The sequence below is a fragment of the Chelonia mydas genome, chromosome 17 (genome assembly GCF_015237465.2).
Source record: "Chelonia mydas isolate rCheMyd1 chromosome 17, rCheMyd1.pri.v2, whole genome shotgun sequence".
Classification (NCBI taxonomy): Eukaryota; Metazoa; Chordata; order Testudines; family Cheloniidae; genus Chelonia; species Chelonia mydas.
In genome coordinates, this window is record NC_051257.2 from 24,271,695 (window position 1) to 24,341,088 (window position 69,394).

A 69,394-nucleotide genomic window follows, 5' to 3' on the forward strand; every position below is an offset into this window, starting at 1 on the left:
GTCTTCTCGGCTCTTCCGGGAGCTTTGTCCTGCTGCAGGAGGTCTGGGCTCCCCTCTTCAACCTGCCCCTGGCTTTCAGCTGTTTTGCCTCTTCTCACTACTGGGTTTACAATGGCACCGGGCCCACACTCAGAAGGGGCCCCGGTGCCCAGACTGTGGCCCTGCCCCCCCACTCCATCTGCACTCTGCCCAATGCCCTGTCCCCACTCAGCCTGTTCCCCCCAAACCCCCGCGCACTGCCTGCTCCTCTCCACCCCCGCCCTCAAACTGGGCATCTCCCACTACCTCCCCGGGGGGGAGGGCGGGGGAAGGGTTAAGTTTGCTTTGGGCAGGCGCAGAAGACGTGAGGTGCGGGGGTCTCCTCACAGTCTGGGGCTGAAAGCGACTCCGTATCAGCATCCCAGAACATTCACACCAGCAGCCAGCCACCGGGAGGAAAGAGGTTTCCCTGCCGGCCACCTCTCAGCAGGGAAGCTGTGCAGAGACTCCACCAAGAGTGGGCGCCTGGAGAGGCTGGCTGCTCCGACCTTGGAGTGTCAGAGAGGGACAGAGCCTAAGATGGAGCCGCTCCTGCTTGGCTGCGGCCTGCTCTGGCTTGGCCAGCTGGAGGATGCTTTAAGCGTCATTTCTCCAGGCTAAACTTGGGACTCTCTGCACTCGGTTCCAGCTGCCCGTTGAACCCCACTGCTTTGCAGACGCTGCCTGGCGTGAGGGTTCCTGCGAACACTTGCTGCAGTGCGTTAATCCCTGCAGAGCACGGCACTCTCTGACCAGCAGTCTATGGCTGTGGGACTCGCCGGGCAGAGCTCCCGGCATGAAGCGGGGGGGCTGGAGCCCAAAGGCTGGAGCCCAAACGCTCAGTCTTCATGAGACTATGGGGCCTGCCCTTAAGGAACAGTGGGACCATGTAAGGGGCTGGCACATTGACGGACTCCTCCAAGGAACTGTTTGACAACCCAGACACCAGGGATGTTTTACACATTAACGGGCAGAACTTGAGTGATTTTGGTGATTTTGTTCTCCCTGCTGAGCTCTGCCTGACAGCCGTGGGGCAGAGGCTCAGCCGGCAGGGGTGGGGAGGGCAGTGGGAGAAGAGAGCAAAGGAGGTTTCATTCCTCCCTCCCTCCCAGTGCGCTGTCTCCCCAAAGCTTGCGCCTTGGGGGAGTGAGAGGTAGAGGGGGTGCCAGCCGTAGGCCCCTCTTTCCCAGCAGGGGTGGGGTAAGCAAGGTACTGTGGAGGGGGGAGAAAAAGGGGAGCCACAGGAGCCACTGGTAAGCAGGGCAATGGGGGAGCCATGGCACGGATGGGGGCACAGAGGCCTGGTATGGGGGAGTTACAGGGGATCCCTGAAATAGAGCTGATGGCAGAGGAGCCCCAGGGAGCCTGGCAAGGGGTGGAGGGGTGCAAGGTGCACCTGATACAGGCAATGAGCTTGGCCGACAGACGCAATGAAGTCTGTGATCCCCTAGTTCAGCATTTCTCAGGTGGGGGCTTCGGCCGAGTGGTGATAGCTGCAGGGCTTCGGGCTCAGGCCCTGGAATTCAACAGTGGTGCTTTGGGCTCGGGCCGTCCCCAGCCTCTGTCCTCCTCTTGCTCCTGGCCTCTGCTCTTTCCCTACCGAGCTCCCCATCAAGGGTTTAATTTGTCCCTGGGCTTGCAGAGGCTGAGGAAGTCTCCTGCTGTGAAAAGTGATACTCGTATGTTAATATCACCTGTCATAGCAAACTTACTAGCCAGCACGTCTAAAAAAAAATTGCTAATGGGAGTAGAATGCAGCTCCTTCTACCCTCGCTGGGCCAGCTGGTTAGGGCTCATGGGGATAAGATCCAGTTCCCTGTCCCATCGCTGGGCCAGCTCCCTCCAGCACACTGAGATGCCTTATACTGAACCAAACTATCCTGAACTCTATCCACCTCCAATTTGTAACCCTCCAATTGCGTTTCCTGGAGTACTACCAAGCTGGAGAGATTAGTGACAGCTTTCCATAATGCCCAACCAGCAGCTGCTTTTATAGCCTTTTTCTTTGGTTTTGGCTTCATGCACTTACAGAATGCTTCAAACACCTTAAAAGCAGACTCCTGGAAGGAATCTTGTTCCCATGGGCATGGACCCCGTTGTGCTAGCAAGGAGGGTGGGTTCCTCAACTAACCCCTACCCCTCCTGGTTCCTTGTCTTTATTCCCTCCTGAAGCTTCAGAGTGTTCATTCTGTCAAGCAGGTAGCAACCCTTTCTGCTGTTCTTACCTTTGTACGACTATTCACTGTGTGAGGCTCTATTGATTCGGTCCAAATGACCTTAGGCTGCCTGCATTCTCTACCTATTTGTTACCTGCACACAATAGGGCACCCCACCTTTTCCCAGTCCATAGGGCTCCAGGTGTAACCTGGTTAATTTAGGCACCCCCACCTTTTCCCAATTCATAGGGCTCCAGATGAAAAGCACCTACCCTTACCCAATCCGTAGGGCTCAGGGCTACCCGTACCCAATTTGTAGGGCTCAGGGTGTAACTAACCTGATCAATTTAAGTACCCACACCCTTTCCCAATATGTAGGGCTCCGGGTGTATACTACTTCTGCAGGTGTGCAGGACCTTTTACCAGTGAAAGAGCCTTACACAGTAATATCCTGATTCTCTATTTATTAACAATTACCAAGCAGAATACACATTAAGCATACAATGCTCACCAATCCTGGTCATGCAGGTGGACTTTCCAAGGCCAGGCAGGGTTGGTCTCGTCTGGGTCCTAGTTGCTGCATGTCGTGGTCGTGCAGAGGATTCTTAACAGCTCTGATCTCAGGCTGAGTCTTGGGGGTGAGTTCTTCTTCCAGGTCTTTCTTTCTTCTTATTCTTCCCTTCCCAGCTGGTCTCCTTCTTGGACCCCAGTTTATACAGTGAAACTTGAGTCCTGCTTAGCTATACCTTAACGAATCATTTTACTGAAATCTATCTAACCAATCCTAACATATTGTAACATAATTCTCCGACCAATTATATCCCACTACCCTAATTAACTTACACCTAGCAAAATTAATTATACAGCAGACAGAAACAATTAAAGAACCGGACGGAGACCATACAGATAAACAATGGGGAAGTGGGGACCATAATGAAAGGAATGAGGATTTCACAACCACAACTATTGAGAAGTGTTCTCTTGACCGACAGAATGCTATCAAACCAAGTTTTCTTTAACCATCATAAGATCTATTTCTTTATCTGGTGATAGTGGGGGCCATTAGGACGGGGTCTCCTTCTTAACATTGCTTTAATGCTTTAATGTAATTTAGATGGAATGCAAGGATGTGACTTCCTGCTTCTCAGCTAATGGCTGCTGCTTGGCTGCTCTTTAATCTGGCTTCAGACAAAGGACTTGCCCTTACAGACCGGGCTAGTGGGGGCAGAATCCGCTCCCTCTCCCGTCGCTAGGCCGGCCAGGCAGGGCTAATGGGATAGAATCCAGCTCCCTCTCCCGTCACTAGGTCAGCTGGGCAGGACTCATGGGGGTAGAATCCAGCTCCCTCTCCCATTGCTGGGCTGGCCGGGGAGGGCGAAAGGGATAGAAACCAGCTCCCTCTCTCATTGATGGACCGGCTGGAGAGGGCTCATGGGGGTAATACCCATTTTCCCTGCCCAGTTGTGTACGGTTCACAGGCACAAACATAGTGTTAGGGTGGCCAGGTGCCTGGTTTTCAACCAGAAAGTCCGGTTGAAAAGGGGACTTGACAACGTCTGGTCACGTCTTCTGACCAGAGACCGAATGTCTGGTTATTGTTGGCGAGGGAGGTGGGGAGGCATCGGATCATCACCAGCGCCAGCCCCTATTCAGCTGGGTACGCTGCTGGCTCCGCTGGTGAGTCCCTCCCAACCCAGGCAGAGGGGTGGGGAGAGGCGGGCGACGGGAAGAGCAGCGAGCGACGCAGTGGGTAACTGGAGAAAATGTGGGGAAGAGGGGGGCTGGGGAAGGATCTCGGGGGGGCGGGGAAGGGAGGCGCAAGGGAGGTTTCGCACTCCTGCTGGAGCGTCTGGTTTTTCAGTGTTACGAAGTTGGCAGCCCTACATCATGGCAATGTATTGGAGTCTCAAAGCCAAGGCTCTGTGGCTGTGACTAGAGGGACCCTTCCCTGGGGACTCTGACTGCAGAGAATCATAGAATCATAGAATATCAGGATTGGAAGGGACCTCAGGAGGTCATCTAGTCCAACCCCCTGCTCAAAGCAGGACCAATCCCCAACTAAATCATCCCAGCCAGGGCTTTGTCAAGCCTGACCTTAAAAACTTCTAAGGAAGGAGATTCCACCACCTCCCTAGGTAACGCATTCCAGTGTTTCACCACCCTCCTAGTGAAAAAGGTTTTCCTAATATCCAACCTAAACCGCCCCCACTGCAACTTGAGACCATTACTCCTTGTTCTGTCATCAGCTACCACTGAGAACAGTATAGACCCATCCTCTTTGGAACCCCCTTTCAGGTAGTTGAAAGCAGCTATCAAATCCCCCCTCATTCTTCTCTTCCGCAGACTAAACAATCCCAGTTCCTCAGCTCTCCTCATAAGTCATGTGCGCCAGCCCCCTAATCATTTTGTTGCCCTCCACTGGACGCTTTCCAACTTTTCCACATCCTTCTTGTAGTGTGGGGCCCAAAACTGGACACAGTACTCCAGATGAGGCCTCACCAATGTCAAATAGAGGGGAACAATCACATCCCTCGATCTGCTGGCAATGCCCCTACTTATACAGCCCAAAATGCCATTGGCCTTTTTGGCAACAAGGGCACACTGTTGACTCATATCCAGTTTCTCGTTCACTGTAACCCTTAGGACCTTTTCTGCAGAACTCCTGCCTAGCCATTCGGTCCCTAGTCTGTAGCGTTGCATGGGATTCTTCTGTCATAAATGCAGGACTCTGCACTTGTCCTTGTTGAACCTCATCAGATTTCTTTTGGCCCAATCTTCTCATTTGTCTAGGTCCCTCTGTATCCTATCCCTACCCTCCAGCGTACCTACCACTCCTCCCAGTTTAGTGTCATCTGCAAACTTGCTGAGGGTGCAATCCACACCATCCTCCAGATGATTAATGAAGATATTGAACAACACCAGCCCCAGGCCCAACCCTTGGGGCACTCCGCTTGATATCAGCTGCCAACTAGACATGGAGCCATTGATCACTACCCGTTGAGCCCGATGATCTATCCACCTGTCGGGGAGTGACTCCTCTGGATGGGATGGGGTCTGAGTCCAGAGCACAGTGTTGTTCTGGACACTCGTGCTGGAAGGTCAGGTGCTGGAGCCAGCACGTCCCTCTTGCCGCACCGCAGTCACTGGCACTAGGGAAGAAATCTCCTCTCTCACAAGGCTCCTTCAGTAAGTGACTCAGCAGGGCCTTGGAGCTGTGCACTGCTCATACGTGAGCCTTCTAACTGTGGTGGAGCTCCCAGAGAAGCCCCCAATGAACCTCACTGGGAGAGTCAGGTGGGGCAGGCAGGAGGCCTGGAGCTTGGGGGACCAGGGAATGGATTCCCAGTGGTCCCAGAACAGAGCACCCATGAGTCTTTTGCATGTGGAGGCCTGTGCTGTGCTTGCAGCGTCTGGACATGCTGCGTGACTCCAAACCCCTCACTACAGCAGCTGGTGCTGCTCTGCCTGCATAATAGTGCCGAGGGCAGCTCCTTCGTTCCCAGAGCCAGCCAGAGCATCTCTGCCCCCCAGACCCGTTACCCACACCTGGGCCTGGTGCTCACTCCTCCATACACACAGCTGGCCTCTGCCTTCTGGGGGGCTCAGGAGGCTTATTCTGTGGGGCAACCCATCCTTCTCTGACTCATAAAGCAAGGCCTGGGATCTGTGGGGTTCTTGCCACAGCAGGGAGCCCAGCTGCTTACGCTGAGACCAGGCATCATTCCTGGCAGTGTTTCCAAGGGACAACTGCCCAGATCAGTCAGAGGGGGCAGGCCTCAGAGCAGGTGCATGCACTTTCCATGCATCTGCTCTTCAGTCACCACACCCCCTTTGTCTGATGATGTGCATGGGGCCCTGGGGGGAGTTGCTGGCAAAGATGGATTTAGAACAAAAGAAATGCCCAGAGCACGGGCCCTCCCTCACCCACTACACTACCCAGCCTGCCATGTGCAAGGTGTCCCTCCTTGCAGTGAGGCCAGTCTGGCAGCTCAGCAGAGGAGCTGGTTCAGCTGCAGGCAGCCCTGCCTTCCCCATCCCCGCTCTCCCCCGCAATTATTCATTAATATCATGTTCTCCTGTACCAGACACAGACAAGTCACAGACCCTGCTTCTACCCACCAGCTGTGTTCATCACAAAATCCTTTAATGCTCCACCAAGTATGGCTGAGGTTAGCTTAAATAAGGTATTTTACAGACACCGCCTCCTAGGCTAAGGGATATATTATAGTGCAGCATGACATGTCGCCCTCCAAGTTCTACATTCCTCCCATTTGCACTCTCACACAGTCTCTGAAGTTCAGTACTGATCAGGCTGTTAAGTGTCTCTGAATCATGCTCATTTTCTAATTACATGACATGAACACGTAACCACTCAGTCATCTGGCTGCCCATTGGCTGCAAAGACTGGCTGTGGCTGGTTCAGAAGTCTTGGGTCTTCATCTTCTTGTTCTGCATCTTCCAGCTGAAGTGTTTGCTCTGCTGATTGTTCTTTCTGAGGAACACACTACCAATGTTGATGGTTTCAGTTGAACTCTTCACTGTTGGTCTCAATCACATATGATCTAGGGTCTGAATTCTTTTTCTTTATGACAGCTGGAGTTGTCCTTCCTTTTTGTCCATCTAATTTGATATGAACACAGCCACCAGGTTCTAGACCTGGCAATTCTCTAACTGACTGATGTCTGTTGTAAAAGTGTTCATAAGCTCTTTTAGCGCTCATCCTATCTGGCTACTCTCTTCACCTCTGGCTACTTTAGAGATACGTTTTTTTTTCAGAGTTGGAACCGTAGTTCTGTGTTGTCTTTTCACTGGAAGCTGTGTTGGACGATATCCATTAGCTGTTATTGTTATCTGTAACTCAAAGGAGCAAGGAATGGATCTTCCTGCTTGGCTGTCTGCACAGCTCTCTCAGCCTTTCCATTCACTTGTGGATAATGTGAGCTGCTAGTAATATGATCAAAGTCATATTTCATTTGGAATTACTTAAATTCTGCTGCAGTGAACTGTGGCTTGTTGTCCATCACTAGTTGTTCTGGAATACAAAAGTGCATTTCAATTTCTTGATAACACGTTATATATTTCAAGTACATTATTTCTATATACCTGGAAATATAGTCCACAATGACCTGGTAATGATGTCCTCTGAATCTGCATAAATCTGCAGCTAGTCTCCTCTAAGGCCTCTCTGATAGGGGTGTACACTGTAAGGTTTAGCATTGTCTCTTAAGTTGATCTGTACTAGATCTCCTTTCAAAAGTCCAATATCATCAAATCCTCCATCAAGTTCTTCCATCTTTCTCACTAGGCCCATCATGGCTGCCACGCTGTGACTGAGAAGGTTGTGGGTCTTTGGTCCTTTGATCACATAGACTCTGAATGTATAGCTTTTGTCTTGTAAGTTGTTTCTGTGGTGAACTGGCCCATGCAGTTCAGAATATCTCCAGGACTAGTCAGTGCTGTGTCACGTGACTTCAGCTCTGGGAGAGGTTGAAGTTAAGTCCCTTCTGAGATGCGTGTCACATCAGTTCCTGAGACAATTTTAAAGTCATTAGTCTTGCCATGAATATTCAATCTCACTCTCCAGGCAGGCACTTGTCATCTCCAGTGATAGATCCCAGAAACAATGGCTCTTGACCATGTGTAACACAAGTGACCTCCCTGATTGCTTTGGTGCAGCAAACAGCTGAAAAATGTCTATATTTCATGCATTTATTACACCATACGCCTCTGGCTGGACATGCATCATCCCTTGGGGTATGACTTTTTCCACTCCTAGTGCATATAGACTGGAATGTGTCCTTCTTAGCCTGGGAGTTCTCTCTCCTTGCCTCAGGAGTTTTATCTTAATGACTTTTAAAGCTCAAGTATCTGTTTACAATTTCTGAGCTGGTTTCAAGTTGTTCAAGTCTGTAAATTTGCTCTAGATTATGCTGTTTCACCAGTTCAGAAAGTTTTACTCTCTGTATCACTGTGGCTAGGGTTAAATATCTCTTCAATTGTAGCTACTGTGAAAGGTTTTTGTCTCTTAATCCAATAACCAGCCTGCCTCTGATCTTTTCATGTTTTTGCATTCCCAAAATCACAGTTTTCAGCCAATGCATGCAGAGGTCTTATAAAATATTCAACATTTTCCCCGGATCCTTGAATTCTCTGGTGAAAACATGCTCTTTCATAAACTGCATTTCTCTGAGATATAAAGTCTGAATCACTCATAGCCAACCCCTTCACACTCATCTTTATGACCATCTTCAGTAAAGTCAAAGGGTTTAGAGGTATGCTCTCCCTGATCCCCATAGCATTAATTAAGGAAGATACCTGTATATCTCCAGTTTCTTTGTGGAGCTTGGTAGCAATGCACACTCATGCAAAATAGTGTTTCCAGTCTGTCCATTCTGAAGATTTGTTGAAGCTAAAGTTCCTTCTGTCTGCCATTTTGTTGCTGTTTTTCTTCTGTTTCTGTTTTTATTTACTCCTGACACCGTGTCATGTTGCTGTACCTGATATGGACTGGACACAGATGTGTTCATTGTAAGATCCTTTAATGCTCTGCCAGGTATGGCTGAGGTTAGTTTAAATAAGGTATGTTTCAGAGTAACAGCTGTGTTAGTCTGTATTCGCAAAAAGAAAAGGAGGACTTGTGGCACCTTAGAGACTAACCAATTTATTTGAGCATAAGCTTTCGTGAGCTACAGCTCACTTCATCGGATGCATACTGTGGAAAGTACAGAAGATCTTTTTATACACACAAACCATGAAAAAATGAGTGTTTACCACTACAAAAGGTTTTCTCTCCCCCCACCCCACTCTCCTGCTGGTAATAGCTTATCTAAAGTGATCACTCTCCTTACAATGTGTATGATAATCAAGGTGGGCCATTTCCAGCACAAATCCAGGGTTTAACAAGAAAGTCCGGGGGGGGGGGGGGGTGGTAGGAAAAAACAAGGGAAATGGCCCACGTTGATTATCATACACATTGTAAGGAGAGTGATCACTTTAGATAAGCTATTACCAACAGGAGAGTGGGCTTGTGTGTGTGGGAAAAAAAAGAAAAAAGAAAAAAAAAAGGTTGGGGCGGAAACCTGGATTTGTGCTGGAAATGGCCCACCTTGATTATCATACACATTGTAAGGAGAGTGATCACTTTAGATAAGCTATTACCAGCAGGAGAGTGGGGTGGGGGGAGAGAAAACCTTTTGTAGTGATAAACACCCATTTTTTCATGGTTTGTGAGTATAAAAAGATCTTCTGTACTTTCCACAGTATGCATCCGATGAAGTGAGCTGTAGCTCACAAAGGCTTACGCTCAAATAAATTGGTTAGTCTCTAAGGTGCCACAAGTCCTCCTTTTCTTTTTGTAAATAAGGTATGTTACACACAGTGCCCACCTAGTGGCTGACCAGTATAATACAGTTACAGTATAATACAGTTCCATTACAGCCAGCTGCTGTGTGAACCCCCAAATATGGAGCCAGCCATGCCCGTGGTCCCATGCACCCCAAAAACATTGGCCTGTGTGCACTCTGTGCCATATGCTCCCCCTGCAGCTGGAGAAGAAGGGAAGGGAGAGGAAAGATTGGAAACCTGTCGGGGGCGAGGACCATTCCACATACACACACGCATGGACCAGTTACAGGGGTGGCAAAGCTGAAGAGAAGGGCAATGAATATGGGCACTCTGTGGAAGGTGGCTGGGAGATTGCTGCTTCAAAAGGGTTAAAACAAATAGCCAAATAAAGAATAACACAAGTAAATTATAAGATTAACAGAATTCATCCAAATCACTGGAAAAAATATGTTGCTCCAGGAGTAAATCATTGAGCATGGTGAGGAGGGGTTGGTCAGACTTCTCGCCATAGGAGAAAGGACTCCTTCATTCTGAATCCCAGCCCACCCACTTGACCTCTGGTGGTATAATTAACCCTATGCTGCATAAAGTAACATGCAGACAGTCAGAAGAGTGGGGGCATGGTATGTGATAGCACCAACCCATCCATTCCTGAAACAACTCCTGTAGGAGCCTGCTGAGGAACCGAAAATGCTGTTCCACCCCATCAGAGTAGGATAAAAGCAACTGTAATCCTTGGACAGCTGTAACTTTATGGTGAATACAGAGGCAGTCAAGTCTAAAGAAAGCAACTCAGCTCTGGAAGGAAATTTTATCCTTCTGCCAGGCTTTGGGTAGGGCTGGAAGATTTCTATACCCAACCCAAGAATTTGTGCTTAAAGCACTATCCCGGGACCCACAGATCTAGAGTCAAGTCTCGAGTCTGCTACAGGCTCCTTGGATGACCTTTCACAAGCCACCTAGGCCAGATTCACTGATTTTGGGTGCCCAGCTTGATACACGAAGGTGCTGGGCAGCTAATATTTAAGACACACAAAAATTAATGGCCATGTTGGAAAATTTGAGGCCAAATTGTCCGTACCCATAGAATCATAGAATATCAGGATTGGAAGAGACTTCAGAAGGTCATCTAGTCCAACCCCCTGCTCAAAGCAGAACCAACACCAACTAAATCATCCCAGCCAAGGCTTTGTCAAGCTGGGTCTTAAAAACCTCTAAGGAAGGAGATTCCACCAACTCCCTAGGTAACCCTTCCAGTGCTTCACCACCCTCCTAGTGAAATAGTGTTTCCTAATATCCAACCTAAACCTCCCCCACTGCAACTTGAGACCATTGCTTTTTCTTCTGTCATCTGCCACCACTGAGAACAGCCGAGTTCCATCCGCTTTGGAACTCCCCTTCAGGTAATTGAAGGCTGCTATCAAATCCCCCCTCATTCTTCTCTTCTGCAGACTAAATAACCCCAGTTCCCTCAGCCTGTCCTCGTAAGTCATCTCTCTGTGCTTCAGTTCCCCATCTGCAGAATGGGGATAATATTCCTTCCAACCTCACCAGGGTTCTGGGAGGAGAAAGTCATGAATGTGTGAAGGGCACTAGATGGGGGCCATACAAGATAGAGGAGAGTCAGGGATACACTGGCAAGGGTGTTACCAGATTTGCTTGTTACTTTGGGGTATGCTCATTTATTAGGGTTACTCTTCTGTGGGGTTGGTTCTGTAATTCTATCAACGTACTGCTTGTGTCACTTGTGTTCTCATACGGAGCTCTACTTCTGCAAAAGTTCCTTCCCAGTGGAGCTATCCTGCCAGGACCTAGGTTCCCCAGGGCTGGGTTCTTCGAGCCCCAGAATCAGATTAACACACACATTAACAGAGCACGTCTGAGAGGACTGGGTTAATCAGCACTCCCAAGCTGATCCCTTATACGTCCCTGGATTCAACAGGCTGGGTCGAACAGCACCTCCAAGCTGTCACCCTCATAGGCCCTTGGACTCAGCAAACTGTCCCAGGTTCAGCATGTCCCTATCCCCACTTGCACGTTATAATTGTTCTGGTAGTAACTCACTTGATGAGCAAACCCCACAGGACTTTTGGGTGCTGCAGGGATCTTTAGCTTAGGTACAAGGAGCATTGCTGCAGAGTGAATGAGGAAGCCAAAAAACACCCACAAGGGGGAGAGAGCGAGAAAAACGCAACCAGCTTAACCATGAAAGTTATTTATTGCCAGGTAATAACCATAGGGGACCCAAACAAACAAAACAGGGATAATATTAAATCTAACTTAAATTTGATTATAAAAGTCAGATTTAGAAAACTAGAACTGATCCCACAAGTCAGGCTACACCTAGAGAGAGAGAGCGAGCGCTGGGTTCTCACCACTCTGTGAAGCTTGAATCGATCAAGGTCTCCCAGGTGGTGCTGGTAGCTGAGGGTCCGGAGTGCTAGAAACAGGCAGAGCCCCCAGCACAATCAGTCAGGAGAAGACAAAGTCCCAGTGGAACTGATACAGATTTTGGATCCAGGCATCAGAGCACTTACCTGAGCATGGGTAGGGGGTTTTGTAGGGAAAGAACAATGGCTCAAGGGAGAACACGAGATTTGTTTGTGGGTAAACTGATGGCTCAAGGGAATATACCAAAGTTGTTTTGTTCAGGCAGACAGTAGGAACTGCTCATTCCTGGCTATGGGTGATGTTCCTTCCAGGGAGCTCACAATGCAATTAGGCAGCTTCGCTATTTTGGATCCCAATAAAGGATTTATACTAGAATTAGTCTGATAACTACTAAGCTGGGTGCGTGCAGGTATGGGCTCATTAACATCTAGAGCAGAGATCCCCCATCATGCAGTACTTCCCTGCTTTTCAGATCCCAGAGTTCTGTGAGGTTCTTGCCTTGGAATCACTGTTCTCCATTCTGTATGCTAATGGAGATGTCTTCCTGTCCCATCCTTGATGCAAATGAGGCTCGGGGAGTTTCTTTAATCCTGTCACCCTTGTCAGGTGTGTCTCCCACTGCCTTTCATTGCTTTTTGTAAGTCTTTCTTCTGATCGGTTTTAGTTCAGGCAGAGGCTGGGTGGAGGTCTTTTGTGAGTCAGACAGGCTGGGTACTTCATCCTGGTTTCCCAAGAACACAGAGCTGATAGGTAGCAAGTGACCCACTGTACTGTAGGTTCCCATCCCTGCTGAGCTCTTTGCAAACTCCCTGGGCCTCACAGGAGTTCAGTTACACTACAACCACATTTCTACAAATATCCTGTGCTCCCTTAGCACCTGAGCTGCAGGGCTTACTGTGTGTTTCACTGTGACCCTACCTGACCTGTGAGCATGCCCCATGCAGCCCTCTGCCAAGCCCAATGCTGAGAGCGAGTGAGCTGTTTAAACGCTGGCCACCTGCAGCCTCTGGCCGAACGTTCAAAAGGGTTCTGCACCCACAATCCAAAGAGCTCAGCGTGTTGGGGGCTGGGCTCCTTTGAAGTCATTAAATCAAACTCAGGTGTCTGAAGATACTTTCTAGCTCAACCAGATGTTATTGGGCTACATATAAAATGATGGGGTCTAAATTAGCTGTTACCCATCAAGAAAGAGATCTTGGCATCACTGTGGATAGTACTTTGAAAACAGCCACTCACTGTGCAGCGGCCATCAAAAAATCAAACAGAATGTTGGGAATCATTAAGAAAGGGAAAAACAACTAGGAGTCCTTGTGGCACCTTAGAGACTAACAAATGTATCTGGGCATAAGCTTTTGTGAGCTACAGCTCACTTCATCGGATGCATAAGCCCAAATAAATGTGTTAGTCTGTGAGATGCCACAAGGACTCCTTGTTGTTTTTGCTGATACAGACTAACATGACTACCCCTCTGAAAGCTGTCACCGAATTAAGAAAGGGATAGATAATAAGATAGAAAATATCATATTGCCTCTATATAAATCCATGGTACACCTGGCCCACATCTTGAATACTGCGTGCAGATGTGGTCGCCCCATCTCCAAAAAGATATGCTGGAATTGGAAAAGGTTCGGAAAAGGGCAACAAAAATGATTAGGGGTATGGAAAGGCTTCCGTAATAAGACTGGGACTTTTCAGCCTGGAAAAAAGATGACTAAGAAGGGATATGATTGAGGTCTATAAAATCATGGCTGGTGTGGAGAAAGGAAATAAGGAAGTGTTATTTCCTCCTTCTCATAACACAAGAACTAGGGGTCAGCAAATGAAATTAATGGGCAGCAGGTTTAAAACAAACAAAAGGCAGCACTTCTTCACTCAGCGCACAGTCAACCTGTGGAACTCCTTGCCTGAGGACGTTGTGAAGGCCAAGACTATAACAGGGTTTTAAAAAGAACTAGATAAGTTCATGGAGGACAGGTCCAACAATGGCTATTAGCCAGCATGGGCAGGGATGGTGTCCCTAGCCTCTGTTTGCCAGAAGCTGGAAATGGGAGACAGGGGATGGATCACCCAATAATTGCCCTGTTCTGTCCATTCCCTCTGAAGCGCCTGGCATTGGCCACTGTTGGAAGACAGGATACTGGCCTAGATGGACCTTCGGTCTGACCCAGTCTGGCTGTTCTTACGGATGTAGGAATTCCTGCATGAAATTCTATGGCCTGTGTTACAGCAAAAGGAAGGATCATAAAGGGAGGAAGGGTGGTCCAGCGACCAAGGCCTGATCAGCAACCTGTAATCAATTCCCTACTCTGCTACCAACTCCCTGTGTTATCCTAGGCCATCACTTAATCTTTCTGTCCCCAGCTCCCCATGAGATTGCAAGTTTGCTTGATGAAGATAATAGTGTTGACATAATATACTTAGACTTCTTCAGGCATTTCACTTGGTAAAACATGACATATGAATAAAAAACTAGAACAATATAAAATTAACATGGCACACATTAAATGGATTAAAAACTGTTTCAAAATGTAACTGTAAATGGGGAATTGTGATTGAGCGGGTGTGATTCCAGTGTGGTTCCATGGGAATCAGTTGTTGGCCCTACACTATTTAACATTTTTATCAATGACCTGGAAGAGAACATAAAATCATCACTGATAAAATTTGCAGATGACACAAAATTTGGGGGAGTTGTAAATAACAAAGAGGACAGGTCACTGATACAGAGCGATCTCGATCACATGGTAAGCTGGGCGCAAGAAAACAATGTGCTTTTTAATACTGCTAAATGTAAATGTAGTATACCTCTATGAACAAAGAATGTCGGCCATACTTACAGGGTGGGGGGCTCCATCCTGGGAAGCAGGGACTCTGAAAAGGACTTGGGGGTCATGGTGGATAATCTGCTGAACATGAGCCCCCAGTGCTACGCTGTGGCCAAAAGAGCTAATGCGATGTTTGGATGTACAAACAGGGGAATCACAAGTAGGAGCAGAGAGTTGATTTCACCTCTGTATTTGACACAGGTGTGACCACTGCTGGAATCCTGTGTCCAGTGCTGGTGTCCACAGGTCAAAAAGAGTGTTGATAAATGGAGCGGGTTCAGAGATGAGCCATGAGAATGAGTAAAAGATTAGAAAACCTGCCTTACAATGAGAGACTCAAGCAGCTTGATCTGTTTAACATAAGCTGCGACTTGATTACAGTCTGTGAGAACCTACATGGGGAACAAATATTTAATAATGGGCTCTTCAATAGAGCAGAGAAGGATGTAACACGATCCAAATTCAGACTGGAAATAGGGTGTAAATGTGTACCAGCGAGGGTAATCAACCACTGGACCAACTCGCCAATGGTCACGCGGTCAGTGACAACGAGGGGAACCAGCCCCTCACTAGTCGGCCCTGCCCCGGTCTGCAGTGCTGGCGTATCTGTGGGTCCCGGGGTGCTGGAGATGAGGGAATATCTGTTACTGGACCAACTTCTGACCAGCTTTCCCGCGGCCCAGGGCTCCGTCTCGGGTGGGAGTCCCTGCTCAGTGTCACTGCGGCCGGGAGTGCAGGAGCTGGGCTGGGCTGTCCCAGGGTAATGGGCGGGAGGCAGGTGCACTGGACTCTGCCCTGCCTGGCTCTCTGCTGCCCCGCTCCTACCCCACCGCCCCCGCCTGCGGGGCTGGGGCAGCGGCGGCGGCCCTCGCTCCCTGTCTCGCTCCTGCTTTCCCAGGGACGCTGTGCGGTCGGCCAGCCCCGTCCTCCCGCTGAGCATCCATCGCAGCCCTGCCCCTTTCGCCGCCTGCGAGCCAGACGCGCCCCGAGCCGGAGCGGGCGGCGGAGCCTGGCGCCGCGGTCGTGCCAGGGCCAGCCGGCGGGTGGATGAGGTTGATGCTCCTTTGCTGCACCTGGAGGGACGAGCCGATGGGAGAGGACGAAGGTTCGTGCCCGGGGCCGGGCTGGGGCCGCTGCGCCGCCTCTGCAGATGCGGGAGCCCCGCCAGCCGGCGGCCGGGCAGGGGCAGCTCCGGGCGGCCGGAGCCTCTTCTCATCCCCCGCCCGGGCTGCTCCGCTGCCGCGCCCCCTGCCTGCCCAGCACGGCCGCTCCGGCCGCTGCCCGGCCGGGGGCTGCAGCAGCCCCCGGCGCACCCCGCGGGGAGGAACCCCGGGCCAGCGCTTGGCGCAGGGGCTCCCGGACTCCTGGGTTCCGTTCGCAGCCCGCAGGGACTCGCTGTGACCTTGAGCGAATCGTTTCCCCTGCTGCAGTGGGCTTGGACGGGCGGGCGGCTCAGGGCTCGGACACGTTGCTGGGCAGGTGTGGAGGGGGCTCCCACTGGCGCGACTTCGTGTCCCGGGCCCCCCGCTCCCGGCCAGGCAGGGCCTTTGTGATACCGGGGAGGCCTCCGCCGCCTGGCCCACTGCAGGCAGGCAGCCCTCAGGGGGCAGTTGGTGGCCAGCTCTTAGCCCTGGGCTAGAGGTTGAAGAGCCCATGGCCCCCTGCTGAGCCACGAGGTGCCCCTCACCCTACCTCAGTCCTGCTCCCGTCAGGCCAGGGTCCCCAGAAGCTGCCCCCTCAGTCCTCCTGCAGCGAGGCGCTCCCCCGTGTCTCCCCCTGGCTTGGGGTTCCCGTCCCACTGCCCACATTCCTCCAGCACAGGGGATAGTAACCCTGGCACCTGAGCCCTCCCCCTTGCCAGGAGGCGCATGCTGGGCAGGAGCTTTCTACATCCCTGCTTCTATTCCCAGGGACATCAGTGGCCTTTCTCTGGCCCTCTGGGGGTCACCTAAACCCTCCCATCAAAGGTCCCCTGCTTCCAACTCCCCCAGCCACCACTCCCAGCTCCAGGCTGACCAGACAGCAAGTGTGAAAAATGGGGACGGGGTTGGGGGGTAATAGGCACCTATATAAGACAAAGCCCCAAATATCAGGACTGTCCCTATAAAATCAGGACATCTGGTCACCCTACTCCCAGCCCCTTGCAATGCCATTTGCCAGCTGTTCCCTAGCCCTGCCGCCTGGCCCTGGCTGCTGGGGGTTCATCATTTCAGGGTGTGGCTCGTCACAGCCCCTTGGCTCCTTTCCCGCTGTGAGCTGGGGGCCTGGCTCCCAAAGCAGGAGGGAGCAGACCTTAGCCTGGCCTAGATGATCCTGGTGGTTAACGGCTCCCTCTTGTCCCGGCCGCCCTGCCTCCCACACCAGCGCACGGCCCCTCTCCATGCCCACCTATCACCTTACTGCCACCAGCAGCTCCGCTTTCAAGCCATTCTGCTTCCACCCCCCGCGGAGCCGGGCTCTGTGACTCAGTACTTGGGGCCTCCACTGCCCCCACGCCGGGGCCCTCTCTCCTGACAGCTGGGGAGCGGTTCCTGGCTTGTCTTGGGCAGTGGGGACCCCCTGCGCCCGCTGACACCCTGCACACTCAGCCTGCTGAGGGGTCCTGACCTTCTTGCCACCCCACATCTCCTCCCCCATGCCTCTTCCTATCCTCCCCTCACACTCCTCACCCCTGCACACCTCCCCCTTCCTTCCCCCTCATGCACTTTGCTCTTCCCCTCCACAGCGAGTCACCGCCTGACAGCATCTTCCTCACCACCTTCCCTCACCCGTTCATGCAGCCCTCAGGGCCAGCAGGGCTCCCCACCCCCGCCTTTCCCAAACCAGCAGCCTCCACTGCTCTCTCCCGAGCTCTGGACTGGCCCTGGGGCCCCGGGCTGAGTCTGCCCCGTGCTCTCCCTATACCCCACTCCGCTTTGCGCTTCCTGCCCCCGCACCTGCCAGTCAGAGGAGACAGAGCAGCAGTCGTGGGCACTCAGGCCAGTGCTGGCACCACCAGGGAGCCCCACCGCTCTCCAGGGCCCCAGGCTGGCCCAGGCCACGCTCCTGACCCCTGCCTGACACCACATGCGCAGTGCCTGTCACCCTGCCCCAGCCTGAGCCCCGATGTGACTCTGTCCCAGTCCTGCTCTTCCAGCACAGGCCACGGGCACTGGAGGGGGCAGCTCTGGCTGTGGCTGGTGGGGACTCCTGCCCCTGTTATAGAAACCAGCAGGGGATCAGTAAATATAGGCAAGGTGAGTGGGGAGTGCAAAGCAGCCACTGGGAGAGCACGGCTATGCCGGGCCTGTGCTGCACCTCCCCTGGGCCAGAGGTCAGGCTTGGTCAGGGCCCAGAGATGGGGGGTCAGGGTCAGCATGGGTCCCAGTGGGGGGATGGGGAGTCAAGGCCTGTGTGGGTCTGGAGGACGGGGGCCAGGGTCCATGAAGGTCCCAGTAGGGGAGGGGCATCAGGGTCACTGCAGTTCCAGTGTGGGAGGGGGTCAGGGTTTGTAAGTGTTGCAGTGACAGGATGGTGGGGTGTGTGTGGCAGGGGTGAGTGTCGGTGCGAGTCCATGTGATGGCGGGATGAGGCTCAGAGTTACTGTGAGTCCTGGTGATGGGCGGGTGGGGGTGGGGGTGGGGGAGGGTCAGTGCAGGCCCTGTGGGGAAGGGGAAGGGGAAGGGAATGGGTCCCAGTGGCAGGCGGGTTGCGGGCTCTCAGGTGTGGGGGGGGGATGTGCCCGGCCTAGTTGTTCTTGCTCTGTAGCGGTTTCGGTCCTCCTCGCACAGGAGTCTGCGGGACTAATCGCGTGCCCGTTTCTGGCGCCATCCCACCAAGGCTCGCCGTACCCTGCACACCTGCCAGAGCATGCTGCTGCATAGCCTGCCAGGCAGTCGCTACATCACATTCCCCTTTCACTGATGGGGAAACTGAGGCACAGAGCAGGTAGGAGGTGTTCTATGTCCCCCCAACTCAGGAGTCCTGCTGTCCTGTCCTGTCCCTTTACCACCAGCTCCCCCTGCTGCACATGTCTCTCTCCATAGTTGCCTCAATGCATGCAGGTGAGGTTGGGTGCTGGGCTTCCACGGGAGAAGGGCCCTCAGGGCTCCCCGAGCCAAATTGGCTCTGCCAGGGCTAGCTGTGCCCTCGCATGGGAGTGCAACAGCCTGTGCTGCTTCTGTGCCCTGCAGGAAGCGACCTGCCTGTATGTGCGAGCTGTGGCCACAGTATCTACGATGGACAATACCTCCAGGCCCTGAACGCTGACTGGCATGCTGACTGCTTCAGGTAGGAGCCACATGGGACAGGCATGGAGGTCTCCAGCCTGCGCTCCCCAGCTAGAAGTCTAGCCAACGCTAGAAGTCTAGGGACAGACACTGGTGTCACCTCCTGGTCAGGCCTGCAAGGTGGCAGCATGTATACACACGCACACACAATGTGTCCATGTCCTGCACAGATATACACTCATGCACTGTCACACACACACACACACACACAATGTCCTGCACAAACACACACACATGCAATGCCTCTCTGGCACGCAACTTCCTGGGTTGAGGGCCCTGGTCCCAGCTAGCCGTTAGACTTGGGGTGGGCATTCCCAGGGTGGGCAGCAGTTCTCCCCCGGATGGGCTCTGGGGCCCTGGCACACCCTGGCTGCCTGTGACCCTGGCAGTCTGCTTTGGTTTCTTGCTTGCTTCCCTGGGCTCCTCTCTCCCCTCAGCACCCGCTCTTCAGGCTTCTTCCCAGCCCTCAGCACTGGCCATGTCACCCAGACTGCCCAGTGGCCTGGTCACAGGAGGGAGCCCTGTGCGCTGCGTGGGGCTTGAAGCCTCTCCAGCACTCAGTCAGCGAGGGCTGTCCTCCGAGCCAGGCGCCCCAGGCATGCCAGGTGTTCGAACAGGCCAGCCAGGGTGAAGGGGCATTTGCTGCTGCAGCTGGATCCCAGATGGGGTGAAGCAGAGTGTGAGCATGGCGTTGCTGGGCCCCTGCGCTCCCTGTCACGGGGAGCCTGCAGGCTCCCAGCCACTCCTCTCAGAGGCCTGCCCTTCAGTGCCACACAAGTGTGCTGCCCCTCACATCTGGGGTCACAGCACAAATAAATGTCATTCCACAGGGAGGGCTCAGACACCAGGCACGCAGCATGGAGTGTGTCCCTGGCCTGGGGAATGGGAGTGCCCAGCCCCTGGCATCCTTGCTGCAGCCTGCCTTCAGCTTGACCCACCCAAACCTTACTGGGACCCTGTGTGCCAATGCTTGCTTCAAGGCACCTCCCTGCTATTCTACTGCAGTCCCAGCCTCTTCCAGCAGGGGCGCTGTAGGGAGTGGAGCAGGAGTGCTGGCTGTGGGGGAGCTCCCAGCTATTTCTGCTCTGGCATCTCCCAGCAGGGGGCACTGTGGGGCGGTGTGAGGGTGGCACCCTTCATTATTATTATTACTGTTTGTGTTACGTAGCACCTAGCAGCCTGAGATGGCCCAGGACCCCATTGTGCAAGGTGCTGTACAAACACAGAACAAGCTGACCCCTTGGCCTGTCCCTGGGGCACAGTGATGTCTGCAAGAAGCCTGTCTGGGAGCGACCCAGATTCCATGGGAAGCTGGGCTGGTCTCTGCACTCCACAGCCCCATGCGCTACTGCAACTGGGCAGCCATTAATAGCAGCAGCGGCAGCTGGAGAGCATGTGAACGGGGCCATCTGCTCCTCGTTAGCCAGTGTGCCGGCTAAGCCGGAGCCAGGGAGGGGAGCGGTGGACTGTGCATCGCATCCTGTGTGCTGGAGTCCCCAGAGTGGGGGCAGGCTGTTAGGCTTTCTGGGGCCAGGACAGAGCCAAGCCCCTCCCCCCAGGCAAGGGGGTCAGCAGGGGTTTCTCCTTCAACCTGTTGAGGGGGCAGAGGGTGGGAGTCGTGCTGGTTCCCTCCTCGTGCCGACACCGTGACGGTGCCCCTGTGAGCAGGGCGAAGCAGCACCGGGGTTAATGCCGGCAGCTGCGCTGGAGCTTTGCTGACAGCGGCGTAGCCAGCCACCGAATTGCCGCTAGCACCAGTGCAGCCCTTCCCGGGCTGGCAACACGGCAGGGCTCTCTGGAGCTGGGAAAGCCCCGTTCCCTCGGCGTGCACACACGGGTACCTGCCCCAGGGCTCTCTGCACTTGGCAGGGATGCACCTGTGCATCTGCATCCCGGAGGCTGTGCATGCGACTGGGCGTTAGGTTCGCTGGCAGGGACGCTGCGAGTTTGTGGGCAGGGGTGAGCTGCGATGTTGGAAGGCAGGGCATGGGCAGGCACAGTGCTGTTGCAAATGGGGGAAGAGATGTGAGAGGGCGTGTATGGGTGGCAACAGGGCCATGTCCATGTGGACAGTAAGCTGCACACGTCAGTGCTGATGTTATGCATGGAACAGTGGGGTGCCATGCGGGTTGGCTGGTGTTGTGTTTGCAGGCGTGTGCCTAGGGAGGGGAGGCCTATGAGTCCCCATGAGGAGCCAGCCCAGGGGAGGTGCAGCAATGGCCGATGCAGGGCAGGCTGCTGGCTGTCACTGAGGAAGCCACGTCCCTGTGTGATTACAGCTCAGTTTCCTTTCCTCCTCAGGCTGCTGGCTGTGGTCTGGGGGTGGGGGGAAGTGAGAGCAAGCGTCTCTCCCTGAGTCACTGAGGCCAGAGCTGTGGGGAGCAGGCTGGGGAGGAGGGGATGATGTCATGGGTTCCTGGTCTCTCCTCTCCCTCTCACTTAACGCGTCTGTAGGAATTAGAAGCCACAGAAGTGTGTGCAAGGCCTCCCTGGCCAGCTGGGGGAGGCGCCCCCACAGCTGAATGCATGGCCCCACCATCCTAGCAGGGGCCGTGCGTGAGTGCCGCTCACTGAGGTGGGGGCCACACGGCCCCGGACTCCAGTTCTGGTTCGGAGGATGCTGACTGCTGTGCTCAAGAAGAGCCGCTTCCTGAGTGCTGGAGCCAAGTAAGTGTGTGGGGCTGCTCTGGCTTGCACCTGAGCCTCTGCCGTGGCTAGGGACACTGCATCACCATGGGCTTGGGGCCACGGTGTGGGACGGTTTGCAGTGGAGTCCGGACAGCACCCTTGGGTCCGAGCCCAGGACATGGATAGAGGGAAGGCAGCAATCCCGAGGAAAAGGCGTGTGCCTGGAGACATACTGCCAAGGAAATAGAAACTGTGGCAGGAAATGTCCCCTCCCCCCACACCCAGCCCTCTAGCCTGGAGGGCAGCTGCCCCCACACATCTCTCCTCACCGCCTGCTCACTGCTTCTCCTGCACTCGTCCGTCCGGTTAGCAGGCAGCTGAGGCCAGACCAGCTGTGGGAGGTGGAGGAGCTGAGCAGGGTGTGGTGATGGTGAAATTCTGGTAATCTTCTGGGGGCTGCGGCTTCCTCCCCCAGACTGGGGGGAATTGGCCCCTCGGTGACTAGAGGAACCTTCTAGGGCTGTGGCTGGAGCCGGAATTTTCCTCCCCCAGACTGGGGGGAATTGGCCCCTCGGTGACTAGAGGAACCTTCTAGGGCTGTGGCTGGAGCCGGAATTTTCCTCCCTCAGGCTGGGGGGAATTGGCCTCTCGTGACTAGAGGAATCTTCTGTGCGTTGCAGCATTTGTTACCTTGTTATGCACTTGGTAAAAAGTCTGGCTGCTTTTTGTGTGAAATATCCCCCACCTCCCCTCCACCCAGCACCGAGGAACCGAAAACCCCTCTGCTCCAAAGTGGGCAGCTTTCCCAGCCGTCTGGGCGTGTGTGTTGTTATCCCCTTTATCAGGTGGGGAACCTGAGACAGCATGAGAGGAAGTGACTTATCTGGGTCCGGGAGGGATGCTGGGGTCTGCTGGACTGAGCAAGGGTTGGGGAGTCAGGTGGGTGAGCTGGGTTCTTGCCCTGGATCTGACTTGGGCCAAGTGGACACCCAGTGAGAGTGCCAGGGTAGATCAAAGGCAGGTGCGTTTGCCTGCTCTGAGCAGGGCTAGGGGACGTGCCCTGGGCACTCACCATCGCTGCTACCTCCGGCAGGGCTGCACGGGGGCTCCAACAAAGGTCTTCGCAAGGTTGAGAGAGCCCAAGCAGCATGGCGAGAGGGCGACCCAGCCGCTGCACCCCTCCCCGGACCAGGGGTCACCCCAAAGGCCTTTGAGTTACTCGTCTCTACCTACGGAACTTCCTGCAGCCGAGCAAGGGGCTTCCCCCATTTAGCTCTCCGCAATGCGTGTGCGCGGTGCCCTGCGGCTGCGTGCACGCCCGTGTCTGCGCGTGCCCGAGCGGGTGAGCGCGCCAGCCCCGCCAGGGGCGGGCCGGGGGGTGCTGCCGGGCTGGCGCGGGGCCGGGCCGGCCCAGGCCACCCCCGGCGGCCCCTGCACAGAGCCGGGCGCCGCTGCGAAGGTCGCCGCCGCGGGGCTGCGCCCGGCCCCATCGCTCGGCGCCCGCCCGGGGGCGCCTGAGGAACGCCAGGGTGACGTAATGGGGCTGCCGGGGAGTGACATCATCGCTGACTGACCTGCGACCCGCGTGCCGCCGAGAAAGGGGGAGGAGACAGGAGCGGGCTGCGGAAGCACAGCCCCGCCCCCACTGCGCCTGCCTCTGCAGCCCCGCCCCCTCCGGCCCCGCCCCCAGGGCGCCTCACTCTGCAGCTCCGCCCCCTCCAGCCCCGCCCCCAGCGCGCCTCACTCTGCAGCCCCGCCCCCTCCAGCTCCGCCCCTCCCGTCCCCCTCCAGCCCCGCCCCCACCGCGCCTCACTCTGCAGCCCCGCCCCCTCCAGCCCCCCATGGACAGCCCCAGCCCTTCCGCCCACCATTATCCATACCCCACCCCCTACTCCAGCCCCACACCAGCACCTCACAACCTCCAGCCCCAAACTGACACCCTCAGCCCAATCTCTGACCCTGCCCTCCAGCCCCCCACTGACAGCCCGACCCCCACCCCTCTCCATTCCCCCACTGACAGTCCCACCCCCTCCATCCCCACACCCCCAAACTCCAGTGCCACTCTGATACCCCCCACTCCAGCCCTCAGCCCCTGCCCATCACTCTCCGTACTGCCCCCCCCGGCCTGACACGGACACTCCCGTGCCCCCACTCCAGCCCCCCTCTCTCCGTACCCATGATCCTGACCCCACGCGACTCTCATGAACAGCCTGCTCTCCGCCAGCCACACGCTCCTCGCTTTTCTGCATGCGTCTTCCCTACCAGGCATATAAAAGGTGATCTTCCCATGCTGTGAGCTTCCCCACAGCAGTGTCCTGCCAGAGCCCAAGAGTTCCAGCAGTCGTGAATTGCACTGTTTGTGCATACTGCTCAGTCCCCCTTCCCACCCCACTGTTGGGACTAGCTCTCCAGCAAGCCCAGCACCTGGCGCCCGGGGGTGGGGGAGTAGAGAGCTGTGGACAGAGCACAGCAGCTGGGGCCTCCCCACTGGGACAAGGGGTTCATGGGGAGCAGAGGGTTCTGCTTGCCCCCAGCAGCTGGAAACCATTGCGGCAAGTGCAGCATGAGTCAGAGCCGCTGTGCCAGGCCTAAGGACACATTGCCAGTGCGGGCTGCACATCTGCAGGATGGCTCGCTTGCCGCCTGCTCGGGCTCCTGCCTGGTTGGCCGGCCGGGGCACGGCCCAGACAACGGGAAGGACAGTGCTGCTCATGTAAGGCATTCTTTAATGCACCTTGCATGGCGTGATGGTAGGTCTTGCTGAGCACAGTCTGAACCAGGCAGATCTGTGCTGCAGTGTGAATGAGGATGATCAGAACCAGCCAGGGACTGTCTTTTTGTTCTCTTTGTACAGCACCTAGTGCAACGAGGCCTTGATCCCTGACTGGGGTCCTAGCTGCTACTGTGCCACAGATAGAGTATGGGTATGTCTACACCAGGCGTCTCAAACTAAATGACCATGAGGGCCACATGAGGACTAGTACATTGGCCCAAGGGCCGCAGCACTGACACCCCGCCCCCACCACCGTGCACCTGCCCGCACTCCACCCTGTCCATGAGGCCCCGCCCCTGCCCCATCTCTTCCCACCCCTTCCCTGCCCCCATTCCAACCCCTTCCCCGAAATCCCCACCCCAACTCAGCGCCCTCCCTGCTCCCAGGGGGTGCAGGGGGGGTGTGGGTGTGGCAGGGGCTCAGGGCAGGGAGTTGAGGTGCCGGAGGGGTGTGGAGTGCAGGAGGGGGCTCGGGGTGCAGTAGGGGGCTCAGGGCAGGGGGTTGGGGTGCGGGGTTCAGGAGGGGGTCAAGGGCAGGGGGTTCGGCTGCAGGAGGGGTTTGTGGGGTGGACTCCGGCCTGGCGCACACCAGGGGCAGGGCAAGCTCCCTTCCTGCCTGCCTGCCCTGCCCCCACGCCGCTCCGGGCCAGAGCCGCTCTAGGTAAACGTGGCGAGGGGCCTCGGGGAGCTGGCGGGCCGCAGAAAATAACCCCGCAGGCCGTGTGTTTGAGACCCCTGGTCTGCACTTAAAACGCTACAGCAGTACAGCTGCAGAGCTTCAGTGTAGACACTACCTATGCTGACAGGAGGGATTTTGCCGTAGGCGTCGATAATCCACCTCCCTGAGAGGCAGTAGCTAGGTGTCACAGAGTCCCTGGGCGATGCTCTGGAACTGCTCCCCATGAAGCCAGGCAGGACTCTGGGGCAGTCGCCTTCCTGTGAGCAGCCTGTCTTCAGGACACACAGCTCACACGGCTTCCACCTTCCTGGGTCTGACCTCAGAGCATTCAGCGTCCTCTGCCCCTCCTTGCGCTTCCCACAGTGAGTCCGCTCAGGCGGGCTCCTGGGGAAGCCAGAGGGTCCTGCCCCCCAACTCCGCAGTCAGACATGACCCTCAGCCAGCCAGTAAAACAGAGGTTTATTAGATGACAGGAACATGGTCTAAAACAGAGCTTGTAGGTGCAGAGAACCGGACCCCTCAGCTGGGTCCATTTTGGGGGGGCAGTGAGCCAGACAACCACGTCTGCACTTCACTCCATGTCCCAGCCAGCTCCAAACTAAAACTCCCTCCAGCCCCTCCTCCTCTGGGCTTTCCCAGGCCAGGAGGTCACCTGATTCCTTTGTTCTCCAGCCCTTTAGCTCTCACCTTGCAGGGGGGAAGGGTCCAGGCCATCAGTGGCCAGGAAACAGGGTGTCGGCCATTCTCTGTGTCCAGACCCCTGCACACACCTGCCCTCTAGGGCTCTGCAATGATCATGCACCCTTATCCCACCACCTAGATACTTAAGAACTGCCTAGGGGAAACTGAGGCACCCCCACACTATTCAGAGGAAACATTAAGAACAGTCCCACTTCGTCACATCTCTCCCCCCTTCGAGATCGAACTGAGCGGGGTCACTTTAGCCAGTGACCTGGGGAAGTTCGAAGCCACCAACGTTCCCATGGATGCCCCAGCATCTTTCCCATTCCTTGGTAGGAGTTACACCACGCCCTTCCAGTTTCATGCCCTCCCTTAGGTCGGGGTGGTCGATAGCACTCGCAGGCCGCATTTGGGAAGGTTTATGCGGCCCGTGCCCTTTGGCCACCCCCAAAACCCCAGGGGGTCAAACTGGGATTGGGTCTTCTCCCCAACAAGCTGGCCAAACACAGCCACTTGGTTAGAGGACTGTTTAACTTTCTTAACAGCTTTCACTTCATCTGAGACCTTCTCAAAGCTATCCACACTGGATCTTTCAACAGGAAAGTCAGTGGATCCATTCACAATGGAAAATTTCTGGCTGTTAGGAACTGAAACTTTCTTGATTAAATCACTTTCACACCCTTCAGTTGCAGTAAACTGCTTGCAAAGACTCCATGAGGATTCCTTTCCCTAGGGCTTTTCTATGCAACAATTCACCCCTCACAGAAATTCTGCCCTTACCCTCTTCACCGAGGGCTTGCTCTAGAGGAACACTTTCCTGAGCAACAATAGACTCTTTCTGGGTCTCCCTTACATCCAGAATTACCTCTGGCCCATCTGGCGGATTCCTACACAATCCCCTTTCAGGCAAACTTACAGACTTCCTAGATAAAAGGTCAGAAGCATTCTCCTTCCCTTTGCCACACACAAGTTCAGGAATCTTTTCCTTCTTGCTACAGGTTTCCACACCCTCAGTAGGTAACACAATCACATCATCTTCATGCTCTCCTTGTGCCCTGGCTAGGATCTCACCCTGATTACACAGAGTTGCGACACCCTTTCCCAGCCACACACTAGCAACAAGCAAAATACAAGCACCAGAATTGTCTGGTCTCTGGGATTTTGCATAGACACTAACTGGATGCGACCTAGTTACAGGGCCATTCTCCCAAGCAGACACAAACTTAGGACCATTCCCTTCCTGGGCTTTAGCGGAATCCAGAACCAACTCTGAGACAACTGCACTACCCTCAACCGTCACAGGCTGAAAGGCCCCTTCTGTCTGCTCCACAGACAAAGAAGAGCCGGACACACTTTCTCCTTTCCCAGACACACAGCTTGGGGTCTCTTTCCCCTTGTCCCAGCACACAAGGCTGGTCACAGACAACTGCTTGGAGACCAGGGTAGCTCCCTCCACAGGCAATTCAATACCCCTGACAGACACAGGCACATTTCCTTCACTGTCACAATTCTCCACCCAGCTAACAGGTAAGGTCCAGGGACACTCATCTTCCACTCTCCTCGCCTTCCCACCCTGCTGACTAGACAAAGCCATCATCTCACAAGGCTGCCTAGGCTCATCCAAACTTTTCTTACCAAGCACCTTGCCACTCCCAACAGATCCCCTGCCCTGCCTGTGTCTCCCCCCGCTCAGCTGGGGTCTCAGCTCCCACTGTGCTCAGTGCTTCCCTTGCTGTCCCAGTGCAGGTAGGCAGCAAGCTCAATGCTTTCCTCACTGCATCAGAGCCAGCGTGAGCCCCCTCTCCAGTGTGCAAGGGGGGCGGGGAGCCCCAGGGGTCTGGTTACAGGCAGGCAGGTAGCCTGAGCCTAGCAGCTCCTCCCCCTGCCAGCCAGGTCATCTGCATTTTCACTGACCATTTCCCTCTCCACCGATTAGTTCCCTGGATTCAAATTCAAACCCTTGGCAGTTACAGGAGCAAGGCCTGGATCCTGTCCCAAAGAGACACAGTCACCCCACGACAGGGTCTCGCAGCTGGTGTCCTGGAGCACCCCAACGACCAGCCAGCCCGACCCCTCCTGGGTCTGCACAGGGATCTGGGCCATAGGCAGGGCGAGGCGCTTTGTCCCTGGGACCCTCACCCAGCTCACACAGCCCCTCAGCATCTGAGATTGCACCACCCAAGGCCTGACAGCAGTTCTCTCTGTCCCAGGATCTTGCCACCCCAGGAATGTCTCCCCATTGACCATCACCTTCCGCTCCCACTGGGGGTCCGAGGGGCCCGACCCCAGGAAACTCCACACAGACATATAGGTTGGGGTCAGGAGTGGGAGCCTGTCCACCTCCGCACCCATCTGGCTGATGGAGTCTATGGCCTTTGGACCCAGCAAGGGAGCTAGACACTGGGGCTTTTCCGCAGGGGGTCCCCGTGGTTCAAATCGCCAGCCTGCTCAAAGGCAGTGAGGTGGGCATCCACATCCCCCCCTCCTTACCCAAGGGCAGCAATTTAGTATCGAGGTTCCCTGCAGAACTGGCCCCCCGGGGTCTATCCCCACTCACCCCGGGGAGGTCCCCTATGCCTCTCCGCTCCACCACCGCCAGTTCATGCTGCTGCTGCTTCTGCAGCTCTTTCTCGGGCTCTCGTTGTCTCTCACAGTCCTCTTGCTCTCTCGGACTCAGCTCCAATCCCATCCAGCTCCGATCCCCTGATGGGGAACCCGATTGTGAAGACCCTCGTCTGGTCGGGGACAGGAGTCTTGGGGATGCCTGGCTACTACTCCAGCTGCTCCTAGATCCTGCTATCATCCCATTTGGGGTCAGGAATCTGTTCCTTAGAGCGGTCATCCTCCTCCAGCTGCACAATTAACTGTGCTTTGGTGAACTTTCCAATGCGCAACCCTTTCTTTCTGCACAGGGTTACAATGTCCTTCTTAAGGAGATGGTGACAGGCCATCACTCCGCTCTTCCCAAGTTGTTGTGGACTCACAGGCCTGTGTGCTCTCAGCTCCCCACGGTTTCCAGGGAGAACCCCTAGTGTACCAGCCCTTCTCGAGGTCACCACGTCTTTGCCAGGGTCGAGCTGCAGACTCCTCCGCCCCTTGGACTGCTCGCTGCAATCCCCAGGGGAACCCTGTTACTGCAAAAGTCCTTCTCTCTCCCAGGGCCAAGCTACAGGCTCCTCCACCTCTGAGACTGCTCACCGCAGTCCCCAGGAGGACCCCATTACTGCACAGTCCTTCTCGCTGTTCACACACTCCCAGGGGTTAACCGCCCCCCGAAACCGCTCCTCTCTGAGCCTTCAGCACGCCTGGTCCTCGTCAATCCCCCTTCGTTTTACTGCTCCCCAGTCACTTACTGCAGGAAGCGCCGTCCACGGGGTGCAGTACATCCCACAGCTGCCACCAGTTGTCACGGAGTCCCTGGGCGATGCTCTGGAACTGCTCCCCATGAAGCCAGTCAGGACTCTGGGGCAGTCTCCTTTCTGTGAGCAGCCTGTCTGCGGGACACACAGCTCACACAGCTTCCACCTTCCTGGGTCTGACCTCGGAGCATTCAGCATCCTCTGTCCCTCGGTGCGCTTCCCACAGCGAGTCCGCCCAGGCGGGGTCCTGGGGAAGCCAGAGGGTCCTGCCCCCCAACTCCGCAGTCAGACGGGACTCTCAGCCAGCCAGTAAAACAGAGGTTTATTAGACGACAGGAACACGGTCTAAAACAGAGCTTGCAGGTGCAGAGAACAGGACCCCTCTGCCGGGTCCATTTTGGGGGGCAGTGAGCCAGACAACCCCGTCTGCACTTCGCTCCATGTCCCAGCCAGCCCCAAACTGAAACTCCCTCCAGCCCCTCCTCCTCTGGGCTTTCCCCTTTCCCAGGCCAGGAGGTCACCGGATTCCTTTAGCTCTCACCTTGCAGGGGAGAAGGGTCCAGGCCATCAGTTGCCAGGAAACAGGGAGTCGGCCATTCTCTGTGTCCAGACCCCTGCACACACCTGCCCTCTAGGGCGCTGCAATGATCATACACCCTTACCCCCCCACCTAGATACTTAAGAACTGCCTAGGGGAAACTGAGGCACCCCCACACTATTCAGAGGAAACATTAAGAACAGTCCCACTTCGTCACACTAGGTCCATGGAAGAATTCGGCCATCTACCTAACGCTGTCTATACTGGGCTCAGGTGGTATAACTGTCTCTGGGGGTGTGGATATTTTCACACCCCTGAGAGACGTAGCTACACGGATGTAAATTCCTAGCGTAGCCCAGGCCTGTTACCTGTCTGTGTTACTCTGAAGCCTGGAATGTCTTGTGAGTCAGCCGGAAGCCATGGAAACAGCTCCAAGCATTATTGAAGGCTCTTTTTGTCCAGACAGTCACCAGGTTCAGCCACCCCTGAGATTCACAGAGTGTTACCATCCAATTCGCTGCCATTGGTACCTTACAAGTTCCATCCGTGCGAGGCCCAGCGACAGCCAGGCATGGCAAGGGCATGTCTGCCCTTAGAATGCTGCAGCCGGACAACTGGAGCGCATCAGGGAAGACGCTACCTCTGTGGATAGAAGGAGCGCTCCCATCCGGGTAGGCATTCCACCGCTCCCAGAGGCAGCGGCTAGGTTGACAGAAGAATTCTTCCGTCCAACAAGTGCTGTCTACCCCAGGGTTTCACTCACACAGCTGTGTCTCTTGGGGTGGCTTCCTGGTCAACAGGGTCACAAGACTGCTACCCAGTTCCCTTCTCCTCCATCACCCGCTCACTCTACCCCCATGACTCACACAGACACCCCATCTGTAGCTAACCCACGTACGTTCCTGGTCGGGACTGGACCCAAGAGTTGTCAGAGGTAACTCAACCATTCACCACCCTTACTCTGCAGCTAATTTGCACTAATTGGCTGAGGGAGATGGCACAGATGTGGATCACTTGGCCCAACTGCCAAACCCGTGCACCAGCCTGGGCTCCCAGCTCCATGTACAGCTAACACGAGAGATGCTGTCATGCTCTGGCCCCAATTCCCTCGGGGGCAGGTCCCGGGCTGTGGCTGGACAGCACATGATGTACACAAATCAACTGCTGCCTTGCAATCCGCATGCAAACAGGACATGACTCTGTGACACCACTTCCTCTTCCCCCCACACCAGGGGAAACCAAGAGCAAGTAGGGACCCAAACACAGCCAATGCCTTCCCAGTGCCCCACACCGTTACCACACTTGGGAACCTACCTCTGAGGCAGGGCTCCCTCAGCCATGGTGCCAGGCTGGAATTAGAGGGGGACCGGCAGGCAACATGGACAGCACACAATTAGAGGCCAGCAGTGGCTACCCGAGCTACGGAGCTGGGATGCAATTAGAGACCAGCTGTGGTCACCTGAACTACAGAGCTCGGCCACAATTAGACACCAGGGGAGACGTGAACTGCAGACTGGACAGAATTAGAGATGGGTGGGGGGTGTCTCCGTGAGCCGGGGGGAGGGGTGGAATTAGAGATGGGGGTGTCAGTGTGAGCCGGGGGGAGGGGTGGAATTAGAGGTGGGGATGTCGGTGTGAGCTGGGGGGAGGGGTGGAAATAGAGATGGGGGTGTCGGTGTGAGCTGCGGGGAGGGGTGGAAATAGAGATGGGGGTGTCGGTGTGAGCTGCGGGGAGGGGTGGAATTAGAGATGGGGGTGTCTGTTTGAGCCGGAGGGATGGGGTGGATTTAGAGATGGGGGTGTTTGTGTGAGCCCTGGGGGATGGGGTGGAATTAGAGATGGAGGAGTTTGTTTGATCCGGGGGATGAGGTGAAATTAGAGATGGGGCTGTCTGTGTGAGCTGGGGGGAGGGGTAGAATTAGAGATGGGGTGTCTGTGTGAGCCAGGGGATGGGACGCACGTAGAGACTGCACGTGGCAAGGAATCCTGGGACTGGGGCCTGAGATCTGACAGCTGGTTCATTCCCTAGGGTGAGCAGGGGATGGAGGAGAAGGGAACTGGAAGCCAGCATGACCTGGGCATCACTATATTGAAGACAGTCTGTGTGGGACCAGGCAGCTGGGAGTCACCTAGCTACTGGTGCCTGGGCTGGCGAGCTCCTTGTCGGCTGGCTGGAGGGCGCACAGCGAGCAGGGCCCTCTCATCTCATGGTCAGAGGATGGGGATTGCCACATGCTGGAGCCCTCTGCAATAGCCATGATCAGAGACAGGAAATGGCCCTGGGTGGCTCGTGGCCTGGCTGCTGCAGTCTCTTCCACACACAGGGCACAGGATGGTGATGGCTTTTTCCGGAGCGGTAGGACCATGGCTCTCCCCAAGGCAGCAGGCTGCTGTGGTGCTGTAAGTGCTGATAGCCACCGGCCATCAAAGCCCAGTCTGCCGACTATTGCCATCCCCTGCAGAGCATAGTCCATGGAGCCTTTGGCTCCGTCTCCATTGCGGAGCCCGCCAGGTGACCCAGAGGTGCTAGGCTCTAGGAGAAGTGCTGGCAGCCCAGAGTAACGTGCAGTGATTTTGATCACTCTGGGTGTGTGTGCACTGCAGTTAGACGCCAGCAGCTGGTCCACGCCCACTGACCCGGGCGCGCAGGGCTCAGGCTGTAGGACCCTGTGAGGTGGGAGGATCCCAGAGCCCAAGCTCGGACGTCTATACCAGAAGTAAACAGCCCCTTAGCCCAAGTCAGGGGGTGTCTACATGCAGTGTAGACATACCCTGAGTATGAACGCCTGCACCGAGAGCTGGAACGGCAGCTCTCCCAGAAGCCCACGGGAGCCTGGCAGCCCCCTGCCAGATGAGCGACAGTCTCGCTCTCTCTCCATCGGGATTCGGCACAGGGCACAGTTCAGAGGTGCCCACACAGGTGGGGTCAGGGTTCAAGAGCTTCCCAGTTGCGCAGATGCCGTCAGGTTGCAGCCCTAAGGTCCCGTCAGCTTGGGGTCACCCACACAGTCTGTTCTTCCTCTGCACGGGGGCGGGGGGGGTAAGCGTCACCAGGGTAGTTACATGATGGGGGAGGGGCTGAACATAGCCGGGGCAGTTATACGATGGGGGGGGCTGAGCATAGCTGGGATATGACCAGGAATGGGGGGAGGGGCTGAGCACTAACTGTGCTGGGAGGCAGCTTGAGCGTCCTGTGTTGTCACTGTGAGCCCAGGGGAAATGAGCAGGCCTGGGAGAGGCCAGCAGGATGCAGTCTGAGCTGGAGGGGAGGCAAAGCCGGCTGGACCCAATACACACCTGGTGCAATTCCCCTGGAGTCCCTGGGACAGCAGCAGGGCTGGGGATGGGCTGAGGCTGACGGGGGTGGGCTAGCGAGGGGGTGAGGAGTGAGGTCTGTAAGGTCACAGGGGCTGGGGGTCTCTGGCCTGCAGGTGTGTGAGGGAGGGGTGCTTGGGCTGGGTGCGGGGTAGGTGACAAGGAGAAGACACCAGCAGGGCCATACAGGAGGGATGAAAGGCAGCTCAGCGCGGAGGGCTGGGCACTAGCTGGGGCAGCCCCTATGCCCGCAGCACATCAGCTAGTCCTCTGCTGTGGGGCACACAGCCAGGGGCTGGGGCTACAGATTCCGCTGACAGGCAGGATTTCCTCTGCAAGGGCCCAGAGCCCAGCCCTGCAGCCGTTTGGGAAGGTAGCGCCCAGCAGGAGCGACCCAGCCCCATGGTGCTGCGGCTTTCCTGTGGCCAGGCGGCAGGGAGGGGCAGGCCCGCACGGTGCCCTCGTTCGGATCCCGATGGGTCACGGGCAGGCTCTCCAAAGGGCTTTGCCGTCCTCTTGCTACTGCAGGTGCTGCGAGTGCGGGGCCCTGCTGTCCCACCAGTACTATGAGAAGGATGGGCGCCTCTACTGCAAGAAGGACTACTGGGCCAGGTTCGGGGAGCTGTGCCACGGCTGCTCGGAGCAGATCACCAAGGGGCTGGTCATGGTAAGTACCATTTGCCAGAGCAGAGGCGTCTGCCCCCTGCAAGCAGTCTGAATGTGGGTGCACCTAAGGAATAGCTTAAAGTGAGGGGCACAGGGTTCTGTGTGGCCAGCCCAACCTGGGTGCGAGGCCTGACCATGTGCAGTCATTTACCCCGGTGCCCGGCGCCTGAGGTGCTGTGGAGCACTGCCCATAGAATCATAGAATCATAGAATATCAGGGTTGGAAGGGACCTCAGGAGGTCATCTAGTCCAACCCCCTGCTCGAAGCAGGACCAATCCCCAATCAAATCATCCCAGCCAGGGCTTTGTCAAGCCTGACCTTAAAAACTTCCAAGGAAGGAGATTCTACCACCTCCCTAGGTAACGCATTCCAGTGTTTCACCACCCTCCTAGTGAAAAAGTTTTTCCTAATATCCAACCTAAACCTCCCCCACTGCAACTTGAGACCATTACTCCTTGTCCTGTCATCTTCTACCACTGAGAATATTCTAGAACCATCCTCTCTGGAACCACCTCTCAGGTAGTTGAAAGCAGCTATCAAATCCCCCCTCATTCTTCTCTTCTGCAGACTAAACAATCCCAGTTCCCTCAGCCTCTCCTCATAAGTCATGTGTTCCAGTCCCCTAATCATTTTTGTTGCCCTTTGCTGGACTCTCTCCAATTTATCCACATCCTTCTTGTAGTGTGGGGCCCAAAACTGGACACAGTACTCCAGATGAGGCCTCACCAGTGTCGAATAGAGGGGAACGATCACGTCCCTCCATCTGCTGGCAATGCCCCTACTTATACATCCCAAAATGCCATTGGCCTTCTTGGCAACAAGGGCACACTGCTGACTCATATCCAGCTTCTCGTCCGCTGTAACCCCTAGGTCCTTTTCCGCAGAACTGCTGCCTAGCCATTCGGTCCCTAATCTGTAGTTGTGCATTGGGTTCTTCCGTCCTAAGTGCAGGACCCTGCACTTATCCTTGTTGAACCTCATCAGGTTTCTTTTGGCCCAATCCTCCAATTTGTCTAGGTCCGTCTGTATCCTATCCCTGCCCTCCAGCGTATCTACCACTCCTCCCAGTTTAGTATCATCCGCAAATTTGCTGAGAGTGCAATCCACACCATCCTCCAGATCATTTATGAAGATATTGAACAAAACTGGCCCCAGGACCGACCCCTGGGGCACTCCACTTGACACCGGCTGCCAACTAGATATGGAGCCATTGATCACTACCCGTTGAGCCCGACAATCTAGCCAACTTTCTACCCACCTTATAGTGCATTCATCCAGCCCATACTTCTTTAACTTGCTGACAAGAATACTGTGGGAGACAGTGTCAAAAGCTTTGCTAAAAGCAGACTGGAACTGGGATCAATGCTATCTCAGCGTGTAGGCTAGCAGAGACTCAGACCCAGGGCTCCTTGGGTGCTGGGGATTCCCACTAAGCCAGTGGTCTTGTGGCTAGCAGTGACTGGACATTTCCAGCCCAGCTTCTCCGCGGGGCAGCCTGGGACATGACCTGGGGCTCAAGCTGAAGATGTGGGTGGTGCTAGCTGGTGTCATCTGGAGATGAGGTCATTGGAAAGGGAGTAGTTTCCAGCAGTGGGCGAGTAAATAAGTCACACACACAGCAGGGAGCCTGTTACACTTACCCAGCACCATGGTAGGAGAAGCCAGGCTCATGCACCAGCAGGGGAATTGGAACAGCACCATGCTACAGGTAAGGGCCAGACCGGGAGCTGCGGCCACTGCCCACGAAGGGGAGGGCCAGGAGGGACGCTGCTTTCCAGCAACCGGGGCCCCTCGGCCATTGGAGCTGGGACTGGGGGGGCTTGTTGCTATCACTAATGTCATTGGATTTTGGATGGAAACTTGTAACCTCTTGCCTGAGGCAGATAAGTTGCAATTAGTCAGGGAGCTGGGAGAATAGCCAGGGTGAGCCAAGGTGGTCGAGAGCCATATCCACCCTCTTTGCGGACAGGGGGTCAGTAGTGATACCCATAGGTGCTGGAACTACGGATGCTGGGAGAGGCTGCCGCACCCCCTGGCTGGAAGTAGCAATAACAACCCAAATACGTGGTTTCAGCACCCCTGGCGGGACCCCAGTAAGATGGTAGTGGAGTCACGCCTGGTGAGAGCGGTTCCAGCCCCAGGAGTTAACGGGACACTGTAACGTCAAAAGCGACTCAAACCTCCTGTCCTCTATTCTTGGGGACCCCCACGTTGGCAGCGCCGGCAGTCTCACCTCCCTATCTGTGACTCACTCTGCGTCTCAATCAGCGTGGGCAGCACGGAACGGCTGATACCTCTCGCTTCTGTTTGTCTGGTGGGCGCTCTGTGGGGAGTGATTTGGCGCAGGTTTTATTGGCAAACTCCCAACCTTCCCTGTGCGAGCAGCTGTGCTAGTCAGTGCCGTGCTGGGGCTGCAGCGCCCGCTTGGCATGCAGGGTTTGGGCTGGAGGGGATGTTTACATCCGAAAGTCACCACCTGCCAATCAATTGCCTTTCAGTTCATGAACGCCGTCCTGCTGGGTTTATACAGTTTCTCCCCAGCACATGCAGACAGGGCCTCTGAGGCTAAGCCCAGGGGTCCCCCCCACAGCCAGGGCCTCTGAGACTGAGCCCAGGGGTTCCCGCAGGGACAGGGCCTCTGAGGCTGAGCCCAGGGGTTCCACCGTGGACGGGGCCTCTGAGACTCAGCCCAGGGGTTCCCGCAGGGACAGGGCCTCTGAGGCTGAGCCCAGGGGTTCCCCCATGGCAGCTCGCCTTCATGCTTGAGTCTCTTTCCGAATCCCAGGGCTTAGCCTGTACACGTCTTGCCTGAGCCAGCAAGTGCCTTCCAGGCAGCCCTGCCTCTGCATTTCCCGTCTCCCTGGGTGCTTCAGTCAAGTGTTGTCATTGCCACAGCGGGGAAAGGCCAGTCTGGGGAGGCCAGCCATGTGACTGTGCAGCAGTGCAGGGCACTTCCCCTTGTTTACAAGCACAGGGCAGGGAGGGGCTCTTTGCCACCCCAGCCACAGGATGTAGTACCCTGGGCGTTCTACATCCAGGGGTGAAGAGCTCTCACCCTCAGCATAGAATCATAGAATCTCAGGGTTGGAAGGGACCTCAGGAGGTCATCTAGTCCAACCCCCTGCTCAAAGCAGGACCAATCCCCAACTAAATCATCCCAGCCAGGGCTTTGTCAAGCCTGACCTTAAAAATATCTAAGGAAGGAGATTCCACCACTTCCCTAGGTAACGCATTCCAGTGCTTCACCACCCTCATAGTGAAAAAGTTTTTCCTAATATCCAACCTAAACCTCCCCCACTGCAACTTGAAACCATTGATCCTTGTTCTGTCATCAGCTACCACTGAGAACAGTCTAGATCCATCCTCTTTGGAACCCCCTTTCAGGTAGTTGAAAGCAGCTATCAAATCCCCCCTTATTCTTCTCTTCCGCAGACTAAACAATCCCAGTTCCCTCAGCCTCTCCTCATAAGTCAGCCTTGACCTGGCCTCACGTCATAAGCAGCCTTGACTTGGCCATCAGGCCGTGTTTTCCTTGACTACATCTAATCCTGTGATTCCTGAGGAGCCCTGGCCAAGTAGCTGCCCTCCCTGCCAGGGCTCTGCAGGGTCTTAGCGCTGTCCCTGTCCCCTACTTGTCCCTTGGCCAGCTCTCTGAATCTCCTCTCACTGTGGGCTCCCTCCAGCCCAGAGCCTGTCTGGCTTTTTTCTCTGTGAGGCACCCCGAGCAGAGCCCGGTGATCCTGGCTGTGGCTCCCCAAGCAGGAGAGAAGGGCCAGGCCCCTCCCTGCAAGGGCATGAGGCCATCACTCCATGCCGCCTCAGACAGACCCCTGCCTGGCAGGCTCCCCTCACTGCACTCCCCCCCCCTCACTGCCTGGCTGGGGGTGAGCTCCCAGCGCACAGCCAGTGAGAGGCAGAATCCTGCAGCAGGGAGCAGGAATCCAGGCCCTGAAGGCAGGACCCCTGGTGCAACCCCTTAGAAGGGAAGGAGTTGAGGTAATCCTGCTTCAGAGCCTGGCCCAGGGCTGCCAGGGGGCCCAGGGCTGCCATCCCTTGTGCCCCAAATGCGATTGAGGGATAGTGGGGCAAAGCGCTGCCTTGGCCAGACCTGCTCCAGCTGGTGTAGCACCCCAGGTGCTGGGGTTCCTGTAGAGGAGGCAGAAAGCTGGCAGAGCTGGTTCCTGTCCTGCCGGAGGGCCCCAACGTGGGGGAGTTTCCCAGGGGGCCTTACTGCTGTGTCGTACAGTATGCTGGTGCCAAGGAGCCACCTGGCACCAGTGAATGGGACCCTGTGTCCATGGGCAGAGCTCACGGGTAGAGGACCAGGGAGGAGGAATGGGCTAGGGCACAGGGCAGCAGGGAAGTGGATCTTGCCAGTGGCACCATGAAGGGGCCCAAGCTCGGGCTGCTGGGGTTCAGAGCAGGGATGCAGGATGTGACTCCTGCCTCACCCCAGCATTGGCCTAGCCCCACCGTGAGCCAGCCCCATGCGCCTGTCCAGCCATGGGGCCAGCAGCCTGTGGGGCTCAGGCCCAGCGGCAGGAGGCTCTTCCAGTCACAGCAGAGGAGTGAAATGGGCAGGATGCTTGGCCCAGCGCTCGTCCGGCTGCTCCCTGAGCGGTGGGGGGCGCACTCAGCCCTCGCTCTGTGTCCCCTGTGCAGGTGGCCGGGGAGCAGAAATACCACCCAGAGTGCTTCCTCTGCCTCAGCTGCCAGGCGTTCATCGGAGACGGTGACACCTACGCCCTGGTGGAGCGCTCCAAGCTCTACTGGTACGTGGGGCTGGGGGCACGTCCCTCCCCCCGGGCCACACCCCTCCCCCCCAGGGCCGGGTCACGTCCCCTCCTCCCCCAGGGTCACGACCCTCCCCCCCAGCACCCCTCCCCCAGGGCCGGGTCACGTCCCCTCCTCCCCCAGGGTCACGACCCTCCCCCCCAGGGCCAGGGGCACGCCCCTCCCCACCCCCCATAGTCGAGTCACATCCCCTCCCCCCCAGGGCCAGGGTCATGTCCTTCCCCTGCCCCCCCATCCCCTCCTACCCGGGCCAGCATCATGCCCCCTACAGGGGCAGTCACACCCACAGGGGCGCACCGGAAACAGAGCAGTGGCAACGATTCCAGCAGGTACCAGACTAGTGGCCAATGGACTGATCCATTCCAGTGGGCTGGGGGGCGGTACCGGACTAGTCGCCAATGGACTGATCCATTCCAGCAGGCCGGGGGGGGAGGGTACTGGACAAGGGGCCAGTGGGCTGATCCATTCCAGCAGGCGGGGGGTACCGGACTAGTGGCCAATGGGCTAATCCATTCCAGTGGGTGGCCAATGGACTGATCCATTCCAGCAGGCGGGGGGGTGGTACCGGACTAGTGGCCAATGGACTGATCCATTCCGGCAGGCGGGGGGGTGGTACCGGACTAGGGGCCAGCGGGCTGATCCATTCCAGCTGGCGGGGGGGTACCAGGCTAGTGGCCAATGGGCTGATCCATTCCGGCATGTGGGGGGGGGGGTTACTGGACTAGTGGCCAGTGGCCTGATTTGGGCCATCCTGTGTTGTCACCCTAACTCTTGGGTCTGCTATGGCCGCACTGTGCTCCTGTTCCTGGGGCCCCATCCAGTGTGGCCTTCGGACACACGGTGAGAGTGGGGCAGAGTATAGCCCAGCTGTGGCACTTTGCAGGGTGGGTGCTCAGCCAGTCCCCTCACACCGCTTGGGACAGGTCTAGTCTGTGGGTTCCAGGCTGGGAGTCCCTCTTGGGACATGCCACAGACTGAAATGCACTGTTAGGGAGCACGGGGTGAGCCCCAGCCCGCTGCTCACTGCCTCTCCTGGGCAGGGCTGTTCCCCTCCATGGGTCCCCCTTGCCCTGAGCCCAGCTGCAAAGGAAAACTGCTGACAAACTGGTCCTGGCTTCTCTCCTGTCTCCCCGCGCTGGGTCTGACCCGCTGCCCTCCTCCCCACCCCTCCCAGTGGGCACTGCTATTACCAGATGGTGGTGACCCCGGTGATAGAGCAGATCCTGCCGGACTCCCCGGGCGCCCGGATCCCGCACACTGTCACGCTGGTGTCCATCCCGGCCTGCAGCGACGGGAAGCGAGGGTTCTCTGTGTCCATCGACCAGCACTGCAGCTCCCAGGGCTGTGGCTCAGAACACGCCCACACGGTCCGGGTCCGAGAGTATGTATCTGCCCCAGGGGAGGAGGCCAATGCTCTAGCATCAGCGGCAGGGGGCCCGGGGGGGCAGGCACAGGCAGCAGGCTTGGGGCTAGTGGGCACAGATCTCCCTGGTGCAGTGGGAGCCCCTCTGCCAGTTCTCATGGCTCTGTGCATGGGGAAGAGGCCAAAGAGCCCTGCAGATTGAATCCAGCCCCACCACCCCACGCACACACCCTGCTTCACCCTTCTGAGGGGTGGGAGGTCACATCCCATCTAGAGCCAGCAAGGAGGGGCCCAAGCAGAGCCACTTGTAATGGGAGCTGTGTGTGCAGCACCGAAACCCGCCCCAGCCCCTTTGGCTGAGGGGCTGCTGAGCAGCCAAGAACAGGGGAAAATCCCCCCGCCCCGAGAACAGGGGAGAATTCCCCCACCTCAAATGGGGTGGAGGACACAGGTAGCTCCTGGGGATGGTGGTGCCTGGGCCAGTCTCCTGCAGGGGTGGCTGGGGCATGAGCCTGTGGTGCTGAGGGTGACCAGGTGTCATTTTGTATGGAGGAGGTTGGGGGGAGGGGGCACTGGTGGGTGAAACCGGAAAGCCTTTTTGCTGTGTGGGGTGGGGATGCCTGGGACCCTGGAACTGCAGCCAGGGGACTGGACGTGGGGCCTGCGTGAGCCTGTCCCCGTGCAGGTGTGGCGGGAGCTCACAGCACTGTGTGTGCCCTGCCCCCAGAGTGGACCCTGACTGCATCAGCCCCGACATGAAGAACTCCATCCACATTGGGGACCGTATCCTGGAGATCAACGGCACCCCCATCAGACATGTTCCGCTGGACGAGGTAAGCCCCCTCCCCATGCTCCCCCAGCCGGCCAGCAGGGCCCAGGCAGCTGCCCAGGGACCTGAGTCCCTCACTCTGTGCCTGCAGATTGACCTGCTGATCCAGGAGACCAGCCGCCTCCTCCAGCTGACCATAGAACACGACCCCCACGAGGTGGTGGCCCGAGAGTCGGTGCTGGAGGGCAGCCCCATGGCCAATCTGCACAGCCCCCAGCGCTTGCCGGCCTGCACGCCTGGTGGTGAGGCTAGTGCCATGAGCCAGAGGACAGTCATGTAAGGACAGCTTTTACAAGCTTGCCCAGCACGCTGCTGGATGGGCTGAGGGAAGGGTTGGGGGGGTGAGAGCTCCGGTGGGATAGAGCCTGGGGCCCCTGCGGCCATGGCCCAGCTGATTTGCTGCGTGCTTTGCCTGGCTCTGCAGGAGGAGCTGCAGCATTGACAAGTCCCCGTGCTCCAGCTCCTTGGGCTCTCCTGCCTCCCAGCGCAAGGACATCAGCCGCTCTGAGTCGCTCCGTGTCGTCTCCCGCGCGCACCGCATTTTCCGTCCCTCAGACTTGATCCACGGCGAGGTGCTGGGGAAGGGCTGCTTTGGACAGGCCATCAAGGTACCGCCCACCCAGCTCGGGTCTCTGCTGGCACCCATATCCACCCATCCAGTAACCCAGCCCCCTCCCGCGCGCCGTGCTCCCTGGGGACCCCTCCCCACTCTCTCAGCTGAGAGCCCAGGAGAGAAGGGGCCAGGCCCCTCAGGCCACTGTCAGGGCTTGCATTGGAGATCCCTATCCCTTCTCCCAGTGTCATCCATGTGATGGGCTCAGCTCCTTTGTCCCCCTATTATCCTGTACCACTCCCCCCACATGGGGAGGTGGGTCTCCCAGTAGTTGCCATAGAGAGGAGAGAGAGGGGACAGCTGTGCCCCACTCCAGCATCCATTGCAGCCCCACCCAGCTGAGAAATGCTCCTTGCGGCAGGGAGCTGCGGGGTGTGGCTGCTCCCACAATGCTCTGCCCCTCTCTGCTAGGTGACGCACCGGGAGACGGGCGAGGTGATGGTCATGAAGGAACTGATCCGCTTTGATGAGGAGACCCAGAGGGCATTCCTCAAAGAGGTGAGTCCACCCTACTTGCTGTCCCTGGGCCCTGATCTCACTCCAGCCGCACCCTGTCCCATCCCAGTCTCTGTCCGTCAACCCTGATCCTGACCCAACCCGGTGTCTGTCCCTCTCCTATTCCTCAAGGCTGCAGGAAGGCTTTTCATACTGTCTCAACAGACCTTCTCATGAGCAGACTAGGGACACATAGCCTAGACGGGCCTATTGTAAGGTGGATGCACAACTGGCTGGAAAACCGCACTCAGAGAGTAAAAAGAAAAGGAGTACTTGTGGCACCTTAGTCTCTAGGGTGCCACAAGTCCTCCTTTTCTTTTTGCGAATACAGACTAACACGGCTGCTACTCTGAAACCACTCAGAGAGTAGTTATCAGTGGTTCACAGTCAATCTGGAAGGGCATAATGAGTGGGGTCCCGCAGGGATCTGTTCTGGGTCCAGTTCTATTCAATATTTTCATCAGTGATTTAGATAGTGGCATAGAGAATACACTTATAAAGTTTGTGGATGATACCAAGCTGGGAGGGGTTGCAAGTGCTTTGGAGGATAGGATAATCTGGACAAACTGGAGAAATGGTCTAGAGTAACTAGGATGAAATTCAATAAGGATAAATGCAAAGTACTCCACTTAGGAAGGAACAATCAGTTGCACACATACAAAATGGGAAATGACTCCTAGGAAGGAGTACCGCAAAAAGGGATCTGGGGGTCATAGTGGATCACAAGCTAAACATGAGTCAACAGTGTAGTACTATTGCAAAAAATCATTGTGAACTGTATTAACAGGAGTGTCGTAAGCAAGGCACGAGAAGGAATTCTTCCGCTCCACTCAGCACTGATACTCAGCTGGAGTATTGTGTCCAGTTCTGAGCGCCATACTTTGGGAAAGATGTGGATAAATTGGAGAAAGTCCAGAGAAGAGCAACACAAATGATGAAAGGTCTAGAAAACATGACCTATGAGGGAAGATTGAAAAAATTGGGTTTGTTTAGTCTGGAGAAGAGAAGACTGAGAGGGGACATGATAACAGTTTTCAAGTACATAAAAGGTTGTTACAAGGAGGAGGGTGATAAATTGTTTTCCTTAGCCACTGAGGACAGGACAAGAAGCAGTGGGCTTAAATTGCAGCAAGGGAGGTTCAGGTTGGACATTAAAGCTTTGTTGCTGTCAGGGTGGTTAAGCACTGGAACAAATTGCCTAGGGTGGTTGTGGAATCCCTGTCACTACGGATTTTAAGAACAGGTTTGACAAACCCTGGGGTTGGTTCTCCCTGACAATGGTCAGAGTCAGACAATCCTTAGTCCTGCCTCAGTGCAGGGGGCCGGACTAGGTGACCTCTTGAGGTCCCTTCCAGCCTGACATTTCTATGATTCTGAGGGGATCCAGCCTAGTGGGGGCAGGGGAAGGGCCCTTTCTCAGACTCCCACACTGCCGCTATGGGTTCTCAGCAATTTGGCCAGGCAGCCGAGGCCGGCCAAAGGCAGCGCCTTGTTAGGCTACTCACTTTGTGACCCCGTCTCAAAATGTAATTGTAAATGGGGAATTGTCATTGAGCGGGAGCACTTCTAGTGGGATTCTGCAGGGATTGGTTCTTGATCCTAGGCTCTGTAACCTTTTTATCAATGACCTGGAAGAGAGCACAAACCATCACTGATCAAGTTTGCAGATGACACAAGACTTGGGGGAGTGGTAAATAATGAAGAGGACCGATCACTGATTCAGAGAGATCTGGATCACTTGGTAAACTGGGCACAAGCCAACAATGTGTGTTTTTAATACAGCTAAATGTAAATGTCTATGGAACAAAGTGTGTCAGCCACACTGCCCTGGGAAGCAGGGACTCTGAAAAGGATGTAGGGGTCGTGGTGGAGAATCAGCTGAACAGGAGCTCCCAGTGCAACGCTGTGGCCAAAAGGGCTAATGCCATCCTGGGATGCTTAAACGGGAGAATCTCGAGTAGGAGCAGGGAGGTGATTTTTCCTCTGTATCTGGCACTGGTGCGACCACTGCTACAATCCTGTGTCCAGTGCTGGTGCACACATTTCATGAAGGATGTTGGTAAATTGGAGAAAGTTCAGAGAAAAGCCACAAGAATGATTAGAGGATTAGAAACCTGCCTGATAGTGATTGACTCAAGCAGCTCAATCAGTTTAACCTAAGAAAGAAGGTGAAGGGGTGAGCTGATCTCAGTCTGGAAGTACCTACTTGGGGAACAGAAATTTGGCTCTTCAGTCTAGCAGACAAAGGTCTAACAAGATCCAGCAGCCGAAAGCTGAAGCTGGACAGGGGTAGGTTAGAAAAAGGTGAATTTTTTTAACAGTGAGAGTAATTAACCCTTGGAACAACTGACAAGGGTTGTGATGGAGTCTATTTTAAATCAAGATGGGCCGTTGCTCCAGGAATAACTATGGGACATGTCTCCCGACTGTGCTCTACAGGGGTCGGACTAGATGGTCACAGTGACCCTGTTGGCCTTGGGATCCATGAAATGATGACCATGGTGCTTTGGCTCCTGTAGGTGAAAGTGATGCGGTGCCTAGAGCACCCAAACGTGCTGAAGTTTATCGGGGTGCTGTACAAGGACAAGAGGTTGAATTTCATCACAGAATACATCAAGGGGGGGACCCTACGAGGCATCATAAAGAGCATGGTGAGCAGGGAAGTACCCCGGCCTGGAGCCCCGGACACAAGTCGCGGTGGGACATGAGCAATCTTGGATGTTATGACACTGTTGGTAGAACATGGGTCATTGAGGTGGCTGAGGTGTGTCCATGCGGACTATGGCCAGGGCTCTCCCGGGGCAGGGGTGGCTGGCGCTGTGTCCAAGCGGACTATGGCCAGGGCTGTCCCGGGCCAGGGGTGGCTGGGATCTGTCCATGTGGACTATGGCCAGGGCTTTCCTGAGGTAGGGGTAGCTGGGGCCTGTCCGTGCAGACCATGGCCAGGGCTTTCCCGGGGCAAGGGTGGCTGGGGCGTGTCCGTGCAGACTATGGCCAAGGCTCTCCCAGGGCGGGAGTGGCTGAGCTGGACCCATAAGGGCTATGGCCAGGGCTCTCCTGGGGCAGGAGTGGCTGGGCCGTGTCCAGGCAAGCCGTTGCTCAGTGCTCCTGGGCAGGGCGTGAGCCATGGCCCAGGGACTGCTCCAGGCCTGGGCATGCAGGCAAGCACCTCTTCCCTCTCCTGTCACTAATGGAACCCTTCCACCCGCAGGACAGCCAGTACCCGTGGGGCCAGCGTGTGAGCTTTGCCAAGGACATTGCGTCTGGGATGGTGAGTGAGGGGTCTCAGCAGAAGTGGTGCCAGGGGCTGGGCACTCTACCCATGGGTGGGTTTGCTGTGCACATACACACCTGGCTTACAGGTGGGGGCGATGGGACACTCCAGACAAAGGTACAAGAGAGAATGCATGAAGGGGAACCAGTGCTGCGAGTACGGTGGTACGGTGCGGTACGCCATACCAGTAAGATATTTGGAGCTGGTACGGCGTACCGGAAAGACAGAGGAGGACCCCGCCCTCAGCCCTTCCAAGTAGCTGTATATCCCGAGCCCTCCTGCCTGGAGTCTGTAGAGCAGAAGTCTCTGGTGCAGCAGGAGGAGGACAGAGCTCCCCTGCAGGTAACATGCGATGGATGTGGATCATGGGCAGGGGACGTGGAGAGTATGGGGGCCCCAGGCTGGGCGCGGGGTGGGGAGAAGTCACGTGGGGAGGTCACGTGCCCCCCCTTTGTGTCCCTCCCATGAGTGCAGCGTACCGGCAAGAAATGATTTCTACTGGCACCACTCAGGGGAACAGTGGGTAGCTCAGTGACAATGAGTCTATAGATGCTGTGCACGTACAGGCAGGGGGTGCTGTGCGGGTGTTTGTGGGGGCGTTGCTGTGTGTGTAGAGGCAGGGGTTGGTGTGCGGGTGTTTATGGGGGCGTTGCTGTGTGTATAGAGGGAGGGGTTGGAGTGCGGGTGTTTATGGGGGTGTTGTTGTGTATGTAGAGGGAGGGGTTGGTGCGCGGGTGTTTGTGGGGGCGTTGCTGTGTGTGTAGAGGCAGGGGTTGGTGTGCGGGTGTTTATGGGGGTGTTGTTGTGTATGTAGAGGGAGGGGTTGGTGCGCGGGTGTTTGTGGGGGCGTTGCTGTGTGTGTAGAGGCAGGGGTTGGTGTGCGGGTGTTTATGGGGGCGTTGCTGTGTATGTAGAGGCAGGGGTTGGTGTGCGGGTGTTTGTGGGGGTGTTGCTGTGTATGTAGAGGAGGGGGTTGGTGTGCGGGTGTTTGTGGGGGCGTTGCTGTGTGTGTAGAGGCAGGGGTTGGTGTGCGGGTGTTTGTGGGGGCGTTGCTGTGTATGTAGAGGCAGGGGTTGGTGTGCGGGTGTTTGTGGGGGGCGTTGCTGTGTGTGTAGAGGCAGGGGTTGGTGTGCGGGTGTTTATGGGGGCGTTGCTGTGTGTGTAGAGGCAGGGGTTGGTGTGCGGGTGTTTATGGGGGCGTTGCTGTGTGTATAGAGGGAGGGGTTGGAGTGCGGGTGTTTATGGGGGTGTTGTTGTGTATGTAGAGGGAGGGGTTGGTGCGCGGGTGTTTGTGGGGGCGTTGCTGTGTGTGTAGAGGCAGGGGTTGGTGTGCGGGTGTTTATGGGGGTGTTGTTGTGTATGTAGAGGGAGGGGTTGGTGCGCGGGTGTTTGTGGGGGCGTTGCTGTGTGTGTAGAGGCAGGGGTTGGTGTGCGGGTGTTTATGGGGGCGTTGCTGTGTATGTAGAGGCAGGGGTTGGTGTGCGGGTGTTTGTGGGGGTGTTGCTGTGTATGTAGAGGAGGGGGTTGGTGTGCGGGTGTTTGTGGGGGCGTTGCTGTGTGTGTAGAGGCAGGGGGTGGTGTGCGGGTGTTTGTGGGGGCGTTGCTGTGTATGTAGAGGCAGGGGTTGGTGTGCGGGTGTTTGTGGGGGCGTTGCTGTGTGTGTAGAGGCAGGGGTTGGTGTGCGGGTGTTTATGGGGGCGTTGCTGTGTGTGTAGAGGGAGGGGTTGGTGTGCGGGTGTTTATGGGGGCGTTGCTGTGTGTGTAGAGGCAGGGGTTGGTGTGCGGGTGTTTGTGGGGGCGTTGCTGTGTATGTAGAGGCGGGGGTTGGATTGCAGGTGTTTATGGGGGCGTTGCTGTGTGTGTAGAGGCAGGGGTTGGTGTGCGGGTGTTTATGGGGGCGTTGCTGTGTGTGTACAGGCAGGGGGTGCTGTGCGGGTGTTTGTGGGGGCGTTGCTGTGTGTGTAGAGGCAGGGGTTGGTGTGCGGGTGTTTATGGGGGCGTTGCTGTGTGTGTAGAGGAAGGGGTTGGTGTGCGGGTGTTTATGGGGGTGTTGTTGTGTATGTAGAGGGAGGGGTTGGTGCGCGGGTGTTTATGGGGGCGTTGCTGTGTGTGTAGAGGCAGGGGTTGGTGTGTGGGTGTTTATGGGGGCGTTGCTGTGTGTGTAGAGGCAGGGGTTGGTGTGCGGGTGTTATGGGGGCGTTGCTGTGTGTGTAGAGGCAGGGGTTGGAGTGCAGGTGTTTATGGGGGCGTTGCTGTGTATGTAGAGGCAGGGGTTGGTGTGCGGGTGTTTATGGGGGTATTGCTATGTGTGTAGAGGGAGGGGTTGGTGTGCGGATGTTTATGGGGGCGTTGCTGTGTGTGTACAGGCAGGGGGTGCTGTGCGGGTGTTTGTGGGGGCGTTGCTGTGTGTGTAGAGGCAGGGGTTGGTGTGCGGGTGTTTATGGGGGCGTTGCTGTGTGTGTAGAGGCAGGGGTTGGAGTGCGGGTGTTTGTGGGGGCGTTGCTGTGTGTGTAGAGGCAGGGGTTGGAGTGCGGGTGTTTGTGGGGGTGTTGCTGAGTGTGTAGAGGCAGGGGTTGGTGTGCGGGTGTTTATGGGGGTGTTGCTGTGTATGTAGAGGCAGGGGTTGGAGTGCGGGTGTTTGTGGGGGCGTTGCTGAGTGTGTAGAGGCAGGGGTTGGTGTGCGGGTGTTTATGGGGGCGTTGCTGTGTGTGTAGAGGCAGGGGTTGGTGTGCGGGTGTTTATGGGGGTGTTGCTGTGTATGTAGAGGCAGGGGTTGGAGTGCGGGTGTTTGTGGGGGCGTTGCTGTGTGTGTAGAGGCAGGGGTTGGTGTGCGGGTGTTTATGGGGGTGTTGCTGTGTATGTAGAGGAGGGGGTTGGTGTGCGGGTGTTTGTGGGGGCGTTGCTGTGTGTGTAGAGGGAGGGGTTGGTGCGCGAGTGTTTATGGGGGCGTTGCTGTGTATGTAGAGGCGGGGGTTGGTGTGCGGGTGTTTGTGGGGGCGTTGCTGTGTGTGTAGAGGCAGGGGTTGGTGTGCGGGTGTTTATGGGGGCGTTGCTGTGTGTGTAGAGGCAGGGGTTGGTGTGCGGGTGTTTGTGGGGGCGTTGCTGTGTGTGTAGAGGCAGGGGTTGGTGTGCGGGTGTTTATGGGGGCGTTGCTGTGTGTGTACAGGCAGGGGTTGGAGTGCGGGTGTTTATGGGGGCGTTGCTGTGTGTGTAGAGGCAGGGGTTGGTGCGCGGGTGTTTATGGGGGCGTTGCTGTGTGTGTAGAGGCAGGGGTTGGTGCGCGGGTGTTTATGGGGGCGTTGCTGTGTGTGTAGAGGCAGGGGTTGGTGTGCGGGTGTTTATGGGGGTGTTGCTGTGTATGTAGAGGGAGGGGTTGGTGCGCGGGTGTTTATGGGGGCGTTACTGTGTATGTAGAGGCAGGGGTTGGTGTGCGGGTGTTTATGGGGGCGTTGCTGTGTGTGTAGAGGCAGGGGTTGGTGTGCGGGTGTTTATGGGGGCGTTGCTGTGTGTGTAGAGGCAGGGGTTGGTGTGCGGGTGTTTATGGGGGCGTTGCTGTGTGTGTAGAGGCAGGGGTTGGAGTGCGGGTGTTTATGGGGGCGTTGCTGTGTGTGTAGAGGCAGGGGTTGGTGTGCGGGTGTTTATGGGGGCGTTGCTGTGTGTGTAGAGGCAGGGGGCGTGCGGGTGTTATGGGGGCGTTGCTGTGTATGTAGAGTCAGGGGTTGGTTTGCGGGTGTTTATGGGGGTATTGCTGTGTGTGTAGAGGCAGGGGTTGGTGTGCGGGTGTTTATGGGGGCGTTGCTGTGTGTGTAGAGGCAGGGGTTGGTGTGCGGGTGTTTGTGGGGGCGTTGCTGTGTATGTAGAGGCAGGGGTTGGTGTGCGGGTGTTTATGGGGGCGTTGCTGTGTGTGTAGAGGCAGGGGTTGGTGTGCGGGTGTTTATGGGGGCGTTGCTGTGTGTGTAGAGGCAGGGGTTGGTGTGCGGGTGTTTATGGGGGCGTTGCTGTGTGTGTAGAGGCAGGGGGCGTGCAGGTGTTTATGGGGGCGTTGCTGTGTATGTAGAGGCGGGGGTTGGTGTGCGGGTGTTTGTGGGGGCGTTGCTGTGTGTGTAGAGGCAGGGGTTGGTGTGCGGGTGTTTATGGGGGCGTTGCTGTGTGTGTAGAGGCAGGGGTTGGTGTGCGGGTGTTTGTGGGGGCGTTGCTATGTGTGTAGAGGGAGGGGTTGGAGTGCGGGTGTTTATGGGGGCGTTGCTGTGTGTGTAGAGGCAGGGGTTGGTGTGCGGGTGTTTGTGGGGGCGTTGCTATGTGTGTAGAGGGAGGGGTTGGAGTGCGGGTGTTTATGGGGGCGTTGCTGTGTGTGTAGAGGCAGGGGTTGGTGTGCGGGTGTTTATGGGGGCGTTGCTGTGTGTGTAGAGGCAGGGGTTGGTGTGCGGGTGTTTATGGGGGCGTTGCTGTGTGTGTAGAGGCAGGGGTTGGTGTGCGGGTGTTTATGGGGGCGTTGCTGTGTGTGTAGAGGCAGGGGTTGGTGTGCGGGTGTTTATGGGGGCGTTGCTGTGTGTGTAGAGGCAGGGGTTGGTGTGCGGGTGTTTATGGGGGCGTTGCTGTGTGTGTAGAGGCAGGGGTTGGTGTGCGGGTGTTTATGGGGGCGTTGCTGTGTGTGTAGAGGCAGGGGTTGGAGTGCGGGTGTTATGGGGGTGTTGCTGTGTGTGTAGAGGCAGGGGTTGGTGTGCGGGTGTTTATGGGGGCGTTGCTGTGTGTGTAGAGGCAGGGGTTGGTGTGCGGGTGTTTATGGGGGCGTTGCTGTGTATGTAGAGGCAGGGGTTGGTGTGCGGGTGTTTATGGGGGCGTTGCTCTGTGTGTAGAGGCAGGGGTTGGTGTGCGGGTGTTTATGGGGGCGTTGCTGTGTATGTAGAGGCAGGGGTTGGTGTGCGGGTGTTATGGGGGTGTTGCTGTGTGTGTAGAGGCAGGGGTTGGTGTGCGGGTGTTTATGGGGGCGTTGCTGTGTGTGTAGAGGCAGGGGTTGGTGTGCGGGTGTTTATGGGGGCGTTGCTGTGTGTGTAGAGGCAGGGGGCGTGCAGGTGTTTATGGGCGTGTTGCTGTGTGTGTAGAGGCAGGGGTTGGTGTGCGGGTGTTTATGGGGGTGTTGCTGTGTATGTAGAGGGAGGGGTTGGTGTGCGGGTGTTTATGGGGGTGTTGCTGTGTGTGTAGAGGCAGGGGTTGGAGTGCGGGTGTTTATGGGGGCGTTGCTGTGTGTGTAGAGGCAGGGGTTGGAGTGCGGGTGTTATGGGGGTGTTGCTGTGTGTGTAGAGGCAGGGGTTGGTGTGCGGGTGTTTATGGGGGCGTTGCTCTGTGTGTAGAGGCAGGGGGCGTGCAGGTGTTTATGGGGGCGTTGCTGTGTGTGTAGAGGCAGGGGGCGTGCAGGTGTTTATGGGCGTGTTGCTGTGTGTGTAGAGGCAGGGGTTGGAGTGCGGGTGTTTATGGGGGCGTTGCTGTGTTTGTAGAGGCAGGGGTTGGTGTGCGGGTGTTATGGGGGTGTTGCTGTGTGTGTAGATGCAGGGGTTGGTGTGCGGGTGTTTATGGGGGCGTTGCTGTGTGTGTAGAGGCAGGGGTTGGAGTGCGGGTGTTATGGGGGTGTTGCTGTGTGTGTAGAGGCAGGGGTTGGTGTGCGGGTGTTTATGGGGGCGTTGCTCTGTGTGTAGAGGCAGGGGGCGTGCGGGTGTTATGGGGGCGTTGCTGTGTATGTAGAGTCAGGGGTTGGTTTGCGGGTGTTTATGGGGGTATTGCTGTGTGTGTAGAGGCAGGGGTTGGAGTGCGGGTGTTATGGGGGTGTTGCTGTGTGTGTAGAGGCAGGGGTTGGTGTGCGGGTGTTTATGGGGGCGTTGCTGTGTGTGTAGAGGCAGGGGTTGGTGTGCGGGTGTTTATGGGGGCGTTGCTGTGTATGTAGAGGCAGGGGTTGGTGTGCGGGTGTTTATGGGGGCGTTGCTCTGTGTGTAGAGGCAGGGGTTGGTGTGCGGGTGTTTATGGGGGCGTTGCTGTGTATGTAGAGGCAGGGGTTGGTGTGCGGGTGTTATGGGGGTGTTGCTGTGTGTGTAGAGGCAGGGGTTGGTGTGCGGGTGTTTATGGGGGCGTTGCTCTGTGTGTAGAGGCAGGGGGCGTGCAGGTGTTTATGGGGGCGTTGCTGTGTGTGTAGAGGCAGGGTCGCCATAAGCATGGACTGAGTGCCAGGGTGCTGCTCCCATGCGGGAGGGTGCAGTGAGTTGTTGCCGTTCTGACCCTGGTCCTTGATCCCCCAGGCCTATCTGCACTCGATGAACATCATCCATCGTGATCTCAACTCTCACAACTGCCTGGTGCGGGAGGTAAGTACTGCCTCGGCACAGAGCCCTGGACCTGGCTGGGAGCAGGGCAGCTGGCTGGCAGCCGTGGCTGAGAAGGCCCAGGCTGGTGTGCGGCGGGCGCTGACTCCAGCCTCGGCACTGCAAGGATCTCCTACCACGAGTGGCTGCAAGCAGCTGCCTTGGCCTCTGCCTACGCCCGGTGACCTGTGTCCATCTCTCCTGCTCAGAACAGGAGGGTGGTGGTGGCCGACTTCGGGCTGGCCCGTCTCATGGTGGATGAAAAGAACCAGCCTGAGCAGCTCAAGAACCTGAAGAAGCCAGACCGCAAGAAGCGCTACACAGTGGTGGGGAACCCCTACTGGATGGCCCCAGAGATGATCAATGGTGAGAGGAGAGGTTGGGGCATAGCTGGGAGCGCTAGGCCCAGGGCAGCCAGGGCATTGCGGGCATATGCAACGGGGGGCACATCCATGACCTGGCAGTGCTGGGCCTTCCTGTCCTCATGCCACCGGAGGGCAGTGTAAGGAGCAGAGGGAAGCAGGGTCTGGTGGGGGCTGACCCGTCTCCTCTCTCCCCACAGGCAGGAGCTACGATGAGAAAGTCGACATCTTCTCGTTTGGCATCCTCTTGTGTGAGGCAAGTGTCTTCCTAGGAGCTCGGAGCTGCTGTTCATCCCCTCAGCTCTGCCCCCAGCCTCTTCTGCCCCTTGGCCAGCCCCCCTGTTCCTGTGTCGGGGGGTCCCTGCAGCACTAGGTGGCTGCATGCTGCCTGGACGGAGCTCTCCGTTGAGTTGTGCTGGGCCCCACTCCTAACCCCTGTGCTCCCCCCAATCCCAGATCATTGGCCGGGTCAGCGCCGACCCTGACTACCTGCCCAGAACCATGGACTTTGGGCTCAACGTGCGAGGGTTCCTGGAGCGGTACTGCCCCCCTGCCTGCCCCCCGAGCTTCTTCCCCATCGCCGTGCGCTGCTGCGATCTGGACCCTGAGAAGAGGTGATCAGGGGAACCCTGGCCAGCCCCAGGCAGCAAGTGTGGGGAAGGGAAAGGGATCACTGGTCCCATAAACACCCACACAGTGCCCCCTTCCTGTACATGCACAGCAATGCCCCATTCACCCTGCTCCCTACTGACAGAACAAGAGACTGGGCTGGGAGGGAGGAGTTGAACAGTGCCCCGCCCCCGCAGAGGGCACTCTCCCCCTGGGGGCTATGGGGTCTCTAACCCTCCTGCTGAGCTCAGACGGAGTGAGGAGAGGTCTGACCCCTGTGCCCTGGGCTGCTGGGCAGGGGGAGGGTCTGACCCCCACGCTCAGGGTGCTGGGCGGGAGGGGTCTGACCCATGCACTCAGGGAACTGGGAGGGAGGGATTGTCCTCGTGCTCAGGGTGCTGGAGTGGGGGGTTCCCCTCACACTCAGGATCTAATCTGGCCTCTCTCCCCCAGGCCCTCCTTCCCCAGGCTGGCACAGTGGCTGGAAACCCTGCACATGCACCTGGAGATCCACCTGCCGCTGAGCTCGCAGCTGGAGCAGCTGGATCGGGCCTTCTGGGAGTCATACCGGCGGGGCGAGGGCGGGCTGCCCCTGCACCCCGAGGTCCCTGACTGAGCACCGAGCCATAGACGTGGGGGGAGAGCTCTCACACGCCCCTCCCTCACTCTCACAGTGCATGGGGAGCACAGCCCAGGGGGCAAGCACTGCCCCCGCCTGCCACCGCCCCCCCCAGGGGCTGGATCTCTGGGGTGCCTCAGCAGCAGCCGGTGGCCGAGCCCTCTTGGCAAGGCCAGTTTGGTTGCTTCCCTTGCCATGTTTGCCGTTCAGTTCCCTCGGGGGAGCCAGCCCTCCCCACCCACTGCACTTTCCCCAGCTCCCTGCCTCCCTGCCCATCCTGACTGTACATAGCCCCTCCCCATGTGGAGTCTGCAGCCGGAAAGGGGCCCCTCAGCATGCTGGGTGTGCGGCAGCCTGCAGCCTCACTCCCCCACTCCTTGGTGAGCCACCTGCCTGCACGGCCCTTTGCACACTCCCCAGAGTGCGGGGGGGCACTGACTCGCTCTGACACCGGGCTCTGCCCCTGCGGCTGTGGGGCACTGGGCCTCGCTCAGCACCTGCAGGGTGCCCCGGCCTTCCCCTGGGCAGCCGCTTGGCCTGTCAAAGTGGTGCCTTGGCTTTGTGAACTTGCACTGCAAAACTAAAGGGTTCTCTGAGCCAGGGGGGCCGCTGGGTGCTCACCGGCGCTCTGCAGGCCGTGGGTAGGCATGTGCATGCATGTGATGGGGTGCATGTGCATGTCGGGCGTGTGTCTCTCTGGTGGGGCAGGGGGTGGGGTGTTGCTTCGGGGCTGGGTGCCTCTGATCCCAGTGGATAACTGTTGCAATGCCCCCTCCATAGAGATGGCTGGGGGTCCCACAAACTCTTCCTTTTCCCTTTTGGGGTCCCTGTGTGTCACTCCCGCCTCACCCTCTTCTCCCTGGGCCCACAGCCCCCCTCCCTTTGCTAGGGTTTGGTTCAGTGCAGGAACACCTTGGCATGAGGCCAGCTGGATCCGAGAAAGGGACCTGGGCCCTCCAGCAGAGGGGAGTGCTCCCCAGAGGGGGTCTGATCCCAGGCCCATTCCTGCCCTGCTGGCATCTCCTCTCTCATTACACGTCTCCCAGCTCTGCTCCGTGGCCTCAGCCTCTCGTGCTCTGGTATTCTAGGAGCCAGCTCCCCTGACTCTGGGACTGCACTGCTCTGTGTATAGCCCGGGCCGTCAGTCCCTGCTTCCGTGTTCGCTCCGCGTCCGCCTGAGGTCCCAGATGCAGAGCCCAAGCCAGAGGGACAGGAGCTCCCCCAGCAAAATTCCTGTTGAGCTGGAGCACGGCTCGCTGGGGCGAGGCACCCGCCGGCGTGAGTGTTTCCGGCGGGGTGGCTGCGTGTGTACGCTCCGTGTGTGTCTCTTGGAGCAGATGTGGTGGTGTCTTGCCTGTGTGTGTGTGCGAGAGAGAGTATGTGCTGTGAGTGTGCCTTGAAGGGGGCGCGACTCCCTGCACATGTGGCTGGAGCATCTCTTTTCCCGTAACTGTACTGTGATGTGCATGTCTCTCTTGCAGCGTATGTGACCCCTGCTCCCTGCACATGCCTGCTAATGTGTCCCACCCCCCGTGTCTCTGGATTTTCTGACCCAGGGGAGAGGGTGTGGGGGGACACAGCTGGTTTCATTTCCTTTCCATTAGGGGGCCTCTGACCCCTTGCCCAGCACCATGCGGGGGTCTCTGTGGGAAAGCACTGGCAGAGGGCTCTGGTCCTGAGGGTGCCCCCCACTGGTTTTTGCAGTGCGCTGCTGTTCATGCTACGTTTATTCAGGTTAATTTTCTGTAATATATTTAAAGAGAAGAGTTTGTATTATTTTTTCATATGGCCGCCATGGCGATTTGCAGTTTGCCATTGTCACTCTGCCTCAGTTCTGCTTACAGGAAGCATTCAAACTGTGAAGCGTCTCTGCGCACTTTTACCTGGAAGTAAAACCGCTGTCCTCGGAGGCGGGAAGGAGAATTCTCAAACTGTGATGTAACAAGTGATGACTCAATAAATCCAGTCCTTCCCCTCTGATTGCCTCACTCAGCACAATGGGGCCCTGCCTGCCATCTCCTCTGGTGTGCCCTCTGGAGGGGGGGGGGGTTCAGGCCACCACACAATGGCCCCCAGTCACTCCTTCGTGGAGCCGTGTACCCAAGGGCTGCGGTGGCTCATCCTCTCTCTCAAGCAGCAGCAGCTTCTAGACTGTCCGAGTTCGCATGCACAGGAGTCACTGGCAGAGCATCTGGGCTCCCTGGACAGTCCCGGGGGGGGTCACCCAGAAGAGCCCCCATTCCTGATATTACGACTGGGACTCCACAGAGCCAATGCCTTGAGCTTAAAGCAGGCGTCACTCTTACATGACTGCACAGCATATGTGCCTAAATCCCCTCTCCATTGCGACTGCCTGTGCCTGGTTCTGCCAGGGTTCTCTCCTTGCTGTCATCGGAGCGGTGAAAGGAGAGGCTCAGATCCCTGCTTCTACAGACCTGCAGCCAGAAAGCAAGAGCAGCTCTTCACCCGAGCTGGGAGAGCAGCGGACAGCCCAGGGAAGGCAGAAGAGCCGGCTCTCTTGGGCCAGGCTAGTTTTCAAGTCAGAGGAGGATGTGAGGATGTAGCAGTTAGTGGCAGAGGGAACATGGGGGCACTAGCTGGAAAAGCGCACGTGTATCAGAAACATTCCCCTCAATGCCTTCCAAATGCAAACATCCACCCAACAGCTGTCCAGCAACTTGGTGTCTGCTTCTGCATGGGCAGGGCGGGGCCAGCCTCCCCACCCCTCAGCCTGCCTTGATGCTGAACTGCTGGGCTACAGCTAGGGTGGGAAGACTCTTCAGTCCTCTTGCTGTCTGCCAGTAGGGCCAGCTGCACCAGCTGCATCACGCCCAACCTAGTGCACCCAGCTACTAAGGAACAAAAAGGGTTTTCCCCAGAGGAGGGCATCGTCATGGGCAGAGCTGGTAGCACTGTCTGTGGTGAAGGTTGCCCATCACTTATACCACCCTGGTTTCAGTGAATTATAACTTTGCCATGTTTTAACTGTTCAGGCTGAAATTCCCCATGCCAAAAGTTTCGAAGGTTTCTGCTAAAATCGTTCAGCCATTCCCAGGAACGAGTTCAAGGGACAATATGGTGCTTTGACCATGTTGAAACATGATTACAACTCTATGCTGGCCCCATGTTTTGGAGGAAGGGCTTGGAATTTGGCAGGAGAGCTGCCGTGGTGTCAAGAGGGTGCTGTTTGCTGCCCCTGGAAAAATTCACTCCAGTTAGGTCATTATGAGCTTCTAAAAAATCTTCTGTGTCTCATTACCCTCTAGGAGTGTACCGCATACTACTACCGGTTAATCCTTTGCTCAAATGGCAGAGCTCTGTGTAGTGGAACTAAAGGACCAGACACTGTTCCTAATCCAAGCTGTAGTCAGCATAGTGGCACATGATGGAATTTTTGTTTGTTTTTAAATTAGGAAATTAAACAAAAAAAGCTATGGCAAGGCAAGGCCCTCCAAAGTTAGAAAATGCAGGAATTAAGGGTTCTTGTGCAACTTCAATTCAGCCTCCTTTTGCATCTGCATTATACCATCTTTAATTACATAAGCCCGCACTATTTGTTCCCACCAGATCTTTGTATCATTCAGTGCTCTGGACGGACATTGCTCTGAGGTTGGACTCTGTATGAGCACTGCCTCAGTTGTTACAACCATTGGAAAGTGTGCCGTGAGTGAGGCGGGGACTGCAGGAAGAGGAAGGACAGTCTCATGGCTAAGGACGTAAGAATGGCTACACTGCATCATAGCAATGGTCCATCTTGCCCGGTATCCTGTCTTCCAAGAGTGGCCAACGCCAGATGCTTGAGAGAGAATGAACAGGGTGTCACGGACTTACAGGTCGTGCCCACTCTTGGCCCCGTGCGGTCTGTGGGGGGAACAGCCCTTCTCGGGGGTGTGACAGCCCTTCTCGGGGGTCCACTCTCTCTTTGGGGTTAAGCCCCTCCACCTCCTGGAGCCGCACCTCTCCGAGCCTTAGCACACCTGTTTCTCGACGTGGGCCCCCTCAGGGAGTCCACTCGCTCTAGATCCCCGGAGCCTGCGCTCCTAGAGGGAATACTGCAACCCTGTTCTCTAGATGACTCTCAGCCAGCATAAAACAGGAGGGTTTATTGAGCGTTTGAACACAGCCCAGGAAACTCTCAGGGCCCTCAGGCCTGGCCTCCCTCAGCACAGCACATCCCAGTCTCCCCTGCATCCAGGTGGGCTCTGTCTGCTCCCTCTCTCCAGCCCCGAGCCCCCCTGCTTTCCAGCTGGGCATCTGATATCACCAGCCCCAAGCCCCACCTCTGTCCATTGTCTTCTATCCAGGTAAACAAGGTTGCCTGGGCCTCCTCTCCTCTCTTCTGGCCTCCTCTGGCTAGAACCGGCTGGTCAGGTCACCAGGGTCCTCTCTTTACAGCCCATTGTCCTCCCACTGGCCAAAACGGGCTGTGACTCCTGAGCTGGGCCTCCCAGTCGCCAGGTCACCAGTCGCTGGGGTCTCCATTCTCTCTGTAACAACAAACTCCCGCTCCCATCACCTCATTAAACCAGTAACACCCAGGGAAACTGAGTCCCACCCCCCCTGCATGCAAACCATTGGAAAAAACAAGAACATCCCCCACTTCGTCACATCTCTCCCGCCTTCGAGTCTGAACTGAGCTGGGTCAATTAACCAGTGACCTGGGGAAGCTCAGGGCCCCTGCCCCATGAGAAAGCATCGGCTGTAATGTTGGCACTCCCCCTCACATGGACCAGCTCCATGTCATAACCCTGGAGGAGCAGGCTCCATGTCAGCAGCTTGGCATTAGCCCCTTTCATCTGGTGCAGCCACGGCAGGAGCGAAGGGTCGGTGTACACTGTGAAGTGCTGCCCAAATAGATACGGCTGCAGTTTTTTAAGGGCCCATGCCATGGCCAGGCACTCCTTCTCGATGGCTGCACAGTGCACAGGGCAGCAGCTTCTTGCTCAGGTACACGATGGGATGTCTCTCCCCCTTAGCATCAGTTTGCATCAGCACCGCACCCAGCCCCATGTCTGAGGCGTCGGTGAATGCCAGGAAGGTTTTGTTAAAATCTGAGTTTACCAGCACCGAGCTTTGGATAAGTGCCCCCTTCAGCACACAGAGAGCCTGTGACACTGCTCAGTCCAGACCACCTTGTCCAGCTTTCCCTTCCTACAGAGCTCCGTGAGGGGAGCTGCCAGGGAGCTAAAGTGATAGTATCCTGCCATCCCAATGAAAGCCTGGACCTGCTTCTTAGTCTGGGGAGCAGGCCAGTCCTTGATTGCCTCCACTTTGGCTGGCTCCGGCTCCAGCTTCAGGTGGCCACTCCCCACCTCTTGGCCCAGGTTTGACACCTCTGCCATCCCCTCTTTGCACTTTTCAGCTTTTATGGTCAGTCCTGCATCGTGGAGGCGACCCAGCACCCTCTTCACCTGGGACACATGGTCTTCCCAGGACTGGCTAAAGACACAGATATCGTCAATGTATGCTACAGCAAAGCCCTTCACCCCCCTGAGCAACTGACCCACCAGGCGCTGGAAGGTGGCAGGTGCCCCCTTGAGGCCGAAAGGCAGGACCAGGAACTCAAAGAGCCCTACTGGGGGGGTGAAGGCAGACTTCGCCCTGGCCTCTGGGTCCAAAGGCACCTGCCAGTAGCCTTTGGTAAGATCCATGGTAGTGAGGTACCAGGCGCCCCCCAACTTGTCTAGGATCTCATCAGTCCTAAGCATGGGGTAGGCATCGGACACGGTGATGGCACTGAGCTTCTGATAGTCCACACAGAATCAGATCAACCCGTCTTCCTTGGGGACCAGCACCACGGGCGAGGCCCAGGGGCTGAAGGATGGCTGGATCACCCCTAAAGCCAGCATGTCCCTGACCTCTCTCTCCAGGTTCTGGGCTGTTTTCCCAGTGACCCTGAATGGGAAACACCTGATGGGAGGGTTGGCTCCCGTCTCCACCCGGTGAACAGCCAGGTTAGTGAGCCCAGGCCGGTTGGAGAACAGCTGCCGGTATGAAGGCAGCGTCTCTCTGATCTCGGCCTACTGGGCAGGGGTGAGTGGGTCTGAGAGGGGAATTGACTCCAGCGAGGGGTCAGCCCCCACCTCAGGGAGGAGTCCCACCAGGGTTTCCTCTCCCTTCTCCTCCCCCTGCCCCCACACAGCCAGCACCGACTTCTTCCAGTCCCAATACGGTTTCATCATGTTGACATGATACACCTGGCGGCAGTGAGCCCAGTTGGACAGTTTCACTACATAGTTCACTTCGTTTACCTGTCTGATGACCTTGAAGGGGCCGTCCCAGGCAGCTTGCAGCTTGTTCCTCCTCACGGGGATGAGGAGCATCCCCTGGTCCCCGGTGGCATAGGAGCAGGCACGTTCTGAGCGGTCGTACCAGACCTTCTGCTTCCTCTGCGCCCTGGCTAGGTTTCCCCTGGCCCAGCCCATGAGCTCCACAAGCTTTTCCTGGAAGATCAGGACATGCTCCACCACTGATTCTCCATCGGGAGAGGCCTTCCCCTCCCACTCGGCCCTCATCAAGTCCAGGGGTCCCCTCACTCTCCTCCCATACAGCAACTCGAAGGGGAAAACCCTGTGGACTCCTGGGGCACTTCCCTGTAGGCGAACAGCAGGTGGGGTAAATACTTGTCCCAGTCCTGTGGGTGCTGGTCCATAAAGGTTTTCAGCATCATCTTTAGGGTCCCATTGAACCTCTCCACCAGCCTGTTGCACTGAGGGTGGTACACCGAGGCCCAGGTGTGTCAGACCCCACACTTCTCCCACAAGCACTGGAGCAGGGCTGACATGAAGTTAGACCGCTGGTCTGTAAGGACCTCCTTGGGGAACCCCACCCTGCTGAAAATGGTCATCAGTGCGTCTGCCACGGTGTCTGGCTGGAGAGAGGACAGGCCCCTGCCTCGGGGTAGCGCGTAGCGAAATCTACCACCACCAGAATGTATTTCTTCCCCAACCGGGTGGCTCTGCTGAGGGGCTCATTATGTCCATGGCCACCCTCTGGAAAGGCTCCTCTCTGATGGGCGGAGGTCTCAGAGAGGCTTTAGACGTATCCTGGGCCTTCCCCGCCCTCTGGCAGGAGTCCCAGGCCCTGCAATGCTGCTGGACGGCGTCCAAGACCCTGGGCCAGTAGAAGTTCTGCAGCAACCTCTGCCTGGTGCCGGATGCCCTGTTGCCCCACCACGGGGAGATCGTGGGCCAAGTACCACAGTCTGCGGCGGTACCTCTGGGGAACCATCAACTGCCTCCTGGCTTTCCAAGGTTCAGTTTGCCCCGAACCAGCCCATTCCCGGTACAGGAATCCCTTCTCCCACAGGAATCTCTCCCGGCAGTCCTCCTGATGGGATCGGGCACCCAGCTAGGGACCTCAGCTTCTCCAAGGAGGGATCCTCCTGCAGCTCCATCTGGAATTCAGCTGCTGGGTTTGAGGATACAGCCCTGGCTGGCAGCGCCTCAGTTTCCCCACCTTGGGACAGAGACTCCGGCCCAGCCTTGTATAACGATGCTAGTTCTGGCGGGACCCAACTGAGAGTGCCAATTCTGGACAAACTGCTTAGAGCAGGGCAGTTACAGCCCCAGGCTGGGGTTTCTATGCACACCAAGGCAAACCAAACCAGCCAGACAGAAGACTTTGGTTTTACCCCACTGGCTAACCACAAGTCACACAAGCAATTCCCTTAGACACTCCAGTTTACCAATATCACCACCAGTGCCACTCATTATGGGGACGAATGGTTATGAAAACCAATACCCCAGTGAAAGAAAAAAAGTTCTCTCGATCCCAAAGGACCAAGCCCCACACCCAGGTCAATATACAAATCAGATCTTACCCACAAATCACACTGTTGCCAATCCTTTAGAATCTAAAATCTACAGGTTTATTCATAAAGGGAAAAAGATAGAGATGAGAGCTAGAATGGGTTAAACGGAATCAATGACATCCAGTAATGGCCAAGTTCTTGGTTCAGGCTTGCAGCAGAGATGGAATAAACTGCAGGTTCAAATCAAGTCTCTGGAGAACATCCCCAGCTGGGATGGGTCTTTCAGTCCTTTGTTTAGAGCTTCCATTTGTAGCCAAGTCCCTCCAGAGGTATGAAGCAGGATTGAAGACAAGATGGACGAGCTGCAGCAGCTTTTTATAGTCTCTTGCCATGTGGTCTCTTTCTTTGTCCCAAGGACGAGCTGCCCAGCACATGGCCTGGAAAACCCTCAGAGTTCTGTCCATAGGCAGGTCCCTGCACACCTTGCTGAGTCGCAAGGCGTGTCTGCCTTCTCTCAGTGGGTCAGTTGTATAACTGATGGTCCTTAATGGGCCATCAACAGGCTAGGCAGAGCTGACACCAACTTGTCTGGGGTGTCACCCAGAAGCATAGCACAAGTTTGAAATACAGACAGTATAGAGGCAATATTCATAACTTCAACTACAAAAATGATACACACATATAGACTGCATAATCATAACCAGAAAACCATAACCTGGTCTTAGACACCTCATTTGTCCACCTTTATAAAAGATTTGGTGCCACCATAGGACCTTGGTTGCAACAATGATCTATACGGTCCCGGATTATGTCAATAACGTCATACCCTGTCAAGCCCTACCCTCGGTGCTTCGGTCCCCCCCTTCGGGAGGTCCCGCATCCCTCGCTGGCTCTGGCTCCGGGTAAGAACCAGGGCTCTCTGAGTGCCATCCGCCCAGTTCTCCAAGTCATTACCCATTAGCACCTCAGTAGGCAGGTGATCATGCATCCTGAACTCTTTGGGTCCCTCCTTAGCGCCCATTTCAGGTGTATCCTCACTACAGGCACCTTGACAGGGAGCCCGAACTCTCCCCTCTGGGTCATGTAGACATCGGTCACTAGCTGGTCTGGGCCCACCACCTTGGACCACGCCAGTGTCACCTCTGCGCCTGTGTCCTGGAACCCCTGGACACTCCTTCCCCCCACCTCAATGGGGATGATGTGGCGATTGTCCCCCGGGGCCTGTCCCACGTTCCACCGGTGGATTGAGTACGGGTGCTCTGGACCTGGGACCCCTCCTTCCTCTGTTGGCCTGGCCTCGTGATCCCTTCCCCCGGCACAGCCCTATCGACTGCAGCCCCCTGGACCAGCAGTGCCCTGTCTCGGTGTGCTTCCACCCAGTTGACACCCCGCGGGTTCTGCTTGGCTGCCATTTCTTTCATCTTCAAGCATTGTGCCACCTTGTGTCCCTTTGGCCACAGTAATTACATTTCAGCTCCCACGATGGGGGTTGGCCTGTCCCAGCACTCACAGGCACCCCTGAGTTGGGCTTCCTGGAGTCCCACCTTTGAGAAGTCTTTGGGTGACTCCCCTTCTGAGCCCCAGATGTGGGTCCCTCCTGCCCCAGATCTGCTGTCCACAAACTCATCTGCCAGTGCACCTGGCTGATCTTTGGGCTTCCTGTCCACTAACCAGATCTTCAGGTCTGGAGGGCAGATGTCCTACAGCTGCTCCAACCCCACCAGGCGATACACATCCTCTAAGGTAGTGGTCCCTGCGCCCTTCCCCCACTTGCGGAGATATTCCCCCAGCAGGTTGGCGACCTCCTTGTAAGTGACACCTGGGGTCTTGCGTACACCCTGGAATCATTTCCCATACGCCTCGGGGGTCAGTTCAAACTTCAGCAGGAAAGCCTGTTTGAACAGGTCATAGTCCCCCATCTCAATACCATCCATTTGGCTGAACACCGCTCTGGCCTGCGGACCCAGCAGGGGGTCAGACAGTGAAGCCTGTCTGCGGGGTCAGTCTGGTTCAGATCACAAGCCTTCTCAAAGGCTGTGAGGTAGGCATCAATATCCCCCCCCCTTGAACTGAGGCAGCAGTTTTCTGTCTAGATTCCCCACCCCCACAAAACTGGTGCCCTGGGGCCCTTCCCCACTTACCCCCCAGCAGGCCCTCTTGGCCCACCACTCCTCCAACTCCAACTCGTGCTACTGCTGTTCTGCACAGTCCACCAGCCTCCGCTCCTTAAGCTTCTTCGCCTTCAGCTCCAGCTCCAGTATCCGCAGCTCCTCCAGGGAGGAACCTGTCTGGGGAGTGGGGTTTGGTACACTCCCGGTCGCTACATAGACTGCCCCATGGCTACTCCCCAGCTCTCCAGGCACCCCAGGAGCCCCCTTGGGGTCTGGAGTCTGTTCCTCAGACTGGTCATTCTCTACAAGCTGAGCCATCAGCTGCACTATAAGGTGGGTAGAAAGCTGGCTAGATTGTCGGGCTCAACGGGTAGTGATCAATGGCTCCATGTCTAGTTGGCAGCCGGTGTCAAGTGGAGTGCCCCAGGGGTTGGTCCTGGGGCCGGTTTTGTTCAATATCTTCATAAATGATCTGGAGGATGGTGTGGATTGCACTCTCAGCAAATTTGCGGATGATACTAAACTGGGAGGAGTGGTAGATACGCTGGAGGGCAGGGATAGGATACAGAGGGACCTAGACAAATTGGAGGATTGGGCCAAAAGAAATCTGATGAGGTTCAATAAGGATAAGTGCAGGGTCCTGCACTTAGGATGGAAGAACCCAATGCACAGCTACAGACTAGGGACCGAATGGGTAGGCAGCAGTTCTGCGGAAAAGGACCTAGGGGTTACAGTGGACGAGAAGCTGGATATGAGTCAGCAGTGTGCCCTTGTTGCCAAGAAGGCCAATGGCATTTTGGGATGTATAAGTAGGGGCATAGCGAGCAGATGGAGGGACGTGATCGTTCCCCTCTATTCGACATTGGTGAGGCCTCATCTGGAGTACTGTGTCCAGTTTTGGGCCCCACACTACAAGAAGGATGTGGAAAAATTGGAGAGAGTCCAGCGAAGGGCAACAAAAATGATTAGGGGTCTGAAACACATGACTTATGAGGAGAGGCTGAGGGAACTGGGGTTGTTTAGTCTGCAGAAGAGAAGAATGAGGGGGGATTTGATAGCTGCTTTCAACTACCTGAGAGGTGGTTCCAGAGAGGATGGTTCTAGACTATTCTCAGTGGTAGAAGAGGACAGGACAAGGAGTAATGGTCTCAAGTTGCAGTGGGGGAGGTTTAGATTGGATATTAGGAAAAACTTTTTCACTAGGAGGGTGGTGAAACACTGGAATGCGTTACCTAGGGAGGTGGTAGAATCTCCTTCCTTGGAAGTTTTTAAGGTCAGGCTTGACAAAGCCCTGGCTGGGATGATTTGATTGGGGATTGGTCCTGCTTTGAGCAGGGGGTTGGACTAGATGACCTCCTGAGGTCCCTTCCAACCCTGATATTCTATGATATGATTCTATGATATGCTCCTTAGTGACCCTCCCCATGCTCAGCCCTCTCTCCCTGCACAGATGTGCCAGGTCACTCTTATGGAGCTGGTTATAGGCCATTTCCGTGCTGGTTCCTTTCAATTCCTTCATTTTATTGCTGGCAGCCACTCACTGCAAAGCGCCTGCGCTCACAGCCAACCATCTGCGGGGTGCATCCGCCAACCATCCTCTGCTACCACATTGTCACAGACTCACAGGTCGTGCTACTCTTGGCCCCATGTGGTCAGTGCGGGGAACCCCCTTCAGTGTGACAGCCCTTCTCGGGGTTCCTCTCTCTTGGGGGTTAAGCCCCTCCACCTCCTGGAGCCGCACCTCTCCGAGCCTTAGCACACCTGCTTCTCAACGTGGGCCCCCTCAGGGAGTCCACTTGCTCTGGACCCCCAGGGCCTCCACTCCCAGAGGGAATAATGCCACCCTGTTCTCTAGAACGGAGTGACTCTCAGCCAGCGTAAAACAGGAGGGTTTATTGAGCATTTGAACACAGCATAGGAAACTCTCAGGGCCCTCAGGCCTGGCCTCCCTCAGCACAGCACATCCAAGGTGGGCTCTGTCTGCTCCCTCTCTCCAGCCCCGAGCCCCCCTGCTTTCCAGCTGGGCATCTGATATCACCGGCCCCAAGCCCCCCCTCTGTCCTTTGTCTTCTATCCAGGTAAACGGGGTTGCCTGGGCCTCCTCTCCTCTCTTCTGTCCTCTGGCCCCCTCTGGCTGGAACCGGCTCATTAGGTCACCGGCATCCTCTCTTTACAGCCCATTGTCCTCCCACTGGCCAAAAGTGGTAGAGACTCAATACAGGAATAACTGGGTGAAAGGAATGCCTGTATGATCCAGGAGGGCAGACTAGATGAGCTGATGATTCCTTCTAGCCTTAAACTCCATGAAACTCCAGGAGGCCAGAGGCCTGTGATAGTGAGGAAAATTGTGATGGGGTGTATAGGCATTGAAAGGGTCAATGTGGATCTGAGAGGCCAGTTCTGTTACCTGGCTGCACCTGGAGCATGGGCAAGGCTTAATGCTGAAGCTGAGCTAGGTGGTAACGAGACAGCAAGAAAGCCCAGATTAGAAGGGGGCTGCAGGGAGAAACTCTACAGTCACTCTGGGGATAGATAGTCGAGTGACCATGTCAAGGCTGGGGATAGACAGTGGAGTGACCGTTTCAAGGCTGATTCCCCACTCTGGCACTTTGAGTGCAGAAGGTGGGGGCCCAAAAGGATTCCAAAAATTAATACTGGCCACTCCAGGCTTGTATTAAACTCTCAAGGTTACAGCTTTTCTCTGACCTTGGATGGGCAGATGCTGCCACCACCCAAATGCAAAAACCTCTTTGAGAGCCCAGGAAGGCACACTTGGGAATTCCTCCCTGTGGGGTACCCTCAAGCCCTTTCACCCCCGTTACGGGGAAGAGCTGAGAAAGAAAACAAAGGAAATCAGCTGTTGCCACCAGCTAATTAAACAACATGTTCACAAACCTCTTAGGACACAAAATCCAATCCTGTTCTTCAAAAAGGTAAAGTTTATTAAAAACAAAAAGAAAGAAAATACATTTGAAAACTCAGGCTATTGCTAGATTTCAAAAACCCACTTACAAGAATTAAGCATCAAGAATAATCTTGAGGTCCAGCTTAAAGCAAGCAAGCAAAGCAAAAGCATTTGGGTTTAGCACAGAGGAGTCCACTGGCCATAAAGAAATAAAACGAAATAAACCTAATTGCGTCTTCCTAGACATTTCCTGATCTACTGACATATCTGGGGGTTTCAAGTGAGCAGTTTGTAGGTTTGATTCAGATGATTTTTCATACCTGGCCCCAAGCTTCTTACAGCATACTTCCATCCCTGCCTCTGCTTCTCTCCGAGAACAACAACAGACAGACAAAAGGGAGTCTTGTTTCAATTTTTAAAAAGTCTCGCCTTCCCATTGGCTTTTTTGGCCAGGTGCCCACTCACTTCCTTTTACCTATGCATAGCAGGGAGACTTTTTAACCCTTTACAGGTAAAGCAAGTAGAGAACAGCTACTAAGAGGGATTTTATAGCTACTGGCTGGCTGGGTGTCCATAACAGGGAGATACCACCACCTCGCCCCTTCATTTATCACAGATCCTGAGGGTCAAAGAGGAAGCCCGGGGCAGAGTTGGCCCTGGGATCCCCTCCTGAGTAGGGAAGTCTGGCAGCAGCCAGAAGAGACATGGAGCAGCCACTGGGGCCTGCTCCACCCCAGTGCTGAGCCCTCATAAAAGGCGAAGCTCTGGCCTTCCATGGAGAGTGTGGTTCAGGGCAGGAGAACCTAGAGTGGGAAAGCCTGAGGAGGTCACAGTAAGTTGAAGTTTGCATTTTTGGTTTGGGATTTGTAGGGGGAGCCCAGCCCTGAAAGGAGGGGGAACTTTGAGAGGGTTTGGGAAGAAGGCCTGAGGAAGGCCAGGTAGGTGGCATCAAGGAGTCTGGTAGAATGACCCTGGACTGCTTATCCCTGGGCTGGAACCAAGCATAGAAGGTGGGCCTGGGTCCCCTACCAGTCACTGGCAAGGTGTCATTAACACACACACACACACACACACACCCCCGAGAAGGGGATATGGATGACTGGAAGCCCTGAGGAAAGGGTTTATGGCCCACTGGGCCCAGAATTGAGAGCAGCAGACCTGAGGGAGGGATTGGACAGCTGTGTTAGTTGAACTCTCTGGCAGCCTGGCCAGGTGGGACTAACCCTGACCTGGCTGGAGAGCTGAGTGATGAGAAGTGGCAGACCATCACAGGGCAGGAGTGATGCTCGCAGGAGCTGCTGGACAGGGAAGAGCGGCTGTGCCACACCAGCCATGAGGGCCACTCCAGTAGCGAGCGCACTTTTCCTCAGGGATAAAAAGAAATACTGAATGAATCAGGGTCCTGCAACTAAAACAGTATGTGATCACATCATTAAAGATAGTATCATAATGCACACGCACCCGGAGGGCAAGTTAAAGTTGCATGGGCAGCCTTAATATGGTCATTTCCTAACTTCTGAATGCTTGATTTTTCAACCTTACTGTTCTTTTTTACAGCATTTTGGATGTAATTGTTATTTATATTTACAATAGGACCTACAGGACCCCCTGAGATCAGGAATCCATTGTGCCAGGTGTTGCACATACACATAACAAGTCCCTGCCAGCTCCACGTGGCTCCCAGAAGCAGCCACTAGGTTCCTGCAGCCCCTAGGCACTGGTGTGGCCAGGGAGGCTCCGTGTACTGCCCCCACCCCGAGGGCCAGCTCCACAGCTCCCATTGGCCGGGAACCGCAACCAATGGGAACTGAGGGGGTGGCACCTGTGAGTACAAGGGCAGCACGCGGAGCCTCCCTGGCCACCCATGCATCTAGGGGCTGCAGGGATTTGGCGGCCGCTTCCTGGGAGCCGCAGTAAGCACCGCTGGGACCCCACACCCCAACACACTCCTGCACCCCAACCCCAGCCCGGAGCCCTCTCCCGCATCCCAAACCCCTTGGCCCCGGTCCCACCCCAGCTCAACCTCTTCCTGCAGCCCAACCCCCTGCCTCAGCCTGGTGAAAGTGAGTGAGGGTGGGGGAGAGCGAGCGACAGAGGGAGGGGAGATGGAGTGAGCGGGGGTGGGACCTCCGGGAAGGGATGGGGCTAGGGTATTCGGTTTTGTGTGATTAGAAAGTTGGCAACCTTACTCACAGAACCCAGCCAGAGGGCGCTCCCTAGCCCACAGTCACACCCCCTACACCCCCAGAACCCAGCTGCAGGACAGCCCCCAGTCCTGACATTCACACCCCTTTGCCCCCAGAGCCTAGCTGTGCCCCCCTCCAGCCCAGATACTGGCCCCCCTTCACCTCCAGAGCCCAGGGGCAGTCCCCCTGCCCAGACAACTGCACTCCTACTCCCAGAGCCTAGCTGTGGGCCCCCCCAGCCCAGACACACACACATCCCCCCCTACCCTCCCAGAGCCCAGGGATCCAGAAGGAGAAACAGCCTGATGCTGGGTCCTGGGCTTGTGTGGAGTTTCCTGCATGGCGACTCCTTCCTTCAGGGTGTGCTGAGAACTCCAGCTGCCGGGAACCCTCCAGCTCCCTCCCTGGCAGCAGAGTCTATTTGGGAGCTGGGCTCTGCGGTCTCCAGCAGCCCCTAGTGGCGGCCAGCAGCTCTGCAGCCCATTTCTAGGGAGGAAAAAGGAAATTCTGCACAGAACATTAATTTCTGCACAACCTCTGCACTGCGCAGTGGCGCAGAATTTCCCCAGGAGTAACCCACTGTTAGGATTCTCCTGTGAATTTCTCAGCATAGGTCACAGGCTGAGACCCTCCTAAGAGCACAAGGAGCACTCAGGGCAGGCCCAGGCCTCTGCTTTGTGGGCTGTGGAGACTCCCTTTGGGTGGGGCTGGTGGGGAAAGAAAAGGGAAACAATTGTGTTACTGGCCCCTGCCTCTCTCAGGTGACCTTTGAGCAACTCCACAGAACTTGGCCTCCTTCCACCCCACAGGGTAAGTGAGGTGGCTGAAAAAGAGTGGGTGTAGGGGTGTGTGTGTATCATTTCTACAGAACGGAAAATTCTTCTTCGAGTGCTTGCTCGTGTTGATTCCATTGTAGGTGTGCGCACACCCATGTCTGTGGTCGTCAGAGACTTTTGCCTTAGCAGTATCCATAGGGACAGCCATGGCAGCCCCTGGAGTGGTGTGCTCATGGTGCAGTGTATCAGGCACCGCCATCTCTATGCCCTCTCAGTTCCTTCTTACCGCCCATGGTAGTTAGTTGGATCCCCTCTCTCCCTTGCTTCGCAAGCGGTCAGAGGTTGTTCTTGCCTCCTTAAGAGCTATTCAGCCTTAGGGCTTTGTAAATAGTTTTAATTGTTTCTTGTAGTTAATTGATAGTTAGTTAGAGTCCCTAGTGGGACCTTGCCCCAAGCGGGGCATGCCCCGGTCCCCCTGGTTCAAACCTTGTACAGACTGGAGTGATCCCCACAGCAGCTGTCTCAGTGCTTGGGTGAATCGCACGTCAAGAAGTGCCCTACGTGTAAGAACTTTCGGCCATGAGCTCAGAAAGAAGTGGGATACCATTTCCATGGAGTCAGCCTTTCACCCCGTGTCCGAGATCTCCCACCAGGAATCAGCGAGTACCTTGGCATCAGTGCATAGCGCACCCCTGGCACCGGGCTCTGCTCGGC

The 69,394-nt window shown here is 56.3% G+C and overlaps 1 protein-coding gene across 4 annotated transcripts; it reads left to right on the top strand.

Moving 5' to 3' along the window:
- The first annotated feature begins 15,668 nt into the window (after window positions 1-15,668).
- Window positions 15,669-54,926, top strand: LIMK1 (LIM domain kinase 1). 4 transcript variants are annotated; one of them, XM_037880673.2, is made up of 16 exons: window positions 15,669-15,839; window positions 18,907-19,003; window positions 33,503-33,641; window positions 38,304-38,413; window positions 39,610-39,816; window positions 40,526-40,631; window positions 40,719-40,903; window positions 41,052-41,235; window positions 41,652-41,738; window positions 44,255-44,386; window positions 44,947-45,006; window positions 51,297-51,362; window positions 51,569-51,725; window positions 51,922-51,977; window positions 52,178-52,335; window positions 52,784-54,926. In XM_037880673.2, the coding sequence occupies exons 1-16, from the start codon at window positions 15,782-15,784 to the stop codon at window positions 52,944-52,946; spliced, it is 1,965 nt and encodes a 654-aa protein (XP_037736601.1). In that variant the 5' UTR covers window positions 15,669-15,781; the 3' UTR covers window positions 52,947-54,926. The 4 variants fall into 4 exon arrangements, with proteins under 4 accessions (XP_037736601.1, XP_037736604.1, XP_037736603.1 ...); XM_037880676.2 differs by lacking the exons at window positions 15,669-15,839; window positions 18,907-19,003 and adding an exon at window positions 21,342-21,669; XM_037880675.2 differs by lacking the exons at window positions 15,669-15,839; window positions 18,907-19,003 and adding an exon at window positions 31,734-32,059.
- Window positions 54,927-69,394: the final 14,468 nt, after the last annotated feature.

Excerpts from the sequence above, each read along its gene's own strand:
- LIMK1 (XM_037880673.2), top strand. The coding sequence starts at position 15,782 with ATGAGGTTGATGCTCCTTTGCTGCACCTGGAGGGACGAGCCGATGGGA. Across the intron at positions 38,414-39,609 it reads GAGCGCTCCAAGCTCTACTG|TGGGCACTGCTATTACCAGA; the intron begins GTACGTGGGGCT and ends CACCCCTCCCAG. Across the intron at positions 41,236-41,651 it reads GCTTTGGACAGGCCATCAAG|GTGACGCACCGGGAGACGGG; the intron begins GTACCGCCCACC and ends CCTCTCTGCTAG.